This window comes from Erpetoichthys calabaricus, chromosome 17, assembly GCF_900747795.2.
Source record: "Erpetoichthys calabaricus chromosome 17, fErpCal1.3, whole genome shotgun sequence".
NCBI classification, from domain to species: domain Eukaryota; kingdom Metazoa; phylum Chordata; class Cladistia; order Polypteriformes; family Polypteridae; genus Erpetoichthys; species Erpetoichthys calabaricus.
In genome coordinates, this window is record NC_041410.2 from 61485633 (window position 1) to 61557211 (window position 71579).

Below are 71579 nucleotides of genomic sequence, written 5' to 3' on the forward strand. Positions count from 1 at the left end.
GCAGCGGCTTTATTTTCCCACGTATTTCATATTATTTAGAGGTATCCTGTATTTAACCCAACCAAGGAACTTCCACTACAATATACAAGCATGAGTAACAAAAAAAGTCAGAAAGAACCGGAAAAGAAACTTAAAGCTGTATCAAAGTCTGGACAGACTTCTGGCCTGAGTGCAAGTGCAAGGTATGGCCTCGCGGAGACTGACCTGGAACAGGCAGACGAATGCGCAGAATTCCTGGGACCCCGCTCCATTGTATCGTCTCCAGTCGAGAGTGAAAATGGGACCGAAGGTGCATGTGATACAGGTCGCGATGGATCGCCGATTTCTGAGGATCATTCGAGACTAGAAAGGGCTCTGCAGGATGTGCTCTCATCTACTCATCGCGAGCCTGCAGCGCCTGCTGTAACAGGAGCTGCATTTCCACTCGCGGAGCACGAAAGCCGAAGCGAACTGTCCGAACTGAAAGAGATGATTGCTACACTGGCCACTGCCATGGTTACGGCCATGAATGAGCTTAAGAAGATAACATGAATGATCTTAAGGTGGCCATTGAGCTCAAGAAGGATAACAAAGATAAGGAAACGTGTCTATTTAAACGTTTTGACGTGAACTTTAAAGGCATGTTGGAGAAATTAGTGGAACACATCGAAGAAACTAATTCCAAACTGAAAATGCTTGATGATCATATTAATGATGTTTCAGATCAGCTGGAAGACGTTAAGCAGGGACTCACGGCTCGAGTGGAAACAGCGGAACAACTGGCGTCTAACGCCGATGAAAAAGCCACAGCTGCGAACTCGGAATGCAAAAAACTTGGAGACAGACTTGCAGCCCTGGAGGATGGGTGCAGAAGAAATAATATAAGAATTGAGGGTATACCTGAGAAATGAGAAAGCTCAAGCTCAAGCCCAGTGAAATTTGCAGTAGAATTACTGTCTAAAATAATTGGAGATGACTTTAAACTCGACATTGAGATAGCCACGGCTTATCGCACAAAGATACCAAGTGCCTTTAAACCTAGGTCTTTTATTGTCCGCTTCGAGCGACTACGATGTAAGCTTAATGTGATGGCACTTCTCAGACGCAAGCAAGAATTATATTCGAAAATAATCTTACTCGTATTTTTCCCCGACTTCTCACCCATCAACAGCTGCAAAACGCAGATCCTACATCGACATTAAAAAGTTGCTACGGAAAGCCGATATCAAATACAGCCTCTTGTTTCCCGCCAAACTGAAAGTGGAAGTTCAAGATCAACATTATATTTTCTTAAGCAAAGAAGAAGCAGAAAAAGAACTAAAGAAGCTGTTTCCGACACTTTTTTGAAAGTTAATAAGGAGCCGTATTCTATCAAGGCACGGGAAGGACCTATGATCTGCTCTCTGGATCCATGTTTAAAGAGACTGGTATTATAATTATACATCCCTTTTTTTTTTTTCCTTTTCTTTATCTGGACTTTATATGTTTATGTTTTAATCAGAGTTATATAGTTATAGACGTGAGTGTGAAAATGTGGAAGTAATTAAAGTAGGATTCGTTTTTTTTTTTCCTTTTTTTTTTTTATATTTTACTATACCTTAAAGTAGACTGTTTAACTTCATACCCTTGGTTTATTGCTTTTTCTACTATTTATACTATTACCATTATACTATTACAGTAGGAATTACCAGGTTTATCCATAGACTAGTTTTTAAAATCATTCCCAGGGTTGTTTCATTTTTTTTTTTAATCTTAATATCTTAACTTAAAAGCGCTGAAGATTATTTCAAGCTTAAATATTGTTAATGAGAACATCTTCGGCAGATAGTATTAAGAATTTAACTGCAAAAGATATCTCTGTTTTAATTCTGTAACGCCGCTGCAGGGTGGGGTTTGTTTTGTTTTGGACGTGCTCTGTCTCTTCGTATGTCAGAGGACTGGAACATCGCGAAGTGGGATCTAGCCTCATGTGGGGAGGCAAAATGGGGGGGTGGGGGGATAAAGGGGGGAGAGAAGGAGAGCAGGTTATATCTAACCTATTCTTGTAATTCTTATAATTATAAATATCAATGCAACAATAGGCTAAAATGCAATAACTCATGGGGAATCTTGAAACTAAGATTAAAACTGCCATATTACCAATTAAAACTATAAATGACATTAAAAACTCAGAATCAATGTCTCCATGATGGGACAGTTAACTTTGTGAGCTGGAATGTTAAAGGCCTGAATCACGAATTAAAGAGAAAGAAAGTATGCTCTCACCTTACAGGCTTAAACGCTAAAATAGTATTTCTACACGAGACCCACTTACTAACCAAGGATCAGTTCAGATTACAAAAAGACTGGACTGGCCAAATGTTCCATTCTAGCTTTATAAAGAAAACTAGAGGGGTGGGAATTCTCAAATAGAACAGTTCCATTTGTAGCATCAGATGTAGTGTCGGACGCTGAAGGGAGATATGTGATGGTCATGGGCAACTTATATAACAGTAAAATGATTTTGATAAATGTTTATGCACCCAATGTTGATGATAAGGAATTCATGCAAAATCTATTTGCATCCATTCCCAATGTGAACACTCATAAAATTATAATGGCTGGGGATTTTATTTGTGTTTTAAATCCACTCTTAGATAGGACTCCTGTGACAGGGGGGATGACATCTAATACTGCAAAGATAATTACACAGTTTTTGAATGATCACAACTTATCAGACCCCTGGAGGTTTCTTAACCCAAACTCAAGAACATATTCGTTCTACTCACCAGTGCATTATAGCTACTCAAGAATTGATTATTTTTTTATAGATAATTTCCTGCCTACAATTAAATCATGCAAATATGACACAATTGTTATCTCTGACAAATGCCCCTCTAGTCTTGGAGCCAAAATCAATAAGCCCCTCACACTCACCTCGCAGATGGCGTCTTAACCCTCTTTTATTGGCAGACGAGAACTGCACAGAATTTATATCCAAATAAATCAGCTTCTTCCTAGAGACAAACACGTCCACAGAGGTTTCTGCAGGAACACTCTGTGGAAACTCTAAAGGCCTTCTTAAGAGGACAGATTATTTCATATCTTTCCCACAGAAATAAATTAGAAACCAAGAAAGTGTCAGAGCTAAGAAATGAAATTACTAGAATAGATGAAGAACAAGCCAGGCGTCCAAATGAAGTTCTCCACAGGAAAAGGCAGGCCCTACATACAGAACTTAACATCTTAACAACTAAAGAAACTGAACAACTTATTTATAAGTCTAGACAGCATTACTATGAACACGGAGAAAAAGCTAATAAGCTTTTAGCTCAACAAATTCATAAACAAGAAGTTCACAATGCAATACCAGTAATCACCAACAAGAATGGAGAAGAAATCATCGACCATAATAAAATAATGCACACATTTAGAGATTACTATAAGTCTTTATATTCCACTGAGCCCAAAGAAGACAACACACAATCTAATGCATTTCTGGATACTTCACAGATACCACAAATAGATGCTTTAAATGCTGAGGAACTGGATAAACCTCTAACGCTAACAGAATTACTAGACGCTATAAAGTCACTACAAAGCGAGAAATCATCAGGCCCTGATGGTTACCCCGTAGAATTTTATAAGAAATTCTCCACTCAGCTAGCTCCCCTCTTATTGGCAACATTTACAGAAGCTAGAGACAACCAAATACTACCTCAAACATTTCGACAAGCATTAATCACTGTCTTTCCTAAACAAAATAAGGACTTGTTACAATGTGCATCATATAGACCAATTTCACTCCTGAATAATGATGTTAAGATACTCACAAAAATCCTAGCTAGAAGGATGGAGAAAGTGCTGCCCTCTGTAATATCACAAGATCAAACTGGATTTATTAAAGGCTGACACCTATCTTCAAATCTCCGACGCTTGTTTAATGTTATATATTCACCAGCAAAATCAAACACCCCAGAGATATTACTATCATTAGACGCAGAAAAGGCATTTGATATGATTGAATGGAATTACCTTTTCACTGCATTGGAGAAATTTGGGTTTGGCCAGAATATTTGTGCTTGGATCAAACTACTGTATACCAATCCTGAAGCTTCAGTTTGTATTAATAACATTTGCTCAGACTACTTTAAACTAGAACGTGGTACCAGACAAGAATGTCCCTTGTCGCCACTGTTGTTTGCAATCGCTATTGAACCACTGGCGGTTCACTGCCGAAATTCTTATCAAATAAAGGGGATTGTCAGAGAAGGACTGGAACAGAAAATTTCTCTATATGCAGATGATATGGTCTTATATATCAGACTCAGAAAACACTGTCCCCGCTGTTTTAACAGCACTAACAGAATTTCAAAAGATATCTGGTCTTAGAATTAATCTGAATAAAAGTATACTCTTTCCAGTGAATTCACAAGCATATAATATTAGATTAGACACCCTACCTTTTACCATAGCAGATCAGTTTAAATACCTAGGGGTAAATATCAGAAGTAAACATAAAGCTCTTTATCAATAAAATTTTGGCGTCTGTATGGAAAAAATTAAGCAAGACTTGCATAGATGGTCAACCCTTCATCTCACTCTAGCCGGAAGAATTAACATTGTTAAGATGAATATCCTTCCTAAATTTCTCTTTTTATTTCAAAACATTCCAATATATATCAATAAATCGTTTTTTAAACAGTTAGATTCAATAATGACCTCATTCACTTGGAACTCAAAACACCCACGTATCCGAAGAGCGACCCTACAAACACCTCAGGCAGAAGGTGGCATGGCTTTACCTAATTTTCAGTTTTATTACTGGGCAGCAAACATACAAGCCATAAAAACCTGGACACAAATAAATGAACATACACAGGCTTGGTTCGCAATAGAAGTAAAATCCTGTAGTACTTCTTTATATTCCCTGCTCTGCTCTCCAATAAATGAAAGTTATCGCAAAATAGTTGTATAATATATTCTTTGTAAGGTTAATTTATAGCCTCTTTATTGTGCCACCTAAAAAATATTCTAAGTGAACCAGACAGACTTAACACTTTTCATAGTTAACACCTCATATAACAAAATATGATCAATTGTTTGTGTTTTCTATTTTTACCCAATATTCTTTTGTGACCTTCAGTGCAATTAAACCAAACAAATAATTAATTAATTAATTAATGCAATACTTGACAAAATTTTTGAATTTTTAAGCTTCCAACTTTTTCTTATAAGGTGATATTGCATTGTTATGGAAATGTTTTTTTAAACAAATAAACAAATTCAAATTTTAGTCAACACTCAATTTTTTTTATTACAGTTTTCCTTAAAATACAAATATTCGCCCTTGAGACTGAAGTGAACAGAACCATTAGATGCAATCAAACGCTATGCTGCAAAACAAGCACAGTCCAGTCTGAAGTGTTTCATCTGCACTGGAATTGAAGTGCAGTAGCTCAGCAGCACACTTCCCAGTAGTATGAAGTCTTTCAGTAGAGCAAAGAGAATTTTCAGTTGGTGAGTGCAATTAGTGCTTCAACAACATTACCCATGTGCTCTCTGAGACTGCGCTCAGCAACTCCCCGGGGAATCTCCATCTCACTCATCTGTAAAGACAAGAGCTTTTATTAGGAACAGTAGAACAAATCAAAGGGTGTCATGCTACGACATGACAACATATGCTGTAAATGTCCTCACTATATTGCGGAACGATTTCTGTGGAAAGCAAATGATGTGTTCAGTGACTTTATATTTATGAACAATCGTGTTACCATGTGTTTGGTAATGAACACTCCCAAGGCACACTAATGATGCATTACATTTAGGGGATATACTCATGATCACTCATATGTTAACTGTTGGTTTGAGAAAGTTATATTACATTCTCTCTGTCAATACTGGTACATGTGTATAAAACGTCAGAGTGAAAGGCTTAGGGAGCATTTTGGAAGTAGATACTACAAACAGAAAAATCACTTCTACCAGTCTCTGAATGAGAGAAAACAACCTTGACACTGGGAACCAACTGCAGTATTCATTAACACATTCATTTTTATACCATCTTTACATTTTATCTCATAAAGCTACCTTTATGATCAGCATTCCTGAGACCTTCACCTTTGTTTATTTTCAGCTATTGTATGATCAACAATGTTGGTCATGTTTTGGCTCATTTTGTATCTCATTGTTTGGCTGCTAATTAAGAAAAAAGAAACAATTAAGGGGTCTGAGTCTTTAAGAGCAAGTCAAACAAAATTAATTCAAAGGAAGTTAATTAGGAGCAAAAACAGGTCACTACCGTATATACTTCCGTTTAAGTTCTCCCGCAGATAAGTCAGGGCTTGATTTTACCGTATAATTTCCCATATTTTATAATTTTGGTCATATATCGACTCATATCGACTAATGCGGAAAACTAATGCTATTGGTCCAAGAGATTATGATATGCTAAAGCCTACCTGAGACAGTAACCACAGGGCACACTGCCTTTTTTTTTTCTATGCATTGTGCCTACGTGGCCACACGGTAATACCCAAACTATTCTGATGCAACGTTTGCACTGGTTTGTGTTTTTTGTATCTCACACCCTCATACACCTTTATCGTAAGAGCATCCCTTATCTATGATGGAGCATTCAATCAGAAGAAAATATGAAGCTGGGTTTAAATTAAGTCATTGGGAATGGCGAAAGAAATTGGTAACTGTGCTGCTGCAACACAATTCGATGTGTCTGAGAAACTGGTGCGAGATTGGAGAAAGCAAGAAGATGTATATAAAAAAAATGGCATATAAGTCGGGGTCTGATTTTATGATTGATTTTTCAGGTTTCAAGACCTGACTTATACGCAAGTATATATGGTAATTAAGAAAAAGGTTGGAATGAAAACCTGCAGCAATTAGGGCCCTCCAGGAGCAGAGTTGGGGACCCCTGTTTTAGTGTATCCAGCCCACAGTTATGGAATGCTTTGCCTTTGGAGCTTTGCATTTGTACCTCACTTTCTGTTTTTAAACCTAAACTTTGAAATTTTTTTTTTTAATTGTTTTTTGTTAATTTTGTTAATTATGCACACATATTGGACTGTAATATGATGTTTTAATATTTTATATTAAAAAGTGTCCTTGGTTATTTTGAAAGGCACTTTAAATTAAAATTATTATTATACTGTATAAAAATTACATATCTGTCAGACATGTTTTATTTCACAAATTATATTGGTTTGATGTGCTTGTTAGAAAAACACACTTCTCCCCAACAACCACGTTATTTGACAAATCATGCTGATCTCATCTCCCAGTCTGTTCCCCTCGTTATTTTATCTGCCCCCCTTGCTCTGTCTCTTCCATTATAAATCCTTCTCAGAAGGCAGCTTTTTGGTTGCACAAAAAATAGAAAAGATCTGATATTTCAGAAGGTGCTGAATGTAGTGTGATTGCACTACACAGCCTATCTTGGTTGACATATACACTTTCAAAGTCAGTCTTTGTAATGTGTAGCTCGATTTTCACAAAATAAAATCAGCACAGCCAAATTAATGCTTTATATTTAAGATCACTTAAGGAAAATAAACACATTCAAAGAAAATAAATACATTCACAGAACTAAGGGTTTTGATTATTGGCAACTTAATTCAATACACCAGTTCAGCAGCTGATTATCCTTTATTCAGTTCTCAGGGAACTGACTGACAGGTCAAGTGTGCTCAAAGTCATTAAGGAACTAGTGGGTCGCTATATCCAATTTTCCTATGGTGTGGGTGTACATACATAAAAAACAACAAGTTTTTAGGCAATTTGCAGCAGTGTCCCGTTTTCCTAACATAATTATAATTGACTGCACTCATACTGCAATATGGGCATCTAGCAAAAATGAAGCTGCTTTTGTTAACCATAAGCAATTACATTACATCACACATAAGTAGGGCCCTATGATTTCCACGATGCGGAAAACACAAATGGAATCACGGAATTAACGATTAAAAATGGATTTTAGATTTAAAAATGGAAATGTGCGGAATTTAGAGACTGAAGGGGTGACTGTTACAAAACGGAAATGTGCGGAATTTAGAGACTGAAGGGGTGACTGTTACAAAACTTCACAATAAATTAAATTGAATAATCTGTAGTTCTATCATTCAGATACTGTTTTCTAGTTTGTTGTTTTTGAAGCGAATGCAATTCTTTGTAGAAATCCAGTTGTGCCTCTATCTGTTTGTGCATGTGTTTCCTGTATGTTTTCTCATTAAAGGCATGCGAATTAGCTAACTGCACGAGACAGAAATGTCGAAGCGAGCAGTATCAGATACCCTAACTACATTGAAAAAACTAAATCACAAGCTTAACTGCAAAATTTAGGGCACAACAATATCCCACCATCTTTTATGAATCTGGCCAACTTTTCTGCAAGTTTTGCCAGCACACCATAGACTGGACATGAAAAGATACTTTCAATGACCACATCAAATCTAAAACCCATCTCAAAAACAAGGAGAAAATAAGATCAAAAAGTGCTCCCCTTCAGGTAACAATAGAGGAAACAACAAAATCGTCAGATGCAAGACGCCAGTTTGTGTCCACGTGAGTCAGACATACCACTGGAAAAAAATGACAAAGATGCATCCTTTATTAAGCATTGTAAACAAGGAGGCAGGCTGCCAGAAAATGAGAGCAGTCTTCACAGAACTCATTTGCCCTGTGTCTTTGAACAACATATGGACACTGTTCTTCGAAAGATTTGTGGCAAGAAAATATATGTTGTAGTTGATGAAACCAGTGATAGCTGAGACCACATAGTCCTCATCATAGTGATAGGTGAGTAAACATTTGGCTGTATAGTAATTCTTTCATGTAGGCAGTTCTAATTGTATGTGATGTATTTACTGTGAATCATTTAACTGATTAAATTATACAGGTATTTAACCGGTATTAATAGTCTTTCCTGTAGAAAAATGTTATTAGTGAACGGGTTCCCTTTTAAAAATTAACAATGTTTCAGGATTTAATATATGTTTGCCTCATAGTGACAAGGCAAGTCTGTTACAAACTCGGCACTTACAAACCTGGGCAGAAGAGCAGGCTTTTTCTCAGATGCAACAAGCCCTTAAAAGCGGGTCACTCTTTCTTTTTTCTAAAAATGAAGTTGACCTTCATCTCATAAGGATGCATCAAACTAGTAACAGCTGTAACTACTTACTGCTACTGCAATCTCAGCATACAGCATCATGGAGGATCTGGGCTCCTACCTGATGAACGGAACTGCAAAATAAGGATCAGTTGTGCTAGTGTGCTGTTTCATTAAAAGGAATTTTAAAACCCGAAAAAAAAAAAAAAACTTAATTTGTGAAAATATAAAACAGATTCCATAGGGCCCTACATAAGTCATCTGTGATGCCAAGACCAGACCGACAAATATTATGGCTTGGTGACATGGGCTTACCGACAATTCATTTATTTTGAGGCAAAGTAGCTTTGTCACACATGAAGGTATCATACATGGTGGCTGGCTTTTAGGTATGGTTACTAGCTGAACCCTCGATTGCTGTTACTATGAATAGTACAGGCCAAATGAAAAATTGATGTCTTTTAGTTAGTGGTCTTAAATTACAGCAATCACATCCGGATTCTACGTCTCATTTTCAATCATTCTCAACTTTTTGTTAAACTTTGCATCTTTCATATTTTATTAATTTACACTGTATAGCATTACAAATTTATTATGCTACTTAAGTTATTTAAAGGGCGGCACGGTGGCGCAGTGGGTAGCGCTGCTGCCTCGCAGTTGGGAGATCTGGGGATCTGGGTTCGCTTCCCGGGTCCGCCACTGTTCTCCCCGTGTCTGCGTGGGTTTCCTCCGGGCGCTCCGGTTTCCTCCCACAGTCCAAAGACATGCTGGTTAGGTGGATTGGCGATTCTAAATTGGCCCTAGTGTGTGCTTGGTGTGTGGGTGTGTTTGTGTGTGTCCTGCAGTGGGTTGGCACCCTGCCCAGGATTGGTTCCCTGCCCTGTGCCCTGTGTTGGCTGGGATTGCCTCCAGCAGACCCCGTGACCCTGTGTTCGGATTCAGCGGGTTGGGAAATGGATGGATGGAAGTTATTTAAATATGTATAGTTGTTAATATTGCTGTATTCTTGAACAAGAAAAAATGTTATTACATGTAACAGAAACATGTAAATATCACAACATCATCTTAAATACTGTACAAAAGGTACATCTAGTGTGCACTGCTTTGCTGATGCACATATAATACACATCCTTGGATTAGTAGAAGCTTGTTGATGCATACTTTTCTTAAGATTTGTTTTGTTTTTTTTTTGTTGGCAAGTGTCATTTTGACTTTGTGTTGCCTCCTACTAACTTAACTTTGATATATAATCTTTTTGTTATAGTGCATGCTAAAAACTGCTAAACTATTTATTTATGGACTACAGGAATAAAAAGTAGTATACAGCATGACCCATTACCACATAAAGTGTGAAGAACTAATAAGTTTTGTGTAACTATTACTTTACTTTTCTCTTGTAACTAGGGGGCTCCGCCCCCTGCTCGCTTCGCTCGCCAACCCCTGGTGTTGGGAATGACAAAGAGCGTGATGTATGAATGAGATATAGAATAGTGTGACGGTGTAGATGATGCAAATAGAAAGCAAACAATAAAGTGTGTGGCACAGTGTAAAGGTTTATTTGAAAATTTCTTTGTACACGCCGTTTAAGTGTAAAAGGTAATTCCAGCTCAGAACTTGTAAGGTCATTTAAGATGGTTATTGTTGTGATCAGAGTCAAGTTTGTCAGAGCTTAGAAAGAGTTGTGTCTTTCCAGGAAGTAATGGAATGACTTGGGTATTTATGTTTTCCACATTAATATTTTTTGGACATAATATAGTGCGTTGTGTTAAAAGGGGCATTTGGTCTAATGAGATTGCTGTTCCAAATCTCTCTGTAACTAAGTTGTCGCAGATAAAGGCTTGAGGAATTGTAATAATATGTGGCTGAAGTCCATCTGTATTGGTGAGTGTACTATCTCTCAGTTGTAATAAGCAATTGTTATGATCTGGTTCTCGACATCGTATCTTTTTTACTAAGTGTATCTTTTGAAAGCAATGCCAATTGTCTGCGTATTTTAAGGTGCACTGAACAATAGCTGAGTGCATGGCATCTGGAAGAATAGCTAATCACTGTCTAAAATCTCCTCCTCATAAAAGTACCTTTCCTCCAAATCGAATATTATTATTCATAAACGTTTGTTCATGCCATTGAACATTCATCAATAAACAACATTTTTTCAAGACGGATGTCACGTGCAGTGCCACCGTTAATGTTCATAGTGGATTCCGATTTGTAGGATCTAATGTAGTTGATAAAGATTTCACTTTCAGGTACATCGTCAGTTATAAGCTTCTGTAGATATTCAGTATATGAATGTAAAGAAGGCAGTCTAATTTGACCCTTTTGACAACAACGTGTAAATGTATAACTTGTATTGCCAGTTGTTTCTTCAGGGAAGTGAACTGAATGAGAATGATTGCAAATGACATTCATTAATCCGAATGAATTTTTCTGGTGTAAGTTTTGCTTGTGCCGTTTGAGAGGCGCGTTGTTGCATGTGTAGTATTTGGGACGTGTTGTTTTGGAGCTGTAATCGATTTGCCTGTGCTGTGTGAGAAGCCCGTTGTAGCCTTCGCTGCCATTAACGTATGTCTGAGACGGGAGGTGTTTCGTTTTGAATCCGTGCCTGTTGCGATGCAGCACTTTGATTGATAGTTTGCGTCATGTGGATCTAGGATGTAGATGCATATTAAATGAACTATTGTAGGATCTAATGCAGTTCATAAAGTTTTTACTTTTAGGTACATCGTTAGTTAGAAGCTTTAGTTGAGCTTTGCGTTTTTGGAGTCGAGTCATTTTTTCTTTTAGAAATATGGATAAGTAATAAGGAGTATTGCACTCACTGTTAATATGGAGCCTTTTCTGCGGTTGAACGGTTAATAGTGCCTTATTGTAATGAGATCCACCTATGCTGCATAGCCGTCTATTTTGTTGTTTCTTTCGTGTTCGTGTGTTTGTTCCTGTTATCCTTTCCTTTTGTACCCGTGACCGTGTATTCATGACTTGTTTCTTTCTCAGCATGCGAAATATGGATAAGTAATAAGGAGGATCGCAGTCACTGTTAATATGTTTCCTTTTCTGCAGTTGAACGGTTAATAGTGCTTTATTGTAAGGAGATCCACCAATGCTGACACCTATGCTGTCTAGTGTGAAGGTGTTGATGTTCACTTTAGAATATGTGGCTTTGGGTGTCACTTCTTATGGATGTGTGTGTGTGTGTGTGTGTGTGGGGGGGGGGGGGGGGGGGGTGAGGATTGTTGTCGCGCGAGCGTCTTCTTTCTTTTTGTGTTCCTCTGTCTTGTTGAATCCCCCTGTTTGTGTGTGTCCGGTCCCTTGCTTGTAGGGTCTGTGGGGTGGTTTTGTGTTCTTTTTTTTGTGTTCCATGGGCTTGTTGAATCCCCCTCTTGGTGTGTGTCCCGTCCGGTGCCTGTAGGGGGGGGGGGGGGGTGCCTTGCTGTTGTGCGCGAGCCTCTTTTTTTTTTTTTGGGTCTAGTCTCGTGTGCAATGTGTTTCGTGCTTTGCCTGCGTTTCCTCATTTCTCCATTTTTCCTGTGCTCACTCCTTTTTTCTGTGGTCTTGTCCGCCTCTCGCGGCCCCTCATCCGCCTCTCTCGCCCTCTTTTGTCCGCCTTTCTCGGCTCCTCAGCCGACTCTCGCGGACTCATTTTGCGCCTGCGCAGTACGTCTTTTTGCAGCTACGGCCCATTGCCGGATGTGCCTGCGTCCATCATCCGGTTTAGCATTCTCGGTTAGTAATATGGATTATGTTAAGGCTGAAATTGCAATTCTTCAGGCCATTAAGACTAAACACAAATACATTTCTTTTATGAAGGAGAATGAACTACTGTTTATATGATAACTTTGCATCTGTTAACAGGATTTTGACTATCTGTTCTTAATACATATTTGCAATACAATACTTACTATGAGTTCAACATCTTCTTTCTTGATAGTCACCTTTGCTAATTCCTTCTCTCTAAGAAGAAAAGACAAATATATATTTAACAATGGATATGTTTAAGTATCATTTTAACAAAACACATTTTAGAACTTGCTAATACAAATAAATACACAGTGAAGTGTAAAGATTATGTAGTAAAAATAAGGGTAGGTGAATTAAAGCACAACAGAAGCAGGTACAGATAATAAATGGATTACAGAAATATCATTACATAACTTAAGCTTTGGGTATTTCCAGTAGTACTAAAAGGAGGCAAAGTAAAACACTTGTAATGCAAATAATAATGAATCACAAATCACCTTTCTTGTTTAGCCTTCTGTTCCCTTGACCTTCTGTCTCCAATCACTGACATGGCCTGTTGATAAAACAAGACTGAAATATTAAAAACTAGCCGACGCCCGCCGTAGCATACGGTGGTGTAACAATAGGAACGGAAAACGGTGAGAAAGGAATTCAGAAATCAAGTAGAAATAAATACTTCTTGAAAGATGCAGTGTGCATGTAGAATTTCCAGCCAAGTAGGATTACATGTGAAAGTGATAAATAAATCAGGCTTTCCGAATTTATGTACTATGGCCATGGCATCCGGATAGTTTTGTTGCATGTATCTTGGACTTCCTGGAAATGTGGATGGTAATATGATCATTTTGCCTACACGTAAGTGGTTATTTTCAGCATTTGCTTGCAGTGTGTCTGTATTCAAACATTGTATTGTTGATCTTGTTGATGTAATCTGAGATAGTTGAGACGCGCGCCCTCTGTTTTAACATACGCATCTACGGCGTACTGTTGGAATAGTTTGCCGCTGGAGTGCAAAATACTAAATGCATTCCTCATTGCTAATCTGTACGCGTAAAATTGGCATTGAGTAAGCCTTATTCGCTTAGCGGTTCTTTTATCAGGAACATGTTGTAAATCCTTGTGCCAGCCAATGTCTCAGTAAGTGAATAAAAGTGGGTAAACCATAGGATTGCAATTCATATTGAGCGTGGAAATCTGTTTACAGGAGTTGCGTATGGGATAGATGCAAATGTCCCTTTCGGCAGGTGTTTTGCCATCTTCTCCGAATCGCTGCAATGTCAGGGCATTGTATCGTCGTAAATCCTGCCCAGGTTTTTCCTTGAAAACCATTCGTACAGATGCTGTTGGATTGGACTGAGCGATTTCATGCATGTGTTTGTATGCTTTAGCGAAGGGGTTGATGGTTCTGAGCATGGAATCTAGCTGGAGAAGTACATTTTCGCTGCATGCAGAGTTTGCTTTATTTTGTAAGCGTACTTCAGTAGCTTGCGCTGTGTCAAAAACATATAACTGTCCATATCCTGGAGAGGTAGAAGTGTTAGCGTACAGTGGAGAGATTTGGTGATAAATTTGCCCCTGTATTTTAAAACAGTATGGTCCGTGGTCAGGAGGTTGAGATATCTAAGCACCCATTGAAGCAAATGCTAGAGAAAAGTTGTATTCTCAAATGTGTTCACGACAATTTTTAGCTTCTGAGGTTTGCTGTTTAAGAAGCTGTTGTAAAGACACAGGTGGCCCCTGCAAAGGTGGTAAAGCTACTTTACCGTTGTGGCAGCACCTCGAGTACTTGTTGGATGTATTACGCTCAGCATGCCAGTATAGTGCATGACATGGAAGACAATGAATAGGAATCGAGAAATGCCGTGTGGGTGGGACCGGTTTTGAAGATGGAAGCAGGACGAACCAGAAGAGAAATATATATAAGAGATAAACATTCTTCACCAAAGTTTTACTTCCTGTACCAACCATTTAATTTTGGTGTTCCAACTTCCAGTAACTAGAAACATCCCTCTAGAAAAGAGTTCTACTTAATTAAAAACTAGGGATGCTCCAATTGATTGGCCGCCAATGTAAATCGGCTGATTTTCATTAAAAAAAGACGATCAGTGATTGGTAAATTGTCCAATCACAAAATCTGATCTTTTCAGCCCCAGCTTATCTAAGCTTTACAGTAATTTAGTTGCAGTTCTCGTTTACGCAAGGTATTGCAGTAGATCAGCCCGTGCGCACAAGATTTTTTTAGTGTTCCTTAAAATTTCTGAACACTCAGTGTTCTAAGTTTATAGCTAATTTTACTTTCATGAAGACTTTATTCTGTGGTGATTGGTTATGTGGATAAAGAAAACAGAAGGATAGGAACTTGGGTTTGGTACATTTGAAAGACACAGCAGAGCTGCAATAAAGTAAGCTTGCTCATAAGAACATCCATTGAATTCAAAACTTTTAAGGAACATTTAAAAATCTTCATTATACTTGCTTAATTATTCCATGCATCCATCCATCATCGTGCCTGTCCCAGCAAGTACTGGGTATGAGGCAGGAACAATCCCTGGACGGGACCCCAGCTCATCGCAAGCCGAATACGAGCACACACAAACGCTAGCGTCAACTTAGCATCACCAGATTCCCTAACCTGAATACCTTTGGATGAAAACTGAAGCAAGCCAAGAAATCCCACCAGGGAAACGTACAAACTCCAGGATAAGAACATCCGGAATGTGACCCTGTTACTAGAAGCAGCAGTGCAACTTCTGTGCCCTGAAGATGTTTAATTATTATTTAAATTAACAATTTATCTGTAAAATGCAATATATTTTAATGCATCTCATCATGAAAATGGTATGAAGTATAAATCTCAATATTCTAAATATTCAGAAAGCTATAAGAGCATGAAGTTAATGTATTCTGTGTCACGATTGCTGACCGTGGCTCCTCTTAGCACACAAGAAATTCTGTTTAAAAAGCATGTAGCAGTAAATGACCAGGTTGGGGGGGCACTTACATTATGAAACATTTAACATGCTACTTCAGTTACAATAGGGTTTGAGAAACTCTAGTAAATTAAAACTTCATCTTAAGACATTCTTCTTTAATGACAAAATAAAGTATGAGATTAAAGTTGAAATGTCGACTTTAATCTCAACACACAGTAATCCCTCCTCGATCGCGGGGGTTGCGTTCCAGAACCCCCCGCGAAAGGTGAAAATCCGCAAAGTAGAAACCATATGTTTAAATAGTTATTTTTATATTGTCATGCTTGGGTCACAGATTTGCGCAGAAACACAGGAGGTTGTAGAGAGACAGGAACGTTATTCAAACACTGCAAACAAACATTTGTCTCTTTTTCAAAAGTTTAAACTGTGCTCCATGACAAGACAGAGATGACAGTTCTGTCTCACAATTAAAAGAATGCAAACATATCTTCCTCTTCAAAGGAGTGCTTGTCAGGAGCAGTGACTGTCACAGAGATAGAGAAAAGCAAACAGATCAATAGGGCTGTTTTTCTTTTAAGTATGTGAAGCACCGTGGCACAAAGCTGTTGAAGGCGGCAGCTCACACCCCCTCCGTCAGGAGCAGACAAAGTGAGACAGAGTTTGTTTTTCAATCAAAAATCAATACGTGCCCTTCGAGCTTTTAAGTATGCGAAGCTCCGTGCAGCATGTCGTTTCAGGAAGCAGCTGCACAAAAGATCACAACGTGAAGATAATCTTTCAGCATTTTTAGACGAGCGTCCGTATCGTCTAGGTGTGCAAACAGCCCCCCTGCTCAATCCCCCTATGTCAGGATCAGAGAAAGTCAGCGCAAAAGAAAGAGAAAAGTAAGCCGGGTAGCTTCTCAGCCATCTGCCAATAGTGTCCCTTGTATGAAATCAACTGGGCAAACCAACTGAGGAAGCATGTACCAGAAATTAAAAGACCCATTGTCCGCAGAAACCCGCGAAGCAGCGAAAAATCCGCGATATATATTTAAATATGCTTACATATAAAAACCACCACCCCATTCTGCCAATCCAGAGGCACTGTCCCTGATATCCATGCGATGTTGCAGAGACGTGTCAACCAAGACAGCCATACAACATCCAGACCCTTGAGAAACTCTGGGTGTATCTCATCCACCCCCGAGGCCCTGCCACCAAGGAGTTTTTTGACCACCTCGGTGACCTCAGTCCCAGAAATGTGGGAGCCCACCTCTGAGTCCCCAGGCTCTGCTTCTTCATTGGAAGGCATGCTAGTGGGATTGAGGAGGTCTTCAGAGTACTCCCCCCACCGACCCACAACGTCCCGAGTCGAGGTCAGCAGCGCACTATCCCCACCATATACAGTGTTGACACTGCACTGCTTCCCCATCCTGAGACGCCGGACGGTGGACCAGAATCTCCTCGAAGCCGTCCGAAAGTCGTTCTCCATGGACTCCCCAAACTCCTCCCATGCCCGAGTTTTTGCCTCAGCAACCACCGAAGCCGCATTCCGCTTGGCCTGCCGGTACCTATTAGCTGCCTCCAGAGTCCCACAGGACAAAAAGGTCCTGTAGGACTCCTTCAGCTTGACGGTATCCCTCACTGCCGGTGTCCACCAACGGGTTTGGGGATTGCTGCCACGACAGGCACCGACCACTTTACAGCCACAGCTCTGGTCAGCCGCCTCAACAATAGAGGCACGGAACATGGCCCATTCGGACTCAATGTCCCCCACCTCCCTTGAGACGTGGTCGAAGTTCTGCCGGAGGTGGGAGTTGAAGCTTCTTCTGACAGGGGGCTCTGCCAGACGTTCCCAGCAGACTCTCACAACACGTTTGGGCCTACCAGGCCTGACCGGCATCCTCCCCCACTATCGAAGCCAATTCGGGTTCAGATCAGGGGGGCCATTCATCCCAATCACGCCCTTCCAGGTCTCACTGCCATTGCCCACGTGAGCATTGAAGTCTCCCAGCAGTACGAGGGAATCTCCAGAAGGTATGCCCTCTAGCACCCCTTCCAGGGACTCCAAAAAGGGTGGGTACTCCAAACTGCTGTTCAGTGCATACGCACAAACAACAGTTAGGACCCGTCCCCCCCACCCGAAGGCAGAGGGAGGCTACCCTCTCCTCCACCGGGGTAAACCCCAATGTACAGGTTCCAAGTCGGGGGTCAATTAGTATGCCCACACTCGCTCAGCGCCTCTCACTGGGGGTAACTCCAGAGTGGTAGAGAGTCCAGCCCCTCTCAAGGAGACTGGTTCCAGAGTCCAAGCTGTGCGTCGAGGTGAGCCCGACTATATCTAGCCGGAACCTCTCAACCTCACGCACTAGCTCAGGCTCCTTCCCCTTCAGAGAGGCGACATTCCATGTCCCAAGAGCCAGCTTCTGTAGCCGAGGATCGGACCGCCAAGGTCCCCGCCGCCTTCGGTCACCACCCAACTCACACTGCACCCAACCTCCTTGGCCCCTCCCATAGGTGGTGAGCCCATGGGAAGGGGGACCCACGGTGCCTCTTTGGGCTGTGCCCAGCTGAGCCCCATGGGTGCAAGCCCGACCAACAGGCACTCACCATCAAGCCCCACCTCCAGGCCTGGCTCCAGAGGGGGGCCACGGTGACCTGCGTCCGGGCAAGGGAAAATGCCGTCCAAATTTTTTATTCATCATAGAAGGTCTGTTGAACTACACTTTGTCTTATCCCTCACCTAGGACCAGTTTGCCTTGGGTGGCCCTACCAGGGGCATAAAGCCCTGGACAACAGAGCTCCTAGGATCATTGGGACACGCAAACCCCTCCACCACGATAAGGAGGCGGTTCGAGGAGGGGCATTCTCCACACACATCAGAAAACTGAAGTTGCCAGGAAAATACTATTGTTATTTTGCTAATTTCTAAATCACTGTCTGTCTCATGCAGCTGATGACCCATATCGCCTTAATGAAGAAACTATTCAAAGGACATGATTAACATGTTTGCAGAAAGGTTTAAGCAACAACATATCCATATATCTTAGACAGCTGATGATAGAGACTGGTCATAACGGGCTGGCAACTGTTTTTCTGTGCTTTGATAGTTATGAGTACTAAGCATGCCAGTTCCATAGAACTGTTCCAGTTGTTTCAATACTTGATAAGCAGAGATACATCTGCAGAAAAGCTTCTTTTCAAGGTGTTATTGGCTCTTTATATTCAGCTTAAAAAAAAAAAAAAAAAATTGGCCGAACAAAATGTCTTGAAATGCTACAATCTTGTTCTAACAGTTCTATATCACATTTTGTGGGATTTCTCTTCATCTAAGCATGGGGAGTTTCAACATTTTCTTTTATAAATTGACCATAAAAGTTATCAATTACCTGCAGTATAAGAATGGGTACCTGGGAATGTGACACTTAATTTAAAAATGCATTTACAAATGCACAAGAAAGATTTCAACACTCACATGGTAAAAGATGGCGTAATCTAAAGGGTCATGATTGGCAGGAATTGACAACTATAGAAAAGTATATTCTTAAAGTTGATGAGTTACATATATTCAAAGATAATCATAAGCATGTATGAAAATAAGCAGTACATGCCAATGTACGCTAGTATAGTGACGGCTACATCAGAAAAAAGCCTGTGCCTGCATATTTTAATATTTTTCTCTTTGCAACTGCAAACCACCAATATCTTGCTGCTAAGTTTAAAACTTTTAAACACTGTTTACTTTGAGAGAGCTAAACAGACCATTGTTTTAAGAAATGTAGTTACTAAGACTTCAACCATGAGAGAAAGACAAATAGGCCACTTATTTTCACTTGCAGCAAATAGGCCTCTGCCTGCCTATCCACCTGCTTGGACACGAACATGAAGTGATGATACAACAAGAAAAGTGTGTTCTATAAGAAACCGTGCATTTTCTTAGAGATGCAGCTGCTTTGACCTTCAGAGTTGAGGGATGTTTGTGCAACAAGAAACTATTCATTTGAGCGGCCCAGTATCTTATGTGTGGGTCCTCCTGATACTGACTTGCTGGTGAGAATTGATCGATAAACAGGTCTCAGACAGGGTATGAAGTAATGAAGGCAGTTTCGGTCAAGTGATGGACATTAGATAATGGTGGGCTTGAACATTAGATAATGATGGGAAGAACTAAAAGGAGGAGAGTATTTGCTTAAGTGATAAGAATTGTAATAAATGTAAACTCGCTGAATTTACTAATTACTCATTTCATGAACTGAGACAGCTTTGTGAGCTCTGCAACTGTTTCCTATGCTATGCAGTAAAGTCTGAATTCTGACCTCCTTTCTGAAGACTGACTGTGTTTAACTGAAGATTTCTCCACAACACAACCTGATGTAAATCCAAATGAACCATTTGTTATTGGATTTCGGTGCTACTCACTATGTACTTGGCCCTAGATCAGTTTGGACAAAAGTTCAATGACTGACCTGGAGACATGTAGCCAAGTCATTGGATTGGAGGCCAAATAATCTGGACCCTTGGGTAAAGAAACAGGCTCAGCTGTCAAGTAATAATACATAACTGGTTAGAGGCGGGGTACTGGGAATAACCAAGGCAAAGGCAACGCCCTTGGATAATGCATTCTGTTTACAAGTCAATCTACTGTACATCCCCATTTACATGTATACCCTTGAGCTCGGAGTATGTATGTCAAAAGAGGGAGTTCATAGCTTCTAAGCAAAACTCTATAAATTCTGACAAGACTAGGGGGCTCCGCCCCCTGCTCGCTTCGCTCGCCAACCCCTGGTGTTGGGAAACCCGAAATACATTGTTGTAGTAAAGATGGTGTGTTGTCCTTGAATGAGTTTTCCTTGGTATGGAGTATCTACAACTTTAACTTTAATGTCAGATGAACGCCGAACTCTTGAGAAGGCTACATAAAGTTGTCCATGTCCAAGTACAGGCTCAGAGAGGTATATGCCAACTCTGTCCATGGTTTGTCCTTGGGATTTGTTGATTGTCATGGCAAATGCAGGTTTATTGGGAAATTGGCATCGTTTAAGTGTAAAAGGTAATTCCAGGTCAGAACTTGTAAGGTCAACTCTAGGAATCAAAACAGTATCGTTAGAATGTGATCCTGTAAGTACTTTTGTAGACTTAGCTAATGGGTGACTGTTTATGACTTCAGTGACGTTTCTCATTATCAGCTCTGTGTATTGCTTGTTTTCAGGAAGGGTCATTCGGTGATAGATTGCGACATCTGGATCCAACACGTAGATCTGTGCATATTTGCGTTCGTGATTTGGTTCAGGGTGCACCGATCCAATCCAATGTATTTGTCCACATACGCGAAAGCAGTATGGGCCATTGCCAGCTGGTGGCCTGATATTTACCCCGGTAGATGCAAAAGCAAATGATCTATTGTAGGATCCAATGCAGTCCATAAAGTATTTACGTTCGGGTACATTGTTAGTTAGAAGCTTCCGTAGATATTCAGGAAAGTCATCTAAAGGAGGCAGTCCAACCTGACTCTTTTGACAACAACGTGTAAACTCATTAGTTGTATTGCCAGTTGTTTCTTCAGGGAAGTTAAGTGAATGACAATGACAGCAAATGATATTCATTAATCCTAATGAATGTTCATTAATAGTGGACTCATTACAGAATGCGTTGTCAGCTAATTGGCGGAATTGTTTAGCGGCTGTTTGTCGTTCCTTTCTTTGCCGTTTATCTATTGCCTCTGCTGTTTGAGAGGCGCGTTGTAGGCGCCTGCGTTCATTAATTGTATTCAGGCGGGCTCGTTTCTGTATGTCCGTCAGTTGAGATGTTTCGTTTTGGAGCCGTGACTTCTTTGGTTGCGTTGTTTGAGAAGCGCGTTGTAGGCGCCTACATACATTGTTTCTATCCGGGGGCTCGTTTTTTGTAGCCCTGTTAGTCGAGCTCTTTCTTTTTGGAGCCATGCCTGCTTTGCTTGCGGCATTTCAGATTGCGCGTTGTAGGCGCCTGCGTTCACTGATTATATTCAGGCGGGCTCATTTGTGTATCTCCGTCAGTTGTGGTCTTTCGTTTTCAACCCGTGCCTGCTTTGCTTCCGCAGTTTCAGATGCGCGTTGTAGGCATCTATGTTCATTGTATTTGTCCATGCGGGCTCGTTATTGTAGCTCCGTTAGTCGAGCGGTTTGGTTTTGGAGCCGAGACAGTTTTGCTTCCGCGGTTTCACACGCGCATTGTAGGCGCCCACGTTTAATGATTTTATCCATGCGGGCTCGTTTTTGTAGCTCCGTTAGTTGAGCTGGATCGTTTTGGAGCCGTGACCGTGACTCCATTAGTTATTCGTTGTCTACCGTTAGTAATATGGATAATCGCACTTACTGTTAATATGGAGCGTTTTCTGTGGTTGTACTGTTAATAATGCATTATGGTAATGTGATTCACATATGCTATATGGTTTGGACGTGTGAGGATGCCGAACATTTAATACGGAGAGTTCGTTAATTCTTATTACCCGGACCATGCTGTGTAGTGTGGTCGTTTACTTCAGAAGCGTGTTGTAGGCGCCTGCGCCTTTCGTACTATCTTTGTGGACTGCGTAGTGTCTTCCGTTTGACTCTGGGGTGCAGTGCAGAATCTTCTTTTCTGTGTGGCGTTAGTTGAGTTCTTTCATTTCTGAGCCGTGACTCCTTCGTTAGTTGAGCTCTTTCGTTATTGAGCCATGATTCCTTCGTTCGCGGTGGATCAGACATCGCTTGCGGTTTATGAGACGCACGCTGTAGGCGCCTGCGCACTATGTCTCCTGCGTCCATCGCCATGTACCTGCGTCCGTGCCATCCAGTTTACCATTCTCGGTTAGTAATATGGATAACTCCACCAGGCTGACACAGGTAAACTAGGCAGTTACAATGCACCTTTTACCTTGAGTTGCACTGCTGCAATTTTAACTTGTGCTCCAAGTCACTACGATCACACTTGCACAATTATAGACAACATAACAATGCAGTGTGTTCAAGTGTTTAATGACTGAACATTTACAAAATTGTTGTACTGAAAAGAATGACAAATTAAACATTGTGTTATTACAAACAACGCTAAATATTTTTTATTGAGCTATTACTTGGTAAACTATGTCACGATTCTATTGTGATATTTTGACATGTATTTTGACGAGACATGCATGCAGTTACATCTTATATAAATAGACAAAATAATTGTGCACAATGATTTTCTCAACATATACATTAAAAACTAATATTCTCTCTTTTAATCAAGTTTAAGATGGGGCCTGTCCCAGAACACTATGCACGAGACAGAATAAACCCCCTGGATGGGATGTCAGAGGGTCCACTCACTTACACCTCCACAAAAAATCTGGAATCATCATTCAACATACAGTCAGCACATCTATGGGAATGAGGGAGGAAACCCATGTAGAGAGTGGGAAAAAACCTGCAAACTACAGAAGGAAAATCCTCCATGTGAAGAATATTAAACCAGGACATTGAGTCTGTAAGACAGAAGCACCACCCACCATTCCACCTTTGTCAACATACAGGTAAAAATATATTTACCACAATTTTTGTACCTGAAAATGTTTAACATGAGTAAAAAAATTAAAACAACTTTAGCAGGAGTAATATTTAAGTTGGCACCAAAATATTCAGTACCAAATGACTTTAACATTGACCATATGTCTCAACAATGGAAATAATGTCAAAGGTTTACATTAATAAATTTATAAGAGATGTGTCTTATCAAGAAGAAATCACAGTATAGGAGAATAAGACTTGACTAGTAAACATCCTGATATACTCTTACACAAACTTGAGCCAACCCATCAGACTGATAGTGTTTCATCTACTCGCCCACCTCTCATACTCCACAAAAATCACTCTCTCCCACTTGTCATCATACTATCCTTCTAAACTGCTAGTCAGCCTTCCTTCAATTCTCTATGCTGAAAGTGCTCTATTTTGTAAGAGTCTTACCAGGAATCACTTCCAGGGTCAGAAGCAGACCTCCTTGGCAAAAAGGGGTCTCAAGCTTTAAGAACTTTTAGATAACCCTATACTTATCCTTATACAGCCATCAAGTGTTGCACCTCACAAGAACGTTCCACATACCATTCTACTCAGTCATGAAGTGCCAGGTGGCTTTTACCAACAAATGTTAAGTATGTATCTACAACCAGTCAAAGAGAAACAGATTCACTTCCAACAGGTGGAGGTCTTCTGGCGAGTCCTTTGAGGTATTCAAGACAAGCTGTGGACTGCACCTTCCCTTTCAAAGACAACAGGATTCTACCCCTGCTTCCTAGAAGGCTCTTACAGATGCCACTTTAGATTGAAGGAATTTGTCTAATCTCATATAGTTCTAAACAGTTGTGGTTTCTTACTATTGCTAAATCTGGAAAACCCATATCAAATATGAGGTTTACAGCTTCAGTCAGCCTACCCTGGTATTTAAAAATTCACACCCATTGTCAATGAAGGGTTTCAGATCATTTTTTCCCCCTGAGGTCAGTTACAGAAGGAGAGATTAGATAATCTTGGATATCAGGATGAATTCTGTTTCGCTGTAGAGTGATTTTATACCAGCGGATTATATGGTTCTGCAAAACCGGATTTCAATCAGCTCACACGACCCCAGATAGGCTGAGCCACATTAACAAGTGTTCACAGCAAAATTTATAAGCCCTTATGAGTTGAGCACTGAATACTTGATCAACCACAGACTACCAGTCTAAGAAACAGAGGGAACATCCTTCATACCAGGAGAGCAAAATGTGCTGGTGGCAATGTGTGACAATTATCGGCATATTCTCCAAAACAGGAGCAACACAGCAGCAGCAACCAAAGAAAGGGAGATGACGTAAAGAAATATCACTGAAAGAATAAATGTGTAAAACAGTTAAAAAGTTTGTGTAGTAAATTGTTTCATTGTGCCAAAATGTACACCTGGCAATACTACCTGGCAATGACTGGATATTTTATTCTTTAATTAAAAGTAGTAGTGTGACGAGATCTCGTGGTACAAGATCTCGCGAGATCAGATTTGTCTCGTGAGATGCGTCTGGTCTCGCGAGAACGTGACGATATCCTTGCGTTATTGGCATGATGGAGTGTGAGGGAGAAGTAAGGATAGAAGATGCGCCCGCGACATTTAAATCGTTGGTGTGGCAACATTTTGGATTCCTTGTGGAAATAGGAAACGGCGAAAAAATGACAGACAAGACAAAGACAATTTGCAAACACTGTAAGAAATGAATACCGTACACCTCTGCTAACACAAGCACTATGCAAAAGCATTTAGAAAACAACCACAGCTCGTTACTAAAAGCTGCGCCTGTGAAGAAAATGGAAAGCAATTCAGTTCGCATGAAAGGGCAAACAACCATAACAAATGCCTTTGCAGCTAAACTTCCACCATCCAATGCAAGAGCCACAGCAATAACAAGAGACATCAGCGTTTTCATTGCAGCCGATATGAGACCATTTTCTGTGGTGGAAAATCTGGGATTTCGGCGACTCATCCACACACTGGAACCAAAGTATGCCATCCCGTCACGCGCACATTTTACTCGCATGGTGGTCCCGACCCTCTACAAGAAGTGCAAGGTAAACGTTGTACAGGCTCTGAAAGAGGCAGAAACCATCGCCATAACTACTGACGGTTGGACTTCTAGGTGTACACATAGCTATATCACAATTACAGCCCACATTATCAACAGTAATTGGGAAATGGTACATTTTGTACTGCAGACGCGCCCACTTTTTGAATCACACACAGGGGCAAACGTCGCTGAAGTTTTACAAGAAGCTGTCACACAGTGGGGTCTTAAAAAGCCAAACCATTGCATCGCTATTGTAACAGACAATGCGTGTAATATGGATGTGGCTGTGCGCGAGGCAGGATTTGAGCCGCACATCAAATGCTTCGCGTACACAATAAATCTCGCTACACAGGCTGGCCTCGGTGTTGCGCGTGTCGCTCGGGTGGGTGAGACGTGTAACTGCTTTTTTTCACCGGAGTTCGACAGCTGCCGTGGTACTGACGTCTAAGCAGAAGCTGCTACAACTGCCACCGCACAAATTAATAATGGACGTCACCACGCGATGGAATTCATCATTGGATACGCTGGTTCGTTACCTGGAGCAGCAGGCTGCTATAGCAGCAGCGCTCACCAGCCCAGAAATAAGACAAAATGCCCGAAACATTGACACACTGGATACCTGCGACATTGTCAATGCCGAATTTCTTGTGAAGCTGCTGAATCCTTTAAAGACAGCTACCACTGTCTTGTGTGAAGAGAAGAGGCCCACAGTGTCTCTCATCGTGCCACTGAAGAACATGATAGAACAAAACATGGCACCAAATGACAATGATTCCCCCACTGTGGCCGACACAAAGAGAGCAATTCTCAGCAATATTTCAGGCAGATACAGTGGGGATGTATACAACTACCTGCTGGAGAGCACTGCGCTGGACCCAAGATTCCAGTCTCTACTGCAGCTAGACTGCAACCAGCGTGAGGCAGTCTTTCAGAGGATACAGAAAAGGGTGGAATAGTTGCAGCAAAACCAGGTATCATTGACTTGATTTTTTTTTCCCCAGAAGATTTATGTTTCCCAGTACCAAATTTTAATGGATTTAATAGGTTCATGCTGTGTTTGTGTGTGTGTGTTGTAAACACGAGAGCATCAGAGTGAGTGTATTTGTGTTAAAAGAGAGAGGGGGACTGCTTTGCTGCTTGCTAATGTTAAAGCCAGTGTTTCTGCTGCTTAAAGCCCACAGATGAGAAGAGTATGGAGCACAAGGAAGAGGCATTAGCTCATTGTTCCACACATGGGGGCGAGGGGGCTCTTGAAGCTGAAGGCGGAGCTGAGTCAGAAGAGGAACCTGCTTCCAAGAAGACAGCACTTGAGGATCTGCTAGGGGACTCTTTCTCGAACACAGAACAGCCCAGCAAAGGAATTGAGAGGGAAACTGAACTTTACAGAAGAGAGGCATCTATCCCACTTAGTTGCTGCCCTCTGACATGGTGGAGAGAAAATAGCTCCAAATATCCTTTGCTGTCTCCACTTGTCAAAGAATATCTTTCCATTCCTGCGACCTCTGTTCCAAGTGAGCGTGTCTTTTCAACTGCAGGAGACATAGTTACTGCCCAGAGGTCACACTTGCTGCCAGAAAATGTAGACATGCTTATATTCTTAAAAAAGAACATGACCATATCTTAGGCTGTTCTGTATAGGTCCTTACCTCATTACCTAGGTCTAAGCTCTTTTTCCATGCTTAAGAAAATTTTGTTCATTGTTTGCACTCTGAGTTTTAAGACAGCACTACTTTGATAGTTACACTAATTATGGTTAATTGCACGTAAAGGGATATTTGTGTTGTTTATTAATTATTTTTATTTATACTATTTAATTTTATTGTGCAATTAATTGCCTGTCAGTTTGTGGCAAAATATTTTGCAGTGTTTACATGTTATTACTGCATATCATTCATCAAAATAGAAGTTTTATTTCATAAAGTTGATTTCAAAATGGACATGCATTTTTTGAATTTTGTGTTTTTCAGTTAAATAAAAGGCTATTTTTGCTATATATTTAAACATTGAGGATTTCTTTAAAAAAAAATGTCTAAAAGTCTCGTCTCGTTCTCGTGAACCCAGTCTCGTGTCTCGTCTCGTGGGAAAAGCGTCTCGTCACACCCCTAATTAAAAGTGTTAATCCTTCATGTTAAACCAGCAATTTGCAGGTTAGTTTTAAAGCATTATTTGCTCCAGTAACTGAACCAGATTTATTCAGACCTTTCTTTCTGGAACAGGCAGAAAGGCTAACCCTTTCTAAAACTCCTTCTGTCAACCACGTAAGCTATGCAAATTTCTTGTCTGCACCTCACTTCACAGAGGTCAGACAAATTCCTCACCAGGTAGCTTAAGTTATAACAGGAGTCACTGTTTCACAGTGTTAGCAACAATATGCTTGCATCTGGTCCATCTGGTATGTATGTCATTAAATTGTGAAACAAACAAATAGCGGGTTGGACACTGACAAACACATTATTAAATAAAAATTAATTCATTATTATGAAATAAAATGTCATTATTTTGTTTTGGGTCAATAATGTATTTACCTTACATTTAATTATTGAAGGTTTTATTTTAAAATGGCTTTGTTTTTAATTCTGTTTTTATTTCACAACACTAAATTTCCCAAACACTATGATTCTAAATGGCTCTTTTAATGCCAGAGCTACTTCAAAATTACCTCTTTGCATGATGATTTTGTCACCTGTCAATCCAGACAAAGGAACTATGCCTATTGGTTAATCCATTATGTTGATTATTTTTCCCTGATTGAAGGAGGTACAGTACCAAAGATGTTTATCACTACCTGCATTCCAACTGGCGAAGATAAAACAGAAAATTAGGAGTTGGGAAAGTTAGTTTTGTAGACAAAATAGAAAAAGACCAGGATATTTTGAGATGAATTGCTGATATATTGAAAATGCTCCAGACAAGAACTATTCAAAACGTTGATAAAAAAGTCTTTAGTAGCTTAAGACTGATTGAGCGCCACTGACGCACAAAAGAGGTCCTTGAAGAAATCACGTAGAGCAGGAGGGCCCAAGTGGCTGCAGGTATTCATTCTCACCCTTTTCTTAATAGGTGAAACAGGGAGACGGCTAGCAGACCATTTTAGAGAACACATTTGAGCCATTAAAACTAAAAGCATACTATAGAACACTTTCTTATCCCTTGACCACAGCAACATTGACCTCTCTGTAAGTACTCTTAATTCTTTCACAGGGCTTCAAAGACACACACTAAAAAAAACAAAAACAATATTTACACTGAACAGCAACAACGTTAAAACCACGGACAGATTAAATGAATGACATTGATTATCTTGTTACAATGGCATCTGTCAAGGGGCAAGATATACACTGCTCAAAAAAATTAAGGGAACACTTAATCTTCACAGTCTAACACCAAGTCAGTTAAAGTTCAGGGATAGCAATTTGTCCAGTTAGGAGCATAAGTGATTGAGAATTAACTTCACCTGACTTTGGTGCAAATGCAAGTGCCAACAGGTGCACTGGAGAGGTGACAGCTAGACATCCCTCAAAAAAGGAATGGTTTTGCAGGTGGTGGCCACAGACAATTGCTCTCTCCTTATTCACCCCGACTGATTCTTCTCTAGTGTTGTACTGTTGATAGTGTCCTTGTCACTACTGGTAGCATGAGGAGGTACCTGTAGTCCATCTTCTCCAGGAAGGCACATCTTTAAATTAAGTCACAAGGAGGTTTGCTGTATCTCCCACCTAGAGCATGAAGGAGATACCAGGAGACATGCCATTAAACAAGAAGAGCTGGACAGGACTGTATAAGGGCATCAACCTGCTTCTTTGTGTGAGGAGGAACAGGAGAAGCACTGCCAGAGCCCTACAAAATGACCTCCTGCTGGCTACTGGCATGCATGTTTCAGCCCAAACCGTCAGAAACAGACTCCATGAGGTTGGCATGAGGGCCCGACATCCTCTACTGGAACCCGTGCACATAGCCCATAATCATGCAGCTCAACTGGGATTCACCTAAGAATACCACAATCGGCAGCTTCGCCATTGGTGCCCCGTTCTCTTCACAGATGAGAGCAGGTTCACAGTGAGCATGTGACAGACGTGAAAGAGACTGGAGACACCATGGTGAATGTTACACATCCAGCACCATGATCCAGCATGGCCAGTTTGGCAGACCTCCACATGCTAGGCAATAGTTCCCGGACTGCTGTTAGGATAAAATCCTCAGAGCCACTGTCAGAGCTTATGCTGGTGCAGTACAATGCCTGGCCTCATGTGGCCAGAGGGTGAAAGTAGTTGCTGGATGACGACTGAATCCAACTGAGAACCTCTGGGAAGTTTTGAATAAATGCATCCGACGCCGCCAAGTATCACCACAGACTGTCCAGGAGCTCACTCTGAGAGGAGATCCCCCAGGACAACATCTGCCATCTAATCAGGAGCATGCCCCGATGTTGTTGTGAGTACATACAGGCACCTGGAAGCCATACACACTACTGAGGCACATTATGAGTTGCCATGATGTAATTCACGCAAGTTGGATGAGCTTGTGATTTCAATTTTGGACTTTGATTTTTGGTGTGATGTTGAAACCAGCCCTTAATGGGTTGGCGATTTTGGTTTCCAATGACCGTTGTTACATCATTTTGATCTCAACGAATTACACAGTATTTACTCAGCAAAGATTTTACACTTGAATATTTTGTTCATTGAGATCCGATGTGTGATTTAAAATGTTCCCATAATTATTTTTGAGCAGTGAATTATGAAGCAAGTGAACTGTCAGTTCTTGTAATGTGTTGGAAGGAGGAAAAATGGAAAAGTGTAAGGATCGAAGCGACTTTAAGTCAGACCATCTCCAAAACAGCAGGTCTTGTGAGGTATTCCAAATATTCAGTGGTTAGTATCTACCAAAGTCCAAGGCAGTACAACTGGTTAACCAGCGACTGGGTAATCCTAACTGATGCATGTGGGGAGTGAAGGGTAGCCTGTCTGGTCTGATCACACAGAAGGGCTAATGTAGCATAGCACAGACTACTGAAAAAGCGGATGCTGGCCATGAGAGAAAGGTGTCAGAACATAGTGCATTGCAGCTTTATGCATATGAGAAAGTAAAGCCACGGGCTAGTCTGAGTGCCCATGCTGACATCAATTCACCACCAAAAGTGCCAACAATGGGCATGCAATTGTCAGAACTGGACCATAGTGCAATGAAAGCAGGTGACCAGGGGACTCATTTCTAAGAGTGTGCATGGATTTGAGTGCGAGAATATCTGAATGCCAGAAAAAAAAAATTAACAGATTTATAAAACCTGGTATAAACACTTTTCTACACAACTTGCCCTTAACAAATCACAATCACTACGAAAATGTGCACATGTGGGCGTACCTCAAACAATGCCCTGAAATGTGCACATGTGGGCGTACCTCGAACAATGCCCTGAAATATGCATATATGGAGCATGTTAATTAACCTCATATAAATGCAATCACAGTGCTGCAGAACTTCATTGGCTGATAACGCAGTCTCTCACCTGATGCATCAAGACTTCACCATCTGTATACAAGAGTGTCTGGCTGTGCTCCGCAACTGAGAGTTCAGGATCATGTGCACCATTATAGTGTTTCTTATTTGCTTTCTGGAAGTACTGGGAAAGGGATGAGGCTAGGTGCCCTTATTGCAATATGGGTGCAATAAATTGCTTAGATTGGGTTACGAGAACAGGACACTGCAGTAAATTACCATTTTATGTTAGCAAAAACATGTTATGTTTTATGCATGTGCACCCACACCATACAAAAATTGGATAAAGTGCTTCACTGGTCAGTTAATGCTTTCCAGAACAGTGTGCTTGATGGAGTGTAGCTTGGCTCAGATATTCCGGACTTGATGCACCAGTTCCGTGAGAAGTGACAACAGGTAGCTGATATAAACTGACAAATAACCTAAAGTTCTTTAGTACAAATACACAGCATTGGCAATATTAAAAGAACTAAAATAACAGTCTGTATATCATACTCATCACTGTTCAGGTTTTTCAAATCAACACATATAATAACAAATTGCTGATATGGATTAATTACCATGCGTGCAGATCGTCATTTAGTTGATTTAGCTGCATTTCCCTACTTGATCAAAGGTGTCGTTATTTCCCAGTTTCTCTGAAATGTTCTCTTATTCTCTGAAATAAAAGGTATCATTTTGCTTGGCTTTTCTCTGAAATGTTGTGTAAGCATGAAACATTGTTGTAAATTTACGCCTGTTCCCTCGCCAACATTTCTTTTATAAATTCCAACGTTTGTGTGAGCAACAGTGGAGGGCTGGAAAAACAAGTTCAATCTACGGGGGCACCAACTAACAACTTACAAAACTTAAAGGATCTGCTGTTAATGTTTTGGTGCCACATACCACAGAACACCTTCAGTAGTCTTGTGGAGTCCATATCTCGAAGGGCCAGAGCTCTTTGGCAGCACGAGGATGACCTCCAACTATACCAAGCAGATGGTTTTAATTTTGTGGCCGATCAGTGAATGTTTACCACTTTTATTTTTTTTTTTTTTAATTGCGCACCTGATGAACGCTTTACAACCAAAATATTTTGTTTTTTTCTTTTTAAAGTGAAAATAACCTTTAACCTTTTTTTTTTTTTTTTTTTTTTTTACACTTTATTCGGATACATTTTAACACTGGGTCCCCACTACTACTGGGTAAGATATCCCTTTTTGCCACCGAGACACAAAATTGCAATTAGAAAAATGAAAAAAGGTTTAACTACACACGGATACGTGTAATGGAATATGAAAAAAAATAAAATTAAAAAATTTGCTTAACGCATGCAACTTTCTCATAGCCAGATTACGAAATATTCCGTTGTCCACCTGCCACCCCTACAATTTACTAGCACATGTATACAAAGAAGATACCCAACAGCAATCACGTTTCTCGCACACCGTCTGTTTGAGTCTAACAATCCATGCCGGGCCATACCGTACCGTTTCCAGATCGGAGCTTGAGATCTCCTTCTCTTCCGCATAATCGGTGACGCGCTCCAAATCCGCAGCGCCGCTGTCATGCTTGCGAGGCTTCTCGACTGGCTTACCGGTACAGTTCTCATCGGCCTCTAAGTCTAAATCCACATCTCCCTCAGTCGCCATTTTTCCGCGTGAAGCAGAAACTAACCTTCAACCCGGTTAAGAACGTATGATTCTATGTCATGTCCGGTGGAATGTCTGTCCATTGCAGTATTTCTGACACCTATTGTCTGGAGGGAGAATTGTTTCTATATATACAGTACTGTATAATATATATATATATATATATTATACAGTACTGTATAATATATATATATATATATATATATATATATATATATACTATATATATATATATATATATATACACATACATACATATTGTATATCAGTTCTTTCTTACTGAGAAGACTTTTTTAATCAGAGCTTTCGTTACATTTACATTTCATTTATTTGCTTAGATAGATAGATAGCAGAAGCTTTTATCCAAAGATACAAAATAAGTTATCATAATTAAGTAAACAGTATTGAGAATTTAGATTAAGGATCGATATGCTTTGTTATTGGTTTTAGAACTACTGACTATTAAAAGCAGCTGCTTGGCGTCTTTTTTAAGTGGCTTACAGTAGACAGGCACTATTATATTACAGGTCACTGCTTTTGTTTTTAATGTGGCCTGCTTGTGTTTCACTTGCATTGTTTTCTATGAATCAAGGACGCTGTGTTTTTTGAGGGAACTGAGTAAGCAAGGTTTTGTTTTGGGACATGGCAGATCTGTTGGGCCGTCTGACTAACAAAAGACTACATTTTCCAAAAGCCTTCAAGGCCCGTAATCTTTACGAAAACTAAGAAAGCTTGCACACTAGCGCATAAACAATTTAAACATATAAACATTTTTAAATTGCATTTAAATTTATAGTATTATGGCTTATGAGTATCCTAGATGATCACGTTAAAAGCAAGCTGCATTGTGTTAGCTAGTTTGAGCTATACAGGAGTTTAAGAGTTGATTATTAAAAAGCTTGGATGTCTGTGGTCGGCTGTACTCGTCTCCAGCAGCTCAGCCCCTTTGCTGGCGAGTCAGACAGTATGTGGCTGCGCGCTGCTGCCTAACGACGCAGCTTCCAATGCTCGCAGGCTGCCACATTGGTACATATACATACATTCTAGATAGCATTTAAGTTCATATGTAAATGTTTCTTCATGAATCATTATGATAATAAATCAAGTTATAGCAGAATATATTAAAATAGTTGGATTCAAGCTGTGAGGTATGGCTTTATCCAGCCGGGATACCTCCTTAAAGGAAGGAGAGAGGGAAATCGCTTTTGATGGGTGCTATCTTCAGAGCTTCAGAGCCCTTCTTTGGACTTCTGCCACACTTGGGAGTATTTCCAGACCTTTCTAATGAGCAACCTGGAATGCTCCCTGGTGCATCTTAAAAAGGAGCCAGCTGCCTCACAGAGACAAGCCAGAGTCGGGAGGAAGAGGGACAAACCTTCTCAGTGGAGGAGTTGAGTTCAGTTGAGTCGGAAGGAAAGAAAAATAGAAAGAAAGAGAAAAGAAGTGCTCTGTGCTGTATTCTTAGCCTATATTGTATTTGGTGCTAGTGGGAAAAGGGTGGAAAATGTTTCCCACTGTAAAAAAGCCTTTTATTTTGCAGCACTTGTGTCTGTGTCTACCGTGTCTGGTGTTTGAGCAGCTGGTTTGCCTCCTTGTTGTTCACACTATGTAAGAATTAATTGTTAAAGGCGTGTATTTTTCCTTTCTTTTAAGCAGTCAGGAAGCACCACGCTGTTATGTTCAAGGTCTCCCACAGACCTGTGAAGCTGTGCGCTGTTGCTTACCAGCACAGCTGCCTGTGATTTTGGTTTTAAGAGATGCTGGTTCAACAAGAAATTATTAATTGAACAGTTCAGTGTCACATATGTGGGTCATCTTGGTTCCAACTTAAGGATTGAGGATTGATCAATTAAGAGGCCACCAGTTTTTACTAGCTCAAGATTTGGAATGTGAGAATGTGAGGAATGTAAAAGATGATTAGGTGATAGTCATCTCGGGAAGAGGCAACAATTACAACCTTCAAGTTCTAATGAAAAAAAGTTAAAGTATACATTAAGTTGAAAAAAGAAGACTACAACAGATGAGTATGGCCCAGACATGTTCACCACCACTTATCTTGTTCAGAAAGCAGTTTTATTGGCACTGATGTAGAGGGTCGGTTATACTGTGCCTCAGCCTCAGCTTCATCAGCTGTATATGGTGTACTCCAGAAGTTCATGTTTTAATTGAAGCTTTTTCTTCTTTAATTGCATCCTCTCCCTTTCATGATTTACTATTCACCTGTACCTATAATTCAGGTGGTTCTCTTCAACTGAGGATTGTCTGTGATGGCACTAGTATTGAAACCTTGGTGGAACAGTGGAATGGATGCTGGGGCAAAGAGGCATGAAGTAGTGCTGCTGAAATGCATTTAGCACAGACATCTGTCACTCCAAATATTCACTTTGTGATCACACAGTAATGGAGGGCTAAAACTCTAATGTTCACTAACATAATCATTTGTTAGTTGTGAAAGTTTAAGTTTTATTTAAAAAGCTGTCCAAGTAAATAATTGAGGGTATTTTTAAAATTATTAATTAGTTAATAATATTAATTAAACATGTAATGTAAAGGATACAGCTGGTCCAAAATGCTACAGCAAGAGAATTGACACATACCAGAATAAGGGAGGAAATTACACCTGTTTTAACATCACTGTACTGGTTGCCCATTTTGTTAGTGTTATGTTTCAGTCAGGAATCCTTTCCTGGGTGGGGTTCAAATTCTTGTTTAATGTCTGTTTTGTTCAATTTTGATTCTTTATTTATGTTAATATTGATATTTATTTCTATGTAGCCTTTGTTATGTGTTTTGTAGGCACTTCCCTAACAGGTGGGACAACCTGCCTATTACCACCAGGGACTGTCCTCAGCCTTATAAAGGCAAGGGTTTGCCACTGTTCCTGGTGGTTCATTTGAATGTGCTATGGAGTTGATAAGTGTTAACTGTGTCTCTGCACTGCTGTGTTTTTCCCTTTTTGTATTCCATAGAGCATCATGTTATTTCAGAGCATATTTTTCATGTTATTTTAGGAAAATTTTACATGGCCTTCTGTGTTACTAACTGGTTCTTATTGTTGTGATACTGGAGAGTTCCCAAGCATTTTATTCGCAAATAGTTTCAATAATGCCCACTAGAGGAGGAAATGCCATCAAAAACCTGGTGATTAATACAGAGCCCCACATCAAATCTTTAACTTAAACATTTATTCTTAAAAAAATGCTCTGAAGTAACATGAAGCACAAACAGGCAAAAAGCAGTTGCTAGCAATGGCAATCCAAGGCAAACAGAGTCCCAAAACAGTAATCCAAGGCAAGGTCAAACACAGCACAGTAGGTTAAACATCCAGAAAGCACAATAAGCATAAGCAGAGACGCAAAAAACAATCATTGATTCCTTAGCACGTTCAAAATGAACTGGCAGGAACTGTGGGAAACCTTCACTTGGGCAGATGATCCTGCCACCAACAAAACACAATGCTTATAACAAAGGCTGCATAGATACACAGAAACTAAGTAAATAACCATATTTATATAGAAAAAAGAATAAAAATGAAACAAAACAGAGAATCTGAAACCCAGCCAGGAGAGGATTCCTGAGTGAAATATTAACAGATTTCATTTTAAAATCTGATTACTATTTTTAAGGCACTTAATGTTTCAGCACCGTCATACTGTACATCTTGGAATCCTTAACCAAATATGCCTGATATTTATGATAATCAATTAATGGTCTTCTGATTATTCCCAGAGTTATACACACAAAAGTGGCCTTTAATTTTTATGCTCTTGTATCTGAACACATTACCGCTCAACATATGGCAGGTGTCTTCTGTTAAGAGTTTGAAAACCAAACTTGAAACATTACTTTTTCAACATAGCATTTAAATAATTAAATTGTTTTCCCTTTCTGATATAAACAATTATTGTGTTTATTGATATCTTGTGTTTTATAATTGTGAAGCACTCTGAGTTGTATGAAAGGTGCTATATAAATAAACTTATTATTATTATGATGATGATTATTATTAAATAAACAGGGTGGTGGTGTTGGTTTTGTCCTTACTAATTGAAAAAAATTATCTAGTTTCTCTTTGCCTGGTATTTTTCATTATTGGTGTTTTTTTATGAAAGTTAAGTTTTAAGAAATATTAAACAAATATTGATGTTATTGCTCGGTAAATATGTTGTGTCCTTTTCAGGGAAACATGTTGATTTCTTATTTAAGCAGCCCACAAAGTTTCTTGGTAACTAGAGCTGCAGCCCTCAAAAACAAAAAGTTGAGAAACATTGGGTTAGTAGGTGCACTAAAATAAAAAACGACTAGAAATGCTGCTAAATTAACCACATTACAAGCTGTGTCTGATGTCTCTAGATCTTTACTTAGAAAAAATCATGCCTCACAACCATCAGGATCCATATTACTAACCGAGAATGCTAAACCGGATGATGGACGCAGGCACATCCGGCCATGGGCCGTAGCTGCAAAAAGACGTACTGCGCAGGCGCAAAAAGAGTCCGCGAGAGTCGGCTGAGGAGCCGAGAAAGGCGGACAAAAGAGGGCGAGAGAGGCGGATGAGGGGCCGCGAGAGGCGCAGGCGCAAAAAGAGTCCGCGAGAGTCGGAGAAAGGTGGAGAAAAGAGGGCGACAAAGGCGGATGAGGGGCCGCGAGTGGCGGACAAGACCACAGAAAAAAGGAGTGAGCACATACAAAAAGGAGAAATGAGGCGCAAAGTCAAACGCAGGAAAAGCACGAAACACATTGCACACGAAACTAGACCCGAAAAAAAAAAAAAAAAAAAAAAAGAGGCTCGCGCACAACAGCAAGGCCCCCCCCCCCCCCCCCCTACAGGCACCGGACGGGACACACACCAAGAGGAGGATTCAACAAGCCCATGGAACACAAAAAAAAGAACACAAAACCACCCCACAGACCCTACAAGCGGGGGACGGGACACACACAAAGAGGGGGATTCAACAAGACACAGGAACACAAAAAGAAAGAAGACGCTCGCGCAACAACAATCCTCACACCCCCCCCTCCCCCCCCCACATCCATAAGAAGTGACACCCAAAGCCACATATTCTAAAGTGAACATCAACACCTTCACACTAGACAGCATAGGTGTCAGCATTGGTGGATCTCCTTACAATAAAGCACTATTAACCGTTCAACTGCAGAAAAGGAAACATATTAACAGTGACTGCGACCCTCCTTATTACTTATCCATATTTCGGATGCTGAGAAAGAAACAAGTCATGAATACACGGTCACGGGTACAAAACGAAAAGGAAAGGATAACAGGAACAAACACACGAACACGGAAGAAACAACAAAATAGACGGCTATGCAGCATAGGTGGATCTCATTACAATAAGGCACTATTAACCGTTCAACCGCAGAAAAGTCTCCATATTAACAGTGAGTGCAATACTCCTTATTACTTATCCATATTTCTAAAAGAAAAAATGTCTCGACTCCAAAAACGCAAAGCTCAACTAAAGCTTCTAACTAACGATGTACCTAAAAGTAAAAACTTTATGAACTGCGTTAGATCCTACAATAGTTCATTTGCTTTTAGTAAATATCAGGCCACCAAAAGGCAATGGCCCATACTGCTTTCCCCATATGTGCACAAATACTGCATCGCATTGGAACAGTGCACCCTGAAACAAATCAACAACGCAAATATGCACAAATCTACATCCTGGATCCACATGACGCAAACTATCAATCAAAGTGCTGCATCGCAACAGGCACGGATTCAAAACGAAACACCTCCCGTCTCAGACATACGTTAACGGCAAGGAAGGCTACAACGGGCGTCTCACACAGCACAGGCAAATCGATTACAGCTCCAAAACAACACGTCCCAAATACTACACATGCAACAACGCGCCTCTCAAACGGCACAAGCAAAACATACACCGGGAAAATTCATTCGGATTAATGAATGTCATTTGCAATCATTGTCATTCAGTTCACTTCCCTGAAGAAACAACTGGCAATACAAGTAATACATTTAGACGTTGTTGTCAAAAGGGTCAAATTAGACTGCCTTCTTTACATTCATATACTGAATATCTACAGAAGATTCTAACTGACGATGTACCTGAAAGTGAAATCTTTATCAACTGCATTAGATCCTACAAATCGGTATCCACTATGAACATTAACGGTGGCACTGCACGTGACATCCGTCTTCAAAAAATGTTGTTTATTGATGAATGTACAATGGCATGAAGTCACTTACTCAACACCATTCATAAACTTCTACAAACGTTTATGAATAATAATATTCTATTTGGAGGAAAGGTACTTTTATTAGGAGGAGATTTTAAACAGTGATTAGCTATTCTTCCAGATGCCATGCACTCAGCTATTGTTCAGTGCACCTTAAAATACGCAGACAATTGGCATTGCTTTCAAAAGATACAGTTAGTAAAAAAGATACGATGTCCAGAACCAGATCATAACAATTGCTTATTACAACTGAGAGATGGTACACTCACCAATACAGATGGACTTCAGCCACATATTATTACAATTCCTCAAGCCTTTATCTGCGACGACTTAGTTACAGAGAGATTTGGAACAGCAATCTCATTAGACCAAATGCCCCTTTTAACACAACGCACTATATTATGTCCAAAAAATATTAATGTGGAAAACATAAATACCCAAGTCATTCCATTACTTCCTGGAGAGACACAACTCTTTCTAAGCTCTGACAAAGTTGACTCTGATCACGATAATGACCATCTTCATTGACCTTACAAGTTCTGACCTGGAATTACCTTTTACACTTAAACGGCGTGTACAAAGAAATTTTCCAATAAACCTTTACACTGTGCCACACACTTTATTGTTTGCTTTCTATTTGCATCATCTACACCGTCACACTATTCTATATCTCATTCATACATCACGCTCTTTGTCATTCCCAACACCAGGGGTTGGCGAGCGAAGCGAGCAGAGATCCATAAGTTGGCATCGAGAGTACTGTCAGTGTTCGGAAGCACTTACCATTTTGAGCAATTGTTTCTGTTAATGAAAGCTACCAAAACCCCACATCGCTCAAGACTTACCATCGAGCACCTTTCATCCCTCATAAAAGTTGCAGCTGCACAAGATTTCAAGCCTGATATTGACGAACTGGTTACTAACAAGAGATGCCAAGTGTCGGGACAAAAGAAATAAATCTCACACTGTAAGGCTCCTATATAAGCAATGAATATAATATAATGAATATCAATCATCAAGACACTATATAAAAGCGGTCGGGATTGTCCTTCCGTCCTGTGAGTGCAAAGCGTAGCGGTATTCCGCTTATCACAGACTTAGTACTTGCGGTTTGCGGTACGAAGCGACGCGATGTGAGCAGAGTTCTGGTGCTCCCATCGTTCCCTTGCTTTTGTGCGCGATGCGCTGGAAAAATAGACCAAATTATGTCTCTGGAAATAATTAATGTTGATGGAGTACAAATGCCTCACCGCGTAGTAAATATTAGGGGAGATGGTGCTTGCTTATTCTCATCTATATCTTATTTAGTGCATGAAACTCCGTCTTTAGCGGTACAGATTCGGGCTGACATTGTACGACATGTTTTAAGTAATTGGTCAAGGTTTCAGCCATTTACAATGATGCCGTCAGGAATCTCTTATACAAATGGGCTTCAGTATCTCACTGAAATGTCAAAGTCTCAAACTTATGGTACCATTTCTGAGCTAATGGCAGCGGGAGAGTTGTTCCCCAATGAGTTTCAAGTATATTATTATGGAGTCCTACACTCCAAGTTTGGACAGGCACTCCAGGGGATAAAAAAACTTTGGTTTTCGGGAGATGTTATGAATGGGCACTTTGATGTTCTCATTCCCTACACTTACATGCCTGATGTACACATGGAGCACACACAAATTGAGAGTAAAAGTCGGTCGGTGAGCCTAGTAATATAATAAGGACCTAGCTAAGAGGTTAAGACTCTAATTCTACACTGTTGTATGGAGACTGCATGGAAATAAATTGCTTTTCTTTAAACTTTATGTGTTACATTTTTTAAAGTTTTCAGTATTGGAAAGAATGCTACAGTAACTTTGTATAATAGTATAATAGTATTTGTTACAGTACAGCCCGCTGACGCATGTATGGCAGTCGAAGCGGCCCACCAATGGTAGTGAGTTTGACATGCCTGATCTACAGTATAAATATGAACACAGTACAAAACAAGGAAACAGAAAAACAGGCAAAGGACAAAACAGAATCTTTCTAGAATGACTCTTGCTGAAAAGTCACTTCTCTTACTTGCTCTGTAATGATCTCCATGATGCAAGAATTATATTTCAGCTAGGAAACCTCCCCTAGCTTGTGTTTAGATTCCTTTTTTATGTCTTGTTTGTTCACATTTGATTGTTTTGTTTATGCTAATATTGTTATTTAGGTTTTTTATGTGTGTTACTCTGTTTTTGATTATTTTTGTGCATAGTTTAATTTCTTTGTGGCCATGCTTCTACTGTACCATATTCCTTGTATTTTGTGTTTCCTCATCGAGGTACTGCTCTCAGCCCTATTAATGCTGTGAGAACACATAGTTCCTTGAGGTGCATTGTACATGCTGGTTACTGGTGAGTTGTCTTTTGATAATTGGTCCACAGAAGTGCTGTAAGATTTCTGCTGTTGATCATCATCTAGGGCCTAGGCTCCATCATTCTCATCATCAAAAGACTCACTAATGTTAGTTTCTTGTTAATGAGCAGTTTTGTCATTCCCACTCAAGATTGCCTAATTCCCACAATCCTCTACCCCAGACTTGGCTAAGCTACCATGAGCATCTTCTCTGCTTATGGTAAACTAGGGGGCTCCGCCCCCTGCTTGCTTCGCTCGCCAACCCCTGGTGTTGGGAATGACAAAGAGCGTGATGTATGAATGAGATATAGAATAGTGTGACGGTGTAGATGATGCAAATAGAAAGCAAACAATAAAGTGTGTGGCACAGTGTAAAGGTTTTATTGGAAAATTTCTTTGTACACGCCGTTTAAGTGTAAAAGGTAATTCCAGGTCAGAACTTGTAAGGTCAATGAAGATGGTCATTATCGTGATCAGAGTCAACTTTGTCAGAGCTTAGAAAGAGTTGTGTCTCTCCAGGAAGTAATGGAATGACTTGGGTATTTATGTTTTCCACATTAATATTTTTTGGACATAATATAGTGCGTTGTGTTAAAAGGGGCATTTGGTCTAATGAGATTGCTGTTCCAAATCTCTCTGTAACTAAGTCGTCGCAGATAAAGGCTTGAGGAATTGTAATAATATGTGGCTGAAGTCCATCTGTATTGGTGAGTGTACCATCTCTCAGTTGTAATAAGCAATTGTTATGATCTGGTTCTGGACATCGTATCTTTTTTACTAACTGTATCTTTTGAAAGCAATGCCAATTGTCTGCGTATTTTAAGGTGCACTGAACAATAGCTGAGTGCATGGCATCTGGAAGAATAGCTAATCACTGTTTAAAATCTCCTCCTAATAAAAGTACCTTTCCTCCAAATAGAATATTATTATTCATAAACGTTTGTAGAAGTTTATGAATGGTGTTGAGTAAGTGACTTCATGCCATTGTACATTCATCAATAAACAACATTTTTTGAAGACGGATGTCACGTGCAGTGCCACCGTTAATGTTCATAGTGGATACCGATTTGTAGGATCTAATGCAGTTGATAAAGATTTCACTTTCAGGTACATCGTCAGTTAGAATCTTCTGTAGATATTCAGTATATGAATGTAAAGAAGGCAGTCTAATTTGACCCTTTTGACAACAACGTCTAAATGTATTACTTGTATTGCCAGTTGTTTCTTCAGGGAAGTGAACTGAATGACAATGATTGCAAATGACATTCATTAATCCGAATGAATTTTCCCGGTGTATGTTTTGCTTGTGCCGTTTGAGAGGCGCGTTGTTGCATGTGTAGTATTTGGGACGTGTTGTTTTGGAGCTGTAATCGATTTGCCTGTGCTGTGTGAGACGCCCGTTGTAGCCTTCCTTGCCGTTAACGTATGTCTGAGACGGGAGGTGTTTCGTTTTGAATCCGTGCCTGTTGCGATGCAGCACTTTGATTGATAGTTTGCGTCATGTGGATCCAGGATGTAGATTTGTGCATATTTGCGTTGTTGATTTGTTTCAGGGTGCACTGTTCCAATGCGATGCAGTATTTGTGCACATATGGGAAAGCAGTATGGGCCATTGCCTTTTGGTGGCCTGATATTTACTAAAAGCAAATGAACTATTGTAGGATCTAACGCAGTTCATAAAGTTTTTACTTTTAGGTACATCGTTAGTTAGAAGCTTTAGTTGAGCTTTGCGTTTTTGGAGTCGAGACATTTTTTCTTTTAGAAATATGGATAAGTAATAAGGAGTATTGCACTCACTGTTAATATGGAGACTTTTCTGCGGTTGAACGGTTAATAGTGCCTTATTGTAATGAGATCCACCTATGCTGCATAGCCGTCTATTTTGTTGTTTCTTCCGTGTTCGTGTGTTTGTTCCTGTTATCCTTTCCTTTTCGTTTTGTACCGTGACCGTGTATTCATGACTTGTTTCTTTCTCAGCATCCGAAATATGGATAAGTAATAAGGAGGGTCGCAGTCACTGTTAATATGTTTCCTTTTCTGCAGTTGAACGGTTAATAGTGCTTTATTGTAAGGAGATCCACCTATGCTGACACCTATGCTGTCTAGTGTGAAGGTGTTGACGTTCACTTTAGAATATGTGGCTTTGGGTGTCACTTCTTATGGATGTGGGGGGGGGAGGGGGGGGTGTGGTGTGAGGATTGTTGTTGCGCGAGCGTCTTCTTTCTTTTTGTGTTCCTGTGTCTTGTTGAATCCCCCTCTTTGTGTGTGTCCCGTCCCCCGCTTGTAGGGTCTGTGGGGTGGTTTTGTGTTCTTTTTTTTGTGTTCCATGGGCTTGTTGAATCCTCCTCTTGGTGTGTGTCCCGTCCGGTGCCTGTAGGGGGGGGGGGGGGGTGCCTTGCTGTTGTGCGCGAGCCTCTTTTTTTTTTTTTTTTTCGGGTCTAGTTTCGTGTGCAATGTGTTTCGTGCTTTTCCTGCGTTTGACTTTGCGCCTCATTTCTCCTTTTTGTATGTGCTCACTCCTTTTTTCTGTGGTCTTGTCCGCCACTCGCGGCCCCTCATCCGCCTTTGTCGCCCTCTTTTCTCCGCCTTTCTCCGACTCTCGCGGACTCTTTTTGCGCCTGCGCCTCTCGCGGCCCCTCATCCGCCTCTCTCGCCCTCTTTTGTCCGCCTTTCTCGGCTCCTCAGCCGACTCTCGCGGACTCTTTTTGCGCCATCTTCAGCTGTAGTCTGCACTAACTGTTCGTTACAATACTATCACAAAATTACATGAAACTAGTGCAAAAAACGTGAAAATATGCAAGCTATTACTACTCGTGATGGTCAGTTCTGCCCAGTGGTCAGTCTCAGCAGCCCAGCCAGTAGTGTAGCCTGCCAGGGGCGGCTCTAGGCTCGTGGCGGCCCTGGGCAGAGAAAGAATCGGCGGACTCTTCGTCTGGCAATGTCAATATGGTATCATATGAAAGCGTTGCGGACACTGCATAGCTGCCTCGTGCTCATGACTCGCTTCTATATACGCGTGTCCGTAACTTGAAAACCAAGTGGCGGCCCATGATATTCTCATTACGGCAAAACATTATAATACTACATATAGCTTACTGCTCCGACTCTAGCGACATTTGTAAATACAGCGTACTAATTAACAAGAAACAGAATGTTTTTCGGCCACATTGCCGTCAGCTGTGTCGTTATTTTCTCTTTCTGTTTTATATTCAATATATATTGGCGTGGCGGCCCCTGGGATTTGACGGCACTGTGCAGGTGCACAGTTAGTACATGCCTAAGGCCACCCCTGTTGCAGCCTAGCACTTCAGTTGTGACGCTGCGGCTCATGAACTTTGGACAAGGCTCGTGGCTATACTAGCAGATGACGTTTCCGGTACCGTAATGCCATGGGAAAACGCGCTTTTGTGAGAAGGCAGAAGAAAGAAAAGTCAATAAGTAACACCGAAGATGCAGAATGATTCAATCACAAACGATAGTAATAATTTTGTACAAGTTCAGTGCTAACTAGGATCTATCATGCGGGCTGCACAGATTTCTGTTGCGGGCAGGGCCGGATTTATATGAAAAGAGGCCCTAGGCTATTCCACTTATGAGGCCCTTTCACCTTCCATTTTTAAGTTTGTAAATTACATGAGAGATAATAAAATTTTGCTAACAATTTGAATGTAGGCCCCTCTTGATCTTGAGGCCCTAGGCTGAAGCCTAGTTAGCCTATAGGAAAATCCGGCTCTGGTTGCAGGCTGCATGCGGCCCGGGGGCCGGGAGTTTGACATGCCTGCTGTAGATTATCCTACTTCTGAAGCGATAACTAAAAAGATATTGTGCTTTCTCTTATCCTATTGATTTGCTGTATTTTGGACGATACGAACTAAATACAAAAAGATACTAAATAAAAAAAATACTAAATTCAAAAAGACCTTCTATGATGAACAAAAAATTTGGACGGCGTTTTCCCTCGCCCGGACGCGGGTCACCGGGGCCCCCCTCTGGAGCCAGGCCTGGAGGTGGGGCTCGATGGCGAGCGCCTGGTGGCCGGGCTTGCACCCATGAGGCTCAGCCGGGCACAGCCCTAAGAGGCAAGGTGGGTCCCCCTTCCCATGGGCTCACCACCTATGGGAGGGGCCAAGGAGGTCGGTAGCAGTATGAGTTGGGTGGTGGCCGAAGGCGGGGACCTTGGCAGTCCGATCCTCGGCTACAGAAGCTGGCTCTTGGGACGTGGAATGTCGCCTCTCTGAAGGGGAAGGAACCTGAGCTAGTGCATGAGGTTGAGAGGTTCCGGCTAGATATAGTCGGGCTCACCTTGACGCACAGCTTAGACTCTGGAACCAATCTCCTTGAGAGGAGCTGGACTCTCTACCACTCTGGAGTTGCCCCTGGTGAGAGGCTCCGAGCAGGTGTGGGCATAGTTATTGCCCCCCGACTTGGAGACTGTACATTGGGGTTTACCCCGGTGGACGAGAGGGTAGTCTCCCTCCGCCTTTGGGTGGGGGGACGGGTCCTAACTGTTGTTTGTGCGTATGCACCGAACAGCAGTTCGAAGTACCCACCCTTTTTGGAGTCCCTGGAGGGGGTGCTAGAGGGCATACCTTCTGGGGACTCCCTCGTACTGCTGGGGGACTTCAATGCTCACGTGGGCAATGACAGTGAGACCTGGAAGGGTGTGATTGGGAGGAATGGCCCCCCCGATCTGAACCCGAGTGGTGTTTTGTTATTGGACTTCTGTGCTCGTCACGGACTGTCCATAACGAACACCATGTTCAAGCATAAGGGTGTTCATATGTGCACTTGGCACCAGGACACCCTAGGCCTCAGTTCGATGATCGACTTTGTAGTCGTGTCGTCGGACTTGCGGCCACATGTCTTGGACACTCGGGTGAAGAGAGGGGCGGAGCTGTCAACTGATCACCACCTGGTGGTGAGTTGGCTTCGATGGTGGGGGAGGATGCCGGTCAGGCCTGGTAGGCTCAAACGTGTTGTGAGGGTCTGCTGGGAACGTCTGGCAGAGCCCCCTGTCAGAAGTAGCTTCAACTCCCACCTCCGGCAGAACTTCGACCACGTCCCGAGGGAGGTGGGGGACATTGAGTCCGAATGGGCCATGTTCCGTGCCTCTATTGTTGAGGCGGCTGACCGGAACTGTGGCCGTAAGGTGGTCTGTGCCTGTTGTGGCGGCAATCCCCGAACCTGTTGGTGGACACCGGTGGTGAGGGATGCTGTCAAGCTGAAGAAGGAGTCCTACCGGTCCCTTTTGTCCTGTGGGACTCTGGAAGCAGCTAATAGGTACTGGCAGGCCAAGCGGAATGCGGCTTCGGTGGTTGCTGAGGCAAAAACTCGGGCATGGGAGGAGTTTGGGGAGGCCATGGAGAACGATTTTCGGACGGCTTCGAGGAGATTCTCGTCCACCGTCCGGCGTCTCAGGAGGGGGAAGCAGTGCAGTGTCAACACTGTATATGGTGGGGATGGTGCGCTGCTGACCTCGACTCGGGATGTTGTGGGTCGGTGGTGGGAGTACTTCAAAAACCTCCTCAATCCCACTAACATCAACATCCGGCGCCGCCGTGAGTGGCAGCCTTTTCAGCAGCTCCGTGTATGACTGTATATGTATGTGTACTTTTCTACTTTTATTTTTCTATTTTTATTTATTGATCACTCCTACCATTTTATTTTTATGTGGATTCCTTCCCTGGACACACTTACTTTTACAACATGGGCATGGATTTTAACACGCCGAGACTCGCCTATTCAAGTACTCAACTTCGGGCGCTGAGAACAAATGCCAGTGCCGGTGTGGTTCCATATTTACCCGACGAGGTAAGAAGGCGGTATCGTGGCAGCAGAGCCGGCACTAAGCTAAAAAAGAAGCGGGTTGCGAGAAAGTGGCGTTTCAAGCCTTCGGTGCCTTCTGTGATTCTGGGGAATGTAAACTCAATCTCAAATAAGATCGACGAACTGGCTGCGCTGGTGAAAAATGTAAGGACCTACAGAGAATGCAGTTTGTTGTGTTTCTGCGAAACGTGGCTAAATAACACCATCCCAGATGCCAACGTGGAGCTACCCGGGTTTAGCACAGTTAGAGCGGACAGAGATGCAAGTACCTGTGGTAAGCACAAAGGAGGAGGACTCGCTCTCTATGTTAATACACGGTGGTGTCACTCTGGACATGTTAACGTCAAAATCTCCACTTGCTGCAGGGATATCGAACTGTTGGCCGTAAGTTTACGTCCCTACTATTTGCCCAGAGAGTTTGGACATGTCATTGTTGTTATTGTATACATTCCTCCTCTGGCAGACGTGGAGTCAGCGAGTGACATCATCCATTCCGCTGTTGCTAAGTTACAAACGCAGCACCCTGAGGCGCTTGTGCTAATCGCTGGAGACTTTAACCATGTGACGCTGGACAAAACATTGCCTGCATTCTCCCAGTATGTGGACTGTAACACCCGGGGAAATAAGACTATTGATTTACTGTATGCAAACGTTAAAGACGCATAGAGCGCCACCCCCGCTGCCTGCGCTTGGGAAAGGAGATCATAACTTGGTTCAGCTTCAGCCTCACTATAAACCAAAAGTTAGAGTCCTACCTGTAACCACACGATCATTCAGGAAGTGGACCCCGGAGGCTGAGAATACTCTGAGAGAACTTTTTGGAACTACAGACTGGGATATCCTGCAGGGATCTCATAATGAGAACATTGAGGAAGTTGTTGACTGCACTACTGACTACATCAACTTCTGTATGGACATTGTAGTTCCAGTAAGAACAGTACGCTGCTATGCTAACAACAAGCCATGGATTACAAGTGACATCAAGGGCCTTTTGAATCAGAAGAAAAGGGCTTTTAAAGACGGTGATCAGCATGAGCTCAAGCGCGTGCAGAAGGAACTCCGAGTCCAACTCAGGGCGGCGAAGGAGCAGTACAGGAGAAAGCTGGAGCAGAAGTTGCAGAATAACAGCATGAAGGAAGTGTGGGATGGGATGAAGATCATCACTGGCTGCAGCTCGAAGCGGGGTACTTTTTTGTGAATTTCCCATTGGGATTAATAAAGTATCTATCTATCTATCTATCTATCTATCTATCTATCTATCTATCTATCTATCTATCTATCTATCTATCTATCTATCTATCTATCTATCTATCTATCTATCTATCTATCTATCTATCTAACATGCCTTCCAATGAGGAAGCAGAGCCTGGGGACTCAGAGGTGGGCTCCCCCATCTCTGGGACTGAGGTCACCGAGGTGGTCAAAAACCTCCTTGGTGGCAGGGCCCTGGGGCTGGATGAGATACGCCCGGAGTTCCTCAAGGCTCTGGATGTTGTAGGGCTGTCTTGGTTGACACGTCTCTGCAACATCGCATGGACATCAGGGACAGTGCCTCTGGATTGGCAGACTGGGGTGGTGGTCCCCCTCTTTAAGAAAGGGGACCGGAGGGTGTGTTCCAACTACAGAGGGATCACACTCCTCAGCCTCCCTGGAAAAGTCTATTCGGGGGTCCTGGAGAGGAGGATCCGTCGGATAGTCGAACCTCGGATTCAGGAGGAACAGTGTGGTTTTCGTCCTGGTCGCGGAACAGTGGACCAGCTCTACACCCTTAGCAGAGTCCTGGAGGGTGCATGGGAGTTAGCCCAACCAGTCTACATGTGTTTTGTGGACTTGGAAAAGGCATTCGACCGTGTCCTTTGGGGAATCCTGTGGGTTATGCTCCGGGAGTATGGGGTACCAGACCCCCTGATAAGGGCTGTTCGGTCCCTGTACAACCGGTGTCAGAGCTTGGTCCGCATTGCTGGCAGTAAGTCGAACCCGTTTTCAGTGAGAGTTGGACTCCGCCAGGGCTGCCCTTTGTCACCGATTCTGTTCATAACTTTTATGGACAGAATTTCTAGGCGCAGCCAGGGCGTTGAGGGGGTCCGGTTTGGTGGACTCAGGATTGGGTCACTGCTTTTTGCAGATGATGTTGTCCTGTTTGCTTCATCAGGTCGTGATCTTCAGCTCTCTCTGGATCAGTTCGCAGCTGAGTGTGAAGCGGCTGGGATGGGAATCAGCACCTCCAAATCCGAGACCATGGTCCTCAGCCGGAAAAGGGTGGAGTGCCCTCTCAGGGTTGGGAGCAAGATCCTGCCTCAAGTGGAGGAGTTCAAGTATCTCAGGGTCTTGTTCATAAGTGAGGGAAGAATGGAGCAGGAGGTCGACAAACGGACTGTTGCGGCATCGGCAGTAATGTAGGCTCTGCAACGGTCCGTCGTGGTGAAGAGAGAGCTGAGACAAAAAGCGAGGCTGTCGATTTACCAGTCGATCTACGTTCCTCCCCTCACCTATGGCCACGAGCTTTGGGTAGTGACCGAAAGAGCAAGATCACCCTTAGATATGGGTGAGGAGTTCAGTTATCTGGGAGAGACTCGGAGTAGAGTCGCTGCTCCTCCGCATTGAGACGAGTCTGTTGAGGTGGTTCAGGCATGTGGTCAGGATGCCCCTGGATACCTCCCTGGGGGGGTGTTCCAGGCATGTCACACTGGGAGAAGGCCACGGGGCAGACCCAGGACACACTGGAGGGATTATATCTCTCGGCTGGCCTGGGAACACCTCGGGGTCCTCTCAGAGGAGATTTTCTTTTCCTATTTACGATTCTGGCAGCTGCATTCTGCACTAGTTGCAATCAATTAATGCCTTTTTTGGGTAGTCCTGAAAGGAGTGCATTACAGTAATCTAGTTGACTAAAAAGAAAAGCATGAAATAATTTTTCAAAATCTTGTAAAATTATATGGGGTCTAATTTTTGCTATATTTCTTAAGTGAAAAAATGCTGTCCTAGTAATCTGATTAATATGTGATTTAAAATTTAGGTCAGAGTCAGTAATTACCCCTAAATTCTTTACTTCTGTCTTGACTTTTAAGCCTAATGGATCAAGTTTATTTCTAATACCCTCACTATATCCATTTTTGCCAATCACTAAGATGTCCGATTTGTCCTTATTTAGTTTGAGAATATTACTACTCATCCATTCAGAAGTGCAAGTAAGACATGGTGTCATTGAGAAAATAGAGTCAGGGTCATCAGGCGCTATTGATAAATACAGCTGTGTGTTGTCAGCATAGCTGTGGTAGCTCACTTTATGCCTTGAGATAATCTGACCTAATTGAAGCATATACTGTAGATCAAAAAAAGCAGCAGACCCAGGATAGATCCTTGTGGAACACCATATAGAATATAATGTGTCTTTGAAGAATAATTACCACAACTAACAAAGAATTTTCTATCTGTCAAGTAAGACTCAAACCAATTTAAGACACTGCCAGAGAGGCCCACACATGATTTATAAGAATATTGTGATCAATGGTATCAAATGCAACACTCAGATCTAGGAGGAAGAGAACAGATAAATGGTCTCTGTCTGCATTTACCCGCAAGTCATTTACTACTTTAACAACTGCAGTTTTTGTAATATGATTTGTTCTAAAACCTGACTGAAACTTGTCAAGAACAGATTGTTTATTCAGGTGATCATTTAGCTGCACAATGACCGCCTTTTCTAGGATTTTACTTAAGAAAGGCAGGTTAAAAATGGGTCTAAAATTTTCAAAAACAGAGGAGTCGAGATTATTTTTCTTGAGCAGGGGTTTAACAACAGCAGTCTTAAGACAGTCTGGGAAGACCCCCATATATAATGATGAATTTACTATGTCAAGAACACTCAGTTAGCACATCAGATACAGTATAAGATATCAGATATTCCGATATATAAGATGGGGTGAGATTATTTAAGGCTTTCAGGCATATCAAGGACCCTTTGAGACTAGTCACCATTCAGGGGGAGAACATGGAAGTGGTGCAAAGCTACAGGTACCTGGGAGTCCATATAAACAACAAAATGGACTGGTCTGACAACACAGCGGCAGTGTACAAGAAGGGCCAGAACAGACTGTACTTGCTAAGGAGGCTCAGATCTTTTGATGTGTGCAGCAAGCTACTGGAAATGTTCTTTCAGTCCATAGTAGCCAGTGTGTTGTTCTTTGCTGCAGTCTCCTGGGGAAGCAACTTGAGCTCAAAAGAAGCACTATGCCTGAATAAACTTATCAGGAAAGGCTGCTCCATCACCGGGCGGACCCTGGACACACTGGAAGCAGTTTTAGAAAAGAAGATTATGGCAAAATTGGATGCCATCAGGAAAACTTTCCTCTATCCCCGCCAGGTGGTGCTTTCTTGGAGTACTTTTAGCCAAAGGCGAAGTCCACTACAGTGAGCTCAGAAGCGCTTCTGAAGGTCTTTTCTGCTCACTGCTATCAGGCAATGCAATAGTTCCTACTGGGGTACTCGTTAAATTAATTTTGATGTACCATTTTGAAATATCTACACAATATACATTTATTTATTTATTGATTGATTGACTGAAATATTCATCCTGTGAATACATAGACTTGTTTTTTATGGTTCTACTCCTGTATGCATCTGAATTTCCCCATGGGATTAATAAAGTTTATCTAATCTAATCTAGTCTTTCATTTGTTTTGGAACTGAACTAACACATTGATTCAGTTTTTAAATTTAACTTTAAAAATGTTTTGTTTGGGTTGATGCAGTAATTACAAATCTGATTTTTTTAGAGATTTTTAATCCTTTAATCACCACATACAATTTCTTGTATTCTCACATACCCCAATTTACTCTCCAAATGGGGATATATTTATTTGTAAATAAGATTAGCATTATTAGGTCATCGGTCACGCTGCCTGCTCAGAATTAATCTCTTCCTATTGTGTGTTCAGCTGTCTTTTACCCCTCTGAGCCTGTATCATTGTCTCTGTTGTCTGATTTGGTGCAATGCTTGAATCCTATAAATTGGCCCCTGGACAGTGAGCCCTCTCGATTAGTTAAGGGTTTTTTTCATTCTGATGGACCAAGTATTGTTACCTTAATAAATGCTAGCTTGAGTTCTGGTTGTGTTCCTGCTACCTTGAAACATGCTGTGGTGCAGAAACGTATTAAAAAACAAAATCTGGACCCTCTAATGTGTCAAATTTCAGGCCAATTTCTAAACTGCCTTTTTTATCTAAAGTCTTAAAAAAAGTTGTACTAACTCAAACATATCTGGATGATAAAACAGTATTCTGGAAATATTCCAATCCGGATACAGACCTTCTTACAGCAGTGAAACATCCTTGTTAAAGGTTTACAATGACCTCTTCCCAACTACTAATGCTGGAGATTCTGCCATTCTTGTACTGCTAGATCTTACCTCAGCTTTTGATGTTGTGAATCTTATGATTCTTATATCCCACCTTGAACAGTATGTAGGCATCCAAGGTAATGCCCTTAAATGGTTTATATCATATCTAAGCAATAGGAATTCTCATCCTCTGTAGCTCCTCTTACTTGTGGAGTTCCACAGGGTTACATCCTTGGACCAGTTCCCTTTTTGATATGCATGTTACCTTTAGGCTCCATTGCTAACAAGTATGGCTTCTCCTTTCACTGCTATGCTGATGACACTCAAATCTATTTGCCACAAAAATCAAAGCGAGACAATACAGATGCTCCATGCATGCTTGAATGATATTAAAACCTAGATGGCAATGAATTTTCTTAAACTAAATGATAATAAAACTGTGATTGTAATGTCCAAAAGTTCAGAAGGTTTTAGTGTCACTGATGTTGCTCTTGGACCCCTTGCCATATACATATCATAAAGCGTCAGTTAGGAGCCCAGGCGTGATCTTTGACAGCTCATTCAAACTCAATAAACAGATAAATTGTGAGGTTAAATATAGCTTTTTTCCAGCTGAGACTTTAAGGTAAAGGCTTTTCTTTCTTTCAGTGATCTTGAAAAGGCCATCCAAGCTTTTATAACATCTCATTTGGACTATTGCAGTTCTTTGTAGGTAGTTGTTGATCAGGTCTTGTTATGACACCAACAACTATTCCACAACTTTGCTGTTTACTTATTGAATGGCTCTTGAACGTGTGGCAATATTTCACCAATACTGACCTTGCTTCATTGGTTTCTGGTCCTTTTCAGAATTGATTTTAAAATTCTATTTCTTGTTTTCAAATGTTTGAATGGATCAGCCCCATCTTGCCTCTCTGAACTTCTTGGCTCATGTACATTGATAATTATAAATATGTATGGTTGTAGGTATTATGAGTTTATCTTTATGTAATGCTTAGTCATGCTTGCAGTTTTGTGATGTGTACATACAGTATATTTGAACTGCTTCTTTTACCCTTTCTTTACATCACTTTGGTTCAGTTCTGGCTGTTGTAAATTTGCTTTATAAATAAAAATTGCCTTGCCCTATCTTATAAAATATTATTTTAATACATAACACAAAGAAGTGCAGATCTGAGACAATGGACTGCAAAGATGATGTTGGTTTGCAACATTTATTACAAAAAAGTTAAAGAATATATAAAATATAGAACAAGAATTGTAGGTTGTAACTGAACAATGAGGGACATGTATTTTTGTGTTACATTTTCTCACAAAACAGTCATTTTCCTTTTTCCTCTCACGTTATCTAAAAACAGCTGATGTCTTTCATATGTGAAAAAAGGATGATGAAGGTTCTAAGGACATATTCCCTCTCCTCTTCTTCTGGAAATTGAGATAGCAAATCAAATTTCTGAAGGGCCTCCTCAATGTCGTCTTTGTCCATTGACAGTAATGCAGGGAGTGAGATGTGCCCCCTGAACACAAGTTTATTATCAGCACATCACTTCTCTGCCTCGGTAAGATGCTGAAGGATTCCATGTTGCTGTAATACATTTAAAAAAAAATATTTAAATGGTCATCATAAAGCTTATTGCCTTTTCCTCCACATTTACAGTGAATGTAAGAAAAAGGAAAGTAAAAAATAATGTACAGTATATTCTGAATTTGTTATACATTATTAACATTACAGCTTTTGATTGCAGATTCTACAACTCTTCAATGTTTCTTACCATACACTATTTTTAACACAGTAGCATTTCAAAAGTTTTAAGGCCTTTAAGAGTTGTACTAGTAATACAGTTTGTCATAAGATGTAAAACAGGCTTTTAGTCTTTTGGGCTTTGACTCCGAATGGTTAACAATTAACAGTATGCATCTGAGAAAAGCATTACAAGTCTTTTTATACATTTTATTCACTATACCATAGGCATTGTAAGCCAACACCAACAAAACGTAATTCATCTTTCTTATGGAAGTTTATAAAATGATGCGTCTGTACCTGCTCATCACTGCCCTGTGCTGGATGTTGTAAAAGGGAGGCTAATGTTTCTTCTAAAAGAAAAGATCCAAAAACTGCATGAACGCAGTGCTATGGAATAGAATAGCAAGAAATGTTTTTCACTTCAGATTTAGTGCAAGTGTTTACTCTGTCTTCTCATTAATGGCTCAATAGAGTCTAAACCTGAAAACAGAAAAAATAATATTTACCTAAGGAAATGTTAAAAAAAAAGAACCAAAAGAATAAGCACAAAAATGACCCCATCCTGGCTGTCCATTATTTCTGTACCTTCTACTTTATTGTTTGGTTCTTGGCCTTCATTTAGAAAGGCATTTGCTCGCTCAGTCTGATGTGAGCAGTTACTTAAGTGATTTCAAAAAAAAGCACTAAGTTTATAATGGTAAACATTTTGAGTATTTGTCTTTGATTAACAATATGGCTAAGTATATTTGCCACATTACCGCAGAACTAAATAAAAGTTATTAAAAGAAATTTAAGAGGATTGAGCAGAGTCAAGTTGTTAAAAGGAGTTTAATATTACCAAAATATTTATGCATACCATTATAAACATACATTTAAAATATTTGGATTTCCATTAAGAATATACATTTAAAATATCTGGATTTTAAAAGGTAAGAGTTTCTGGAACATCAAAACCACTAGGGACAGTATGCTAAAATTAAAAAAATACAAATATCCATCCATCCATCCATCCTCTACCGCTTATCCGAGGTTGGGTCACGGGGGCAGCAGCTTGAGCAGAGATGCCCAGACTTCCCTCTCCCCGACCACTTCTTCTATCTCTTCCGGGAGAATCCCAAGGCGTTCCCAGGCCAGCCGGGAGACATAGTCCCTCCAGCATGTCCTGGGTCTTCCCCGGGGCCTCCTCCCGGTTGGACGTGCCCGGAACACCTCACCAGGGAGGCGTCCAGGAGGCATCCTGATCAGATGCCCGAGCCACCTCATCTGACTCCTCTCGATGCAGAGGAGCAGCGGCTCTACTCTGAGCCCCTCCCGGATGACTGAGCTTCTCACCCTATCTTTAAGGGAGAGCCCAGACACCCTGCGGAGGAAACTCATTTCAGCCGCTTGTATTTGCAATCTTGTTCTTTCGGTCACTACCCATAGCTCATGACCATAGGTGAGGGTAGGAACATAGATTGACTGGTAAATTGAGAGCTTTGCCTTATGGCTCAGCTCCTTTTTCACCACGACAGACCGATGCAGAGTCCGCATCACTGCGGACGCTGCACCGATCCACCTGTCGATCTCACGCTCCATTCTTCTCTCACTCGTGAATAAGACCCCGAGATACTTGAACTCCTTCACTTGAGGCAGGATCTCGCTCCCAACCCTGAGAGGGCACTCCACCCTTTTCCGGCTGAGGACCATGGTCTCAGATTTGGAGGTGCTGATTCCCATCCCAGCCGCTTCACACTCAGCTGCGAACCGATCCAGAGAGAGCTGAAGATCACGGCCTGATGAGGCAAACAGGACAACATCATCTGCAAAAAGCAGTGACCCAATCCTGAGTCCACCAAACTGGACCCCCTCAACACCCTGACTGCGCCTAGAAATTCTGTCCATAAAAGTTATGAACAGAATCGGTAACAAAGGGCAGCCCTGGCAGAGTCAAACTCTCACTGGAAACGGGTTCGACTTACTGCCGGCAATGTGGACCAAGCTCTGACACCGGTTGTACAGGGACCAAACAGCCCTTATCAGGGGGTCCAGTACCCCATACTCCCGGAGCACCCCCAACAGGATTCCCCGAGGGACACGGTCGAACGCCTTTTCCAAGTCCACAAAACACATGTAGACTGGTTGGGCAAACTCCCTGGCACCCTCCAGGACTCTGCTAAGGGTGTAGAGCTGGTCCACAGTTCCACGACCAGGACAAAAACCACACTGTTTCTCCTGAATCCAAGGTTCGACTATCCGACAGACCCTCCTCTCCAGAACCCCCGAATAGACTTTTCCAGGGAGGCTGAGGAGTGTGATACCTCTGTAGTTGGAACACACCCTCCGGTCCCCCTTCTTAAAGAGGGGGACCACCACCCCGGTCTGCCAATCCAGAGGCACTGTCCCTGATGTCCATACGATGTTACAGAGACGTGTCAACCAAGACAGCCATACAACATCCAGAGCCTTGAGGAACTCCGGGCGTATCTCATCCACCCCCGGGGCCCTGCCACAAAAGAGTTTTTTGACCACCTCGGTGACCTCAGTCCCAGAGATGGGGGAGCCCACCTCCGAGTCCCCAGGCTCTGCTTCCTCATTGGAAGGCATGTTAGTGGGATTGAGGAGGTCTTTGAAGTACTCCCCCCACCGACCCACAACGTCCTGAGTCAAGGTCAGCAGCGCACCATCCCCACCATATACAGTTTTGACACTGCACTGCTTTCCCCTCCTGAGACGCCGGACGAGAATCTCCTCGAAGCCGTCCGAAAGCCGTTCTCCATGGCCTCCCCAAACTCCTCCCATGCCCGAGTTTTTGCCTCTGCAACCACTGAAGCCGCATTCCGCTTGGCCTGCTTGTACCTATTAGCTGCCTCCAGAGTCCCACAGGACAAAAGGGACCAGTAGGACTCCTTCTTCAGCTTTCCACCAACGGGTTCGGGGATTGCCGCCACAACAGGCACCGACCACCTTACGGCCACAGCTCCGGTCAGCCGCCTCAACAATAGAAGCATGGAACATGGCCCATTCGGACTCAATGTCCCCCACCTCCCTCCGGACGTTGTCGAAGTTCAGCCGGAGGTGGGAGTTGAAGCTACTTCTGACAGGGGGCTCTGCCAGACGTTCCCAGCAGACCCTCACAACACGTTTGGGCCTACCAGGCCTGACAAGCATCCTCCCCCACCATCGAAGCCAACTCACCACCAGTGGGTGATCAATTGACAGCTCCGCCCCTCTCTTCACCCGAGTGTCCAAGACATGTGCCCGCATGTCCGACGACACGACCACAAAGTCGATCATCGAACTGAGGCCTAGGGTGACCTGGTGCCAAGGGCACATATGAACACCCCTATGCTTGAACATGATGTTTGTTACGGACAATACGTGACGAGCACAGAAGTCCAATAACAAAACACCACTTGGGTTCAGATTGGGGGGGGGGCATTCCTCCCAATCACGCCCTTCCAGGTCTCACTGTCATTGCCCACATGAGCATTGAAGTCTCCCAGCAGTACGAGGGAGTCCCCAGAAGGTATGCCCTCTAGCACCCCCTCCAGGGACTCTAAAAAGGATGGGTATTCCGAACTGCTGTTTGGTGCATACGCACAAACAACAGTTAGGACCTGTCCCCCCACCCGAAGGCGGAGGGAGGCTACCCTCTCGTCCACTGGGGTAAACCCCAATGTACAGGCTCCAAGTCGGGGGGCAATAAGTATGCCCACACCCGCTCGGAGCCTCTCACCGGGGGCAACTCCAGAGTGGTAGAGAGTCCAGCCCCTCTCAAGGAGATTGGTTCCAGAGTCCAAGCTGTGCATTGAGGTGAGCCTGACTATATCTAGCCGGAACCTCTCAACCTTGCGCACTAGCTCAGGCTCCTTCCCCTTCAGAGTGGTGACATTCCACGTCCCAAGAGCCAGCTTCTGTAGCCAAGGATTGGACCACCATGGTCTCCGCCTTCAGCCACCATCCAACTCACACTGCACCCGACCTCCTTGGCCCCTCCCATAGGTGGTGAGCCCATGGGAAGGGGGACCCACGTTGCCTCTTTGGGCTGTGTCTGGCCAAGCCCCATGGGTGCAAGCCCGGCCACCAGGCGCTCGCCATCGAGCCCCACCTCCAGGCCTGGCTCCAGAGGGGGACCCCGGTGACCCGCGTCCGGGTGAGGGAAAACTTATTCATCATAGAAGGTCTTATTATACAAATATAATAAAATAAGATAAGCATAGCACAAATATCCAACCCAAATTGTAGCAGATAACAAAAATGGGAACCAACAACCAGATAATATCTTCCCTCTACAAATGCTACAATGAAAGAAGAGAGTACTAAAGTTGAGACACACCTCGTTAAAATTGAAGGGGGCCTCGAGGACGAAATACAGAGAAACCACAAAATGGTCATTTGAAAACCTGGACACAACATTAAATACAGACATACACAAAAATATAGTTAAAACATGAAATGGTAATACCATCAACATGAACATTCCACAGTCATGGCTATTCATCTGACTTGGAAGGCCCTGATATAAGAGGTAAAAAAATAATCAAACACAAATATTGACTACTGACATACAGTAAACTGTTGACAATGACTTTTAAACAAAAACAACAATGGAAATGGCCACACCCAGTGTTGCATCTGTAAATTGTAAAACCTGCCAAACAAAGAAAAATGCAGGATTAGCTCAGCTTTTTAAACTGTATTTAAAAAGTTCTAGTTCAGAAATCTACACGTCAGTATTGTTTGCAAGTATACACTACTGGCATAATTACCTGCATACTTTGCAATGTGGCCTTCATGACTCTGAAGGCGAGGCTGCAGGATGGATGCTGTAGTCTCTTCGCATCACACTCCTACACAGTAGGTGGCGATAATGAACCTTAAAGTTAGGTGCGAGCCACCATTAAATCAAAGAAGAAATAGAAATACCGCGAGACAACGCGCCGACCATATTAAAATCCGGAAGGTAATTGGGTAACGCCGGGCAGATAAGAAGCAACGAAAACAAAAAAAATCCCCAAATAAATTAAGAACACCCACCCCATCAAAAAACGTTAAGCTTTTCTTTTTCCCTGACGGCACAGAAATGAATAATACCCGGTCTACCTTTTCAACTTTTGGAGGAGCAGCTCCCAGAGAACCGGCTGGCAACCAGGTTTCTTCTGAATTAACAGTATGCGAAGCCCGTGAACTACTTTACAACGCAGCTTTATTACTTTCGGAATTGAATCAAATCTGCCTGATTTTAAAGCAGGACGTTGAGAGCGAAAAAGGCTGGCCTGAGTTATTTGCCAGGGCAATGACCGTTAAAAAGCAACTTCAGGAAAAATTACACCGTTTGGAGGATCCACATATTTTGGAGAAAGTGAAAAAAAAGCTAACATCGGTCAGAAAGAAGAGAGAAAGGGTACGGAGGAAAAAAACAACGCGCTTACTTGAAAAAGAGGACCAGGAATTTCGGATGGCCGAGATAGATGAAAGAATTAACAAGTGGAGAAATCAGCGGGTTCAGATTGTTGAGGAGAAAAAACGGGTAAAGTTTCTTCAGACTATGTTAATGTTTGTCATACTGTCAATGTCTTGACCAATTTCATATACAGAAATTCATTTGATAACATGGTTATATTAAGTTTTTTGAACAAAATAATACCGTATTTATGTCACCACAAGAACGCTGTTGAATTATTTTATTACTTTTGTTTCCAGTCAACTCCCAACCCTCCATTCCTGGCCGTATGTAAAGATGAGACCTTTACTTACTGTACGTCATTCTTGACAAGCATGTACTCGAGTTAAACAACTAAGTTTTAAGTTGTTTGAACTTATTATGCTTCACTTTGTGCTCGCCTTTAATGCAAAAATGGAACAGCCAGTGTGCTGGATTTGAGGACTGAACTTGTGAACAGTTATGACCGTGGGAAAGGCACTTTATAAATAAAATGTGTTGTTATCAAAACCATTGAGCCTTGTTTCATAGTGAAGAAGATCATTTGCAGTCCAAATTCAAAGAATTAGGTGTTAGGCCGAGAGGCAGAACTGACAAGATAGGCAGAACTTCAGAGAAGACTGTCATGTGCCAGTCCAGGTAAGATTAAGGAGAGGAGCAGAATAAAAGAATATAGGGGCATTGGGACTCTTTTTGGAACAAATGGGACCTGTTCGCGGCGGCAGGTTACATCTGAACCGGAGGGGCACCAGTGTGTTGGGGAGGCGTATGAGTTGGCTAGTCGAGGATTGTTTAAACTAGGGAATGGTGGGTAGGGAGTTTAGGACAGGTCAGGTTTAGAACTTTAAGTGGAGGAATAGACAACGGTGTAGAAATAAAAATGCGTAATAATGTAAATTCTGACCAAACATTTTAAATGTAGAAGGCGTAACAAATTAAAAATGGCTTGCTCAGTGCTAGAGGATCAAAAATAAAGCAAGTGATTTGGAGCTGTATGTGTAGCAGAGCATAAGTGTGATATTATAGCAATAACGGAAACCTGGCTAAATAACAAAGATGAGGATTTGTATAGCATAGAGGGATACACATTTTTTAGGAAGGATAGACAGAACAGAAAAGGAGGTGAAGTTGCTGTTTATGTGAAACAATTTAAATGCAAGTCCTCTTCAGTTGGATGATGAGTCTTATCTTAGTAAGGATGCGAGGCTTCATCTGGAAAGCGTTAGGTAAAGAGCCCTTATTTTAGGAGTGTATTATAGATTACCCAGTGCAGACCGTAATTTTAACACACACGTAATATTAAAAAGGCACGTTTACAGGGAGGTGGTATAGTCATGGGGAACTTTAATTATCTGAATATTAACTGGGTTAACCTTCCTTGTAAATGGAGGAGAACAACAGCAGGAGTTTTTAGAATTAATCAGTGACTGTTTTTAAAAACAGTATGTTAAAGCACCAATGCAGGGTGAAGCTTGTCTGGATGTAGTATTTTGCAATAGTCATGCTAGAATTGAGGGTGTAGAGGTGATTAAACCACAAGGGTCAATTGACCTTAATGTAATACAGTTCTCAGTGTTTTATATGAGTGCTGATGCAAAGACTGAAATTGTTAAGTTTAACTTTGGCAGGGCAAACTTTGAGCAGATGTGGCAAAGTCTAAGGAGGATAGTTTGGGATAAGCTTTTAAGTGTGGAGACAGTCAAGGAGCAGTGGAACAGGTTTAAAAATGTTTTACATGTAATGCAGAGCAGGTACATAACTACATTTGAAATTAATATGGAATTAAAAAAAAAAATTCTGCAGTGGGTTAATAAAGACTTAAAAAAAGAAGCTGCAAAGGAAAAAAACAGTCTTATAAGGCATATAAGACTAATAACTCCAAGGTGAACCATAGGGCATATGAGAACATGAGGGCAGCCATTGAGAAGGATATTAGGGAGGCTAAAAGACAGTTGGAGAGGAATATAGCAGATAAGGCGAAAGAAGACCCTAAGAGATTCTTTCAGTATTTTAGTAGTAAAAGAACAGTCAAGGGGGAGGTGAAGTGCATCAGAAATAGTAAAGGAGAATTAAGAGACACAGACAGTGAAATATTGGATGCTCTAAACTTGCATATTTCTGAGGTCTTCACAAGTGAGGAAATGGATACCCTCCCAGTGGTAAATGGGACTGCTAAGGAGGTACTGAAAGATTTGGAAGTTGTAGAGGGAGAAATATTGAGTACGCTGAAATCAAACAAATCACCAGGGGCCGTTTGTATAAACGATGCGTACGCACAGAAATGTTGCGTAAGAACGTTTCCACGTTCAAATCACGATGTATAAAACCTACACTTGGCATAAAGCCATGCACTTTTCCACAGTACCTCATACCCTGTTGTACGCAAGTTCTCCGTTAGGTTTTGCAGACTGGCGGCACCTAGCGTCAAAGCAGTGCTACTGTTCCTGTGTGGTTACCCTTTCCTAGATCCACATCCACGACGGCAGCTCAAGTGCTCCTTGTAGAACTGTTTCTACTTGCAAGTTACCGTGAGGTAATTGTACTTATGATATAGTTATAATATTGCACAACCTGAGCCACTTTATAAAGCGCGTATTTACATATGATGTCGATATCATTTTTAAGATGAAATGCAGCAAAATATGTTGATTATATTATACAGATAAAACTTTATCTTTAACTACACGGTGCCGCAGCGCTAGCGAGCTTGAGCTTCGTTCACGGATTGTTCCCGCCTCGTGCTGTTTTCATGCTGTGGCTGGCACGACACTGGAAGGATAGATGGATAGAATAATTAAACATTACGAAGATATTTTGATGTTCCTTAAAAGTTTTGAAGAATCGGTGTTCTAAGCTTACAAATGGCTTAACGTCTATTACAGAGCTGATTGTGTGGCAATTGGGTATTTGGAGAAAGAAAAGTAAGGACAGGAATTGGGGGTTAGTATGTTTGAAAAAGGCAGTACTTCTGTAATAAAGCATTTCATTGAAGGTCACGCATGGCGCAGCTAGCATCTTGCTGTAAGACATGAACAATCACTGCGCCACCGTGTTCCCATGTTTAGTAACATGCTTTAACTTATATCATCATGAAAATGATATCACATATACTTCTCAGTATTTTAATTACTCAGAGAGCTGTAATATTACTAACGTAATGGATTCTGTGTCCTGTCGGAGGAAGAGCACGTAGTGATTCAGGCACATAGAGCACATATAAGATCAAATACAAAACAAAGCATTTAACGTGCTACTTTAGTTACGATAGGATTTGAGAAACTAGCAAATTAAACGATTTTAAGATGAAGTTTATGATGTTCTACTTTAATGACAAAATAAACTATGTGATTAAAGTGGAAACTTCGAGATTAAAGTTGATATTTCATGCTTTTTTCACACTGTGTCCCTTTTTTTTCCACTGTACCCTAATAAGCTTTCATATGACACTCAGACGTTGGGCTACGAGTCGCCTTTTCACGCCGACTGATATGTGACAACTTTTTTATTTCGGGCACTGTGCGATTTTGTGAACGTGAGCTTTCGAGTTTCTCTGACACGCTATGTCACTCGATCAACTTTCTTTTGTTGCTTATATAACTGTTTAAACCAACAAATAGTACGTTTTTCTTTCCCTCCATTTGGTATTCACTGAAATTCTTCTATTTTTCCTCATACTTTTGCCATTGCCTTTTCACAGAACGCTGGGCTTAAGGGCTATTTATATTGATTTGCATATTCAAAGAGGCGTAATTCTGGGAGGAGTTGGGGCGGGACAGCAAGCACTTGCACGTTCGTTTATTTCCACGTTGAGCGGGATTTATGTAGTGGAAGTTGGCGAATGCACAGATTCCTGAATCTGTATTTTTCTGTGCGTAAGCACATTTCGGCTTTTGTGCTTACGTCATGTTATAGTGCGAATTCTACGCACGGCGTTATGCATGAGGCCCCAGGACCAGATATTTATCCTCAAGTTCTTAAGGAGGCTAGCGAGTACATATATAAACCCTTGATGCACATTTTTAGGATGTCACTGTGCACTAAGGAGATTTCGAAGGAAAAGAAAATGGCAAATATTACCTTGTTATATAAAAAGGGTAACTGGGCAGATCCAAACAACTATAGGCCAGTAAGCTTAACATGCATCACCAGAAAATTAATGGAAGGAATTTGTAAGGATAAGATTGAGCAGCACATGGCAAGTACAGGAGTTTTTCTGAATTGTCAGCATGGGTTCAGAAGAGGAAGGTCATGTTTTACTAACATGCTGAAATTTTATGAGGACGCAACAAAAAGATATATGATCAAAGTGGAGCGTATGATATTTAAGACTTTAAGAAAGCATTTGATAAGGTGACACATGAGAGGTTGGGCATCAAACTAAAAGAAGTTGGAGTTCAGGGAGATGTTTTTAGCTGGGTGCAGAATTGGCTTAGACACAGGAAACAGAAGGTGATGGTGTGAGGAACCTTATCAGAATTGGTTGATGGGTGGTGTTTGACATGGTCAGTGATAGGGCTGCTGCTATTTTTAATATAAATAAATGATTTAGATAGGAATTTAAGTAACAAGCTGGTTAAATTTGCAAATGATACCAAGATAGGTGGATTGGCAGATAACTTGGAATCCGTTAAATCATTACAGAAGTACTTGGACAGCATACAGGCTTGGGCAGATTTGTGGCAGATGAGATTTAATGTCAATAAACATAAAGTGTTACACATAGGAAGTAAAAAATGTCAGGTTTGAATACACAACAGGATGTGTGAAAATCAAGAGTACACCATATGAGAAGGTTTTAGGAGACGCAGTGGACTCTATGCTGTCAACTTCCCAACAGTGTTCAGAAGCCACTAAGAAGGCAAACAGAATAATTAGCTTATATAGCACAATGTATGGAGTACAAGTCCAAGGAGGTTCTGCTCAAGCTTATAACACACTGGTGAGGCCTAATCTGGGGTACTGTGTGCAGTTTTGGTCTCCAGGCTACAAAAAGGACATAGTAGCACTAGAAAATGTCCAGAGAAGAGAGACTAGACTGATTCCAAGGCTGAAGAGAAAGAATTATGAAAAAAGATTAAAAGAGCTGAGCCTTTTCAGTTTAAGCAAAAGAACATTAAGAGGTGATGTGCTTGAAGTTTTAAAATAATGATGGGAATTAGTACGGTGGATTGAGACTGTTATTTTAAAATGAGTTCATCAAGAGCATGGGGACACAGATGGAAACTTATTTAGGGTAAATTTCACGCAAACATTAGTTTTTCTTTACACAGAGAATTATAGACACTTGGAATAAGCTACCAAGTAGCGTGGTAGACAGTAAGGCTTTAGGAAATTTTAAAACTAGACTTGGAAGTTTTTTTTTAGAAGAGTTAAGTGGATAGGACTGGCAAGCTGTGTTGGGCTGAATGGCTTGTTCTTGTCGAGATTGTTCTAATTTAGGCAGAGCTTACGGAATGGGACATAAATGAACAAGGGCCCCCTGCTCGCTTCGCTCGCCTACCCCCGGCGTTTTGAACCCGTGCCCACTGGGCAGCCACGTGTGAGGATGACGCACGTTTAATACGGAGCGTTCGCCCGTGTCACTCTGGGGCCCCCCCACTGTTAATACGGAGCTCCGTCTGTACTATTATGCGGTGCATTGTGGATTACTGTTGACCCCGTAGTGTTTCCCGTTTCAGTTTGTATCTCGGTCAGTCGAGCTTTTGTTTTTGAAGGTTTTGAATTCTGGTCTTCATTATCTGTTACCTGCTGTCCATGTGTTTGGCCCTCTTGTTTAACCTGTTTATGACGTTTTACTTTGCTTTCTACTCTGTCTTTCATTTCTGATCTCACTTTCTTCTGCTTTTGTTTCAATGAAACCTGGTCCGTGGTGAATATATTTTCCCTTTTTCGAGTAATAATTTTCATTTGTTTGCGATGCCGTGATGTTTATCGTACTGTTAATAATGCATCACTGTAATGTGATTCACCTATGCTGTATAGTTTGGACGTGTGAGGATGACGTATGTTTAATACGGAGCGTTCGCCCGTGTCACTCTGGGTCTCCCCACTGTTACTACAAAGCTCTTTCCGAACTATTATGCGGTGCATTGTGGAGCACTGCGGACTCTGTAGTGTTTCCCGTTTCACTTCGTATCTCGTTTAGTCAAGCTCTTTCTTTTTGGAGCAGTGCCTGCCTGGTCTGCGGCATTTCAGACGCACGTTGTAGGCGCCTGCGTTCATTAATTATATCCAGGCAGGCGCGTGTTTGTATCTCGGTCACTCGAGCTGTGTCGTGTTGAATCCGTGCCTGCTTTGCCTACGCAGTTTGAGACGCGCGTTGTAGGTGTCCACGTTCATTAGATCTGTCCACGCGGGCTCGATGTCAAAGCTGTGTTAGTTGTTGAGCTGTTTGGTTTTGGAGCCGAGACAGTTTTGCTTCCGCGGTTTCAGACGCGTGTCTGTACCATCTCGGGTTTGATGTATGAACCTTTGTGGACTCCGTAGTGTGTCCTGTTTCACTCTGGGGCGGGGCGTTGACTCTTCTTGTTTTACTATGTCTCCTCCTGCGCCTTGACCACGCATTAGTGCCACTCACAATATGGCGGTGATGCCTGCGCCTTCCGTATTATGTCGGTTTTTACCATGCTGTGTAGGCGCCTTTGCCTTTTGTACTTTACTGCGCCTTCCGACGCACGATGTAGGCGCCTGCACCTTTCGGGTCCGCCTCCGCTGTGTGGTGTGGACGTTTAACTGTCGTTGTTTCTGCCTTTATATTCTGTATCTCGGTGTGCATGTGTTTCGTGCCTAGGTTTTTTTGAAGCTGTTGCATTCCAGTTTTCATCATCTGTAACCCGCTCTCCATGTGTTCATCCCCGTTCTTTAGATAGATAGATAGATTTTATCCCTTTATAAAGTTTTACTTTGTTTCCTACTCTGTGTTTTATTTCTGACCTCGCTTTATCATGCTTGCGGCATGTCAGACGGTTTGTAGTCTTTCTCGTTTTACTCTGGGGAGGGGGGCTTTGTTCTGTAACCTGCTCTCCATGTGTTTGTCCCTCTTCTTTAACCTCTTTATGACGTTTTACTTTGTTTCCTACTCTGACGGTTCGTAGTCTCTCCCGTTTTGCTCTGGTGGGTGGGTGGGGGGGGGGGGGGGCATTGTGTGGCGCCTGCGCACATGCGTAGTCTCTCCCGTTTCACTCTTGGGGGCTGTGTGTGGCACTTGCGCACTATGTCTTTTGCGTCCAGATTGTTCTAATTTAGGCAGAGCTTACGGAATGGGACATAAATGAATGTCTTGCACAATATAAAACCATACTAATTTAATATACATTTGAAAAAAGTAGATAAAATAGCCACACCCAAACTGTGATCTTCAAATTAATATTCATTGATTCTGCAACCCAGACCTACCTGCTGTTTTAAGAACAATAACCTGACCCAGACCCATAAGTTTATTTTTTAATAAAGGGCACAAGTGATTAGAGCATCCCATTGAAAGGAAGTGAAGTGCTTAAAATTGTAATATAAAATTACAATAAGCAGTATTTTAAAAAATATTCAGTAACAAACGCTGTAAAATAAGCAGTTATTCAGTATCCGCCTCGATGTAACTCCCCTTATATTAATTAGGATGCAGCAGAGGTATCTTACAGATTTCTGTAAATCATATCCTTTTTGTCTGTTGTTGGTACTGTGACTAGTTTATGGGAGACATACAAGGAAGAATTTCATTGCACAATGTACATGTGATAAAACATCAAATTTACTTTGCATCCATATAAAAATATTTTAGTCATACAATTACATAAACAGTACTTGTAATCTGAAGTGTATATGCTGTAATGTAGTGTAATAATTTTATTTTCATAATACATATCCTCCTAACCTCTTTAAACGTCTAGTTCTCGGAGTCTAGGACCCATTCGCTGTCCACTCTGCTTAATCTCTGATTGATGGTTGTTGGCCATCCTGACATGAACACACTAATGCCCAGTTTGAAACTGAACTTGAGTTTTTCTTCCATGTCACATTGCAAGCTTTTCCAAACACTTATTCTTGATATTTTTCCTAAGTAGCTTGCTCAGAATGAATTTTCAGTACTTTTCCAGTCCTTTGACATTCTTCTGTTCTTTTCCCTTTCTTATTCTCACCATCTTTAAGCTTGCTTTCTTCTCCACATGCAACCTTCCACCATCATCTAAGAAACTTTATGTTCAAAAGAATCTCCCTTTTGAGTAGTGTCATCTGTATTTTTTTGTATAATGTTCAGGATGTTAAAACAAGACATTACTGAATGGCTTTCAGGTTGTACAGTGTGAGCCAAAATGAAGTACCACATTTCTCTAGGTCATTGCGCAAGGTAGAGGCAGTCGAGTGGGTTGGGGTGGGGTCCTTTGTTAGGCGATCCCTTGTAGTTTTCAGTTGGCAACATGCCTTGGTCTGGTGCGTATTGTACTTTCACATTCGAAGCATTCATCAAAAACAAGGAATTCATCATCACTATGCAATGCGCCTTCTGAATGCACTTCAGCATTCCTCCTAACGGTGATGTCCCAAATCGGAAAAAAACAATTCTTCAGTGGGTGGCTAAATTTAGACAGAAGGGTGCAGCATTGAACAGAAAATCTCCAGGCCGTCCTCAGATTATATGAACACCTGAAAACATTCAAGCTGTAAGGGCATCAGTTTTGCAGGGACTTTAATTTCCAACCATACAAAATGATGGTAGTGTAGGAACTCACTGGGAGAGCCGTAGAGAGTTGTGCGTGAACATTCTGCAAACAGTTCATAGAGATGCCATTGCCATGTGCAGTGACGAGGCACAGTTCCATTTGAGTGGTTGCGTAAATAAGCAAAACTTCCGCTATTGGGCTGAAATCAACTTCATCAGAGACCCCTACACTGTAATTGTGTCACAGTTTGGCATACCGTTGCAGAATTTGGCATTACAGGCCTTTACTTTTTGGGGGGGGCAATGGTCACTTCCACTTCAGAATGTTACATCGAAATGCTACAGAGCTTTTTCTGGCCCCAACTGGAAGAAAGGGATGTGGCGGATGCCTGGTTTCAACAGGATGGAGAAACAGCTCATACAGCACGGAGATCCATGCAAGTTTTGAGAGAGATGTTTCCGGGAAGCTGATCTGCTTGTGCAGCAATGTCTGGTGGCCTTCATGTTCGCCTCATCTCGCTCTATGCGATTTCTTCTTATGAGGCTATCTCAAGTCAAAGGTATACACACATACTGACCACAAAACCTTAAAGCCCTCAAGGACGCTATCCGCCCCTTCTTCAGGCAAGATGTAATCAATTGTGTCGTAATGAAATTTATTTTATGTTGTAGCATTTTTGTAGAATAAACATTTGAAATGTGGTACTTCTTTTTGGCTCACCCTGTATTTTGCTTTGACAGATGACATAATTCTGATGTCCTAATTCTGGTTGTTAGTGGTTATCAGACATGTGTTAAAGGTTTTCACTAGGTTAACATCCAACATGGCAAAGCAATACAAAAATAAGTGACCTCACATGCCTTAACTAAAGATGGATTATCAATTGTTTGATATTTCCCAATGGCTAATTTTGCTTTCCTGATGTCAAGTCATGTGTTTCTATAATGATGTTGGGAATAACAGGGCAAATATGTGGATGTCTGCCTATTGGGTAACCTAGAAAATGTTTATTTTTCTTTTTGTGGTAGTTGCTGTAGGAGAACATGCATAGCCTCTATTGTTGAGCAAAACTTGGCTGTTGTAGTGACAGAGGGAAGAATGGTGCGTTACTGAAAATGGCAGTACATTGTTATATTACTGTACTGCTTTTTCCTGAACGCAATTGACATTTAAAAAAATTGTGCATCTCCTCCTAACCAAAAAAAACCAAGTCCTAAAATACAGGTTACTGATAGGTATGTTTGGGCAGCCAACTAAACTATACATTACTACCACAGCAGTGTGCTTCATATCATCTTTGTTTGTAAGCACACAAATAAGCATTTATTAACTTTAATGTAATCAATGTGCAAGAAAAGCTTCATTTAGAGGAATTGGGTATAAAGGAAAAATGGTTAAAAACTATCATCCTTGTTTTTGGCGTTAGTAAGAATGCAGGATAATGTGTACTTTTTAATCTTTAAAATGTTAATGTAGTGGATTAGGGAGACTGTATATTCCAATAACTTTATTGTGCAGAAAAAAATTAAGACTTGTACAAGAATTTCAAACATATAGCTTGGGTAACATTGAGTATCTGTTTTTATTTTTTATTTTCAAAGAAATATATACATTTTTTGTTATATATTTAAGTAGATATTTGTTGGTTTTGTCAACAGGAGCAAGAGCTGAAAGTTGCAGCAGATAGTGTCCTCTCTGAAGTGAGGAAAAAGCAGGTGGATATTAAAAGAATGGTGGATATTCTTAAATCATTGGAGAAGCTTCGCAGACTGAGAAAGGAAGCGGCAAGTAGGAAAGGTAGAGCACAGGGTTATAAACCTTTTTTGGTGTTGCATGTTTGAGGACACTATTAAAAGTCTAGCTGCCTTACAGATTTACAGATCCCAGAGCTTGGGTTCAAATCTTGGACTAGTCACTACCTGTTTGGAGTTTGCGTGCATTTCTCTTTCATTATAGTTTTCCTCAAGGGTGTACAAGATAGTTTTATTTTCAACTGTAAACTGGCCAAGTGTGGGTATGTGATATGATAGTTTTTTGTTTTTGATTTTTACCAGCTACCTACTAGCTCCTGTTAGTCAAGCATGTAATAGAGAAGTGTAGTCTAGATACCCATCAACGGTAAACTATTTATAAAATAAAGAAGCAGTTTCATTGATTTGAAGATGTTTTGTCATTATTTAGGAGCTGTGACAGATTCAAAGCATTAATAATCAAAGTTTCATTGTGGTTAAATTAAGACACAAACTGGAGTTTGAGTGTTCCAAACCAAATGCATTCATATTATATATATATATATATAATATGGGCTGGGCAAATTATCGTATTAACACATTAATTAACGCCAGCAATTATTTTATCATGCGTTAACACAGTTTTTGTTACTGTTCTTTTGAAAGCCTCAGTCTTGCTAGCGATTACTGGAGATCAGTGATCTTCTTGTTACAACACATTTCGATATGTTTTTGCTAGAAGGAAAGTTAGCTTTGTTGATTTGACCTCAATTCCCTACGTGTACATGAGTAGCGAAGAGCAAACAAAATGGCATGTGGAGAGATACCAAAGTGAATGCTCAAAGCAAAATAATCCATGGATGACTTTTTTCGTATTATTGCTAAATTGAACTCTAATTTGTTGGACTCCAATTTTGAAGCAAGTGATCTGGAGATGTAGTGAGGTACCTGCATCAGTTGATCGTGGTGCTGAACACGTTCGTGTAGCTGATGCACCTATGGCAGCATTCACCTGCGAGGACAGACACTTACGATGACATGAGGTACAAACCATATTGCGTCTCACTCCAACTTCCACTCCTGTGCACCTGTCTCACAAAGACAGCCAGGCAGCCAGCCCACCGTGCATTCCTGCTGGCCCCGCACAGCCACTGCTGCTGCAAACGGCAAACAGGTGCCGACAGCAGGCACAACAGGCAGCAAAATACTTTTTATTTTGATATATGTATGAAACCATTACTTTGTGTGCTTGTCAGAAAACTGAGTTTTTTGGAAAAAAATATTAGCCCTCAAAAAGTTGCTACTGAACATAGACTGTTTATGCTGCTCCCTGATAAAAGAAAATGTTTCTGCTGGTAGCTGTTGCTCCGAAGGTGCCTGTTATAATGTTGTGATTGTGGCTGTGGACTCTGAGGGTAACTTGTTTTTTTATAACAAACTAGATAAAACGTTAATGCCCAGGCAGTGGCAAATAGCTTTGATTTTATATTTGATTTGATTACATTAGTGTTTAAGTTGAGATTTACAAGAAATATTTTAACTGAATACTGCTGTTAAAAAGCACCTTATTTGTTTAAAGTGTTTGCAAACCAAATATACCCAATACACTACTTTTGAGTTCATCATTGAATTTTGCACATAACAATGTGATTGTCTGTGGTTAATTGCGATTAAAAATTTTAATCGCTGCCCAGCAGTTATATAGTGTATATGTGTGTGTATATATATATATATATATATATATATATATATATAATATATATATATATATATATATATATATATATATATGTGTATATATATATAGAATA

General features: G+C 41.4%; 2 protein-coding genes and 1 long non-coding RNA gene across 3 annotated transcripts in view; 1 reads left to right on the top strand and 2 right to left on the bottom strand.

The window, feature by feature from the left end:
- Window positions 1-5249: 5249 nt before the first annotated feature.
- Window positions 5250-32483, bottom strand: hypk (huntingtin interacting protein K). The gene is made up of 4 exons (XM_051920260.1): window positions 32286-32483; window positions 13318-13373; window positions 12982-13033; window positions 5250-5567 (listed from the first exon to the last, which is right to left on the bottom strand). Exons 1-4 carry the CDS (start codon window positions 32445-32447, stop codon window positions 5472-5474), a joined length of 366 nt encoding a protein of 121 aa, XP_051776220.1. The 5' UTR covers window positions 32448-32483; the 3' UTR covers window positions 5250-5471.
- Window positions 32484-53407: 20924 nt separating this feature from the next.
- LOC114667898 (uncharacterized) lies at window positions 53408-54734 on the bottom strand. Its single transcript, XR_003718801.2, has 2 exons — window positions 54254-54734; window positions 53408-53797 (listed from the first exon to the last, which is right to left on the bottom strand). It is a non-coding gene; the product is annotated as an uncharacterized LOC114667898 (long non-coding RNA).
- A 4107-nt stretch (window positions 54735-58841) lies between these two features.
- Window positions 58842-71579, top strand: part of pdcd7 (programmed cell death 7) — a 31664-nt gene continuing 18926 nt past the window's right edge. Inside the window, exons 1-2 of the mRNA XM_051920242.1 lie at window positions 58842-59468; window positions 69697-69835. Of these exons, the coding sequence (XP_051776202.1) occupies window positions 59022-59468; window positions 69697-69835 (586 nt within the window). The 5' untranslated portion in view covers window positions 58842-59021. The remainder of the gene's footprint in view (window positions 59469-69696; window positions 69836-71579) is intronic.

Bases quoted from the DNA above. Each gene is read 5' to 3' on its own strand.
- hypk (XM_051920260.1), bottom strand. From the start codon at position 32,447: ATGGCGACTGAGGGAGATGTGGATTTAGACTTAGAGGCCGATGAGAAC. The intron at 13,374-32,285 runs GTACGGTATGGC...TTTTATCAACAG, and splicing joins CAAGCTCCGATCTGGAAACG to GCCATGTCAGTGATTGGAGA. The intron at 5,568-12,981 runs GTAAGTATTGTA...TTGTCTTTACAG, and splicing joins AAGAAGATGTTGAACTCATA to ATGAGTGAGATGGAGATTCC.